We start from the raw sequence: 60,001 nt of genomic DNA on the forward strand, positions 1-60,001 counted from the left end.
GAAATGCGCGACCAAGGATTCGAACGTGCGACCCCTCGCAATGCAACGCGACGGATTTAGCCACTCGACCACGACGCATGCGTCATACGACATACTGACAGCAAGCAATATATATATACACAATTTCGCGTTGAGACTATGCACATCTCTTAGGTGCTTCAGCGTGGCGATGGCGTGTTCACTATCACCCGTAGGATGGTGCACAGGGTCAAAGGCTGCCTTTCGCCGCCGGATTGGGGATGCCCCTTCGGCTGTGTACTTTCTCCAACAGGACGTGATTGTCTGTGCTCGCGCTTATCTTTCATCGCTAAGTTTGCGTTGTAGACATAGACCGCACGAAGGTCAGTTCGCTTGCTTCAGCGGTCATGTTTCCTAAAAGAGTGAGCTGCTAGCCTTTCCTCGTATGACTATACAATGTGTTGCTATTATACTCATTGCTTCGCCCTTGCTGCTAAACTGGGCCTTTTTTATTTACCACACGCCGGCATTTCCGCCAAGGTGACGTTCTCAAGAGACATATAAGGCTTTCAAAACCTGATGAAGCTATGACACCAGAATATCACACTTGTTTTGTACATTTCATGTAGACGTGTGCGCATCTCTCAGCAAGCTCGCAAAATTTGGCCACATTCGGTCCGGTATAAAATTTGCGGTTGAATGATTTCATGTCGCAATTTACACTGTAGAGCTGCATGCCTACCACGGGTGCAGACTAAATGAATTCACAACCTCGAAAACGCCCTTGTATGCCGCAAAAAACGGAAGTGATTGCAAGAGCTAGACACACGTCATGACGTCATGCACCGTTTGCCTCTTTTTTATCGCGCGAGTGACAATTACTAGCCCGATTCCACGATGACGCGCTTGCTTTGCCGCTGATACCAATGCGTGCAAACCAATACGCCCGGTGATATATCACACTGTTCCATAGCTGCCAAAAGACCGGTGACGCCTGATTTCCTGACGCAGCATCGCTGCTAGCAACGCTGTCCGTGCGAGGATGTTTGGAGGCAGCACTTTGAGACAGAAATTTTGAGTTAAGCTTTTGAAACAGAGCTCAGGTTATTGTGTGAATAAACATATGGATTTTTTTGCTCTCAGTTTTATTGATAATAAAACGTCAAGTCATCCTAAATACGCAAGTTAACTAAGTGAACCGCTTATTATTTCTTTGTGATGTTTCGTGCTTATCTGTTCCTTAACCGCTGTGCTCAAATAAACCGCAATTTTTACCTTTACTTTCACAGGGGCAGCTACTGCGGCGCTTCTCGCAGACAAGTCAGATAGTTGTTTGCGTCGCTTTAGAGCTTAAGAAAGAAGTTGATAAGCATCCCACATCTCACGCAAAGAATAAGAGTTGAACATCTGTATTTCAAGTGACTTGCCGTTTTTCGTGACCAGATACTGCTGCGACGCGCCTTCTTTGAAAGTTCGTCACGGGGATTTCCCGTCTGACCTCAGTGACCGCATTTCATGCTCGCCCGGCGTGCTCTGTTTCGATATCACCTGGACTGGAGCCTTGAATTCCGATTATTAATGTCTCAAATTACGCGTCTGTGTTTTGGGATTTCTAAAAGATAGGTGTGTCATAAATTGTCACATCCTACAACCTTTCCAAAGTAACAACTGCCTCAAATTATTTGTTAAAAGATAACGAATTTTTCTTCCTTGATCATTTTCTGGTAAATATAGGTGCAGCATTGTAGTACCGCCTCGACGTAGAGTCTGTGTGCCAAGAGGACAGGTGCCTGATAGTAACAGCGTACTTATAAAAAAATCTGTATGAAAAGAACTACCCTCTATACACACCTATTACTTAGGGGCACGTGACAATATGCATCTAAAGAGGTACACAATATCAATGAGTCGTTGTTGTGATCAAAATTCAGAATTTAGAATTTGTGCAAGGTTCATTTTAGCAGTGTACTGCTACTTGTTTAAACATAATGCAGCAGGATCAGACAAGTGTGTGTGTGTGGGGGGGGGGGGGGGGCGAGCGAGCCTCTCCTTCTCGTAACAAGCGCATCTCTTAGTGAGACACCTAAGAATGCTGCCGTGGTAGCTTAGAGTCATGCTTACGTGAGGCTGGTCGACAATAGAATTTTCGTAACCTCCGGGCTAGTTTGCAGGCAAACTTTGTCCACATTTGGTTTTTTATGTTTCGGTACTAACCTGGGGAAAGATCACCTCCTTCAGCAGCCTGCAGCCATGCTTTTCTTGGCCTTCGGAGCTTTCGAAGAAGAACCATGGCGGCCAGAACTGCTGCAGAGGAGGAAACGAGAAAGTGACGTGAGCAACACGAATAGTGACACTGGCACATTAGCTTTAAATACTTGGAGGATGATCCAGGTTCGCCTTGAAGAGTAGAACGCGATAGCGTAATCGGGCCCCGTTTGCATTACCTCCTCATTCGCTAGCCTTGTTTCACTTCTCGGTGGACACCGTGCCTCATGGTAAGGAACGTCTATGCGCGTAACAGTGGCCGTTTCAAATTATCCCGGAATGCCTGCTGCAAGTACCGTTGCGCAGGGCCCACTACGACATAATTCTTTTTGCGAATAGGCGAAGTACCCACTATGCATCCGTGCGGTGTCACTGGCACCCACGCAGGTGCACGCATTGTTGATGCTGTTGTCGATAATGATGATTAATTATGTCTGTACGCTTTGTAATTGGTGGGCCTTTAAAACAATCACTCGTTGTGCAATGCACGTGTTCTGACGCGCGCTGCTATTCTACGCTTCTTCCGCGCAATATCACATTAGGAGGAGACTCCTAGCACAAGATAACATTCGTGTAAGGTTTTTTCTCTGCAACAGTGTGGAGCACTGGCGTGGCTCTGAGGTAGAACACCTGCTTGCCAAGCAGAAGTCCTGCGTTCGATCAGCCCTCGAACCGAAGATTTTCATAATTTATTTATTTTCATCTATTTCAAATTTTCACCCACGGACTGATTATTCGCTCACAACCAACGACGCCGACGCCGACACCGGAATTTCTGCGCGACGAGCTCTTTAACGCTTTCGCGTTAAAATAACATGTGCTTGCAGCACAGTGGCGTGGCTACGATAGGAGAGGGAAGAGTGCAGGAGGGTGTTGACCCCTTCTCGCCCCCCTCCTCCCCCCAGAGTCGCAAACTTGAACAACCCGAATTACCGGCTTTATTTATTTTAGACATGTAAGGAGGTGGCATGCACAGTGCCTAAATAAACTTCCAAAGTTCGATTACAAAATTTATTATTTCATTTAATCAATCTTCCTCAATGTAGCCAGTTAGATCATCTCCCAAGGTTTTTCGCCTAAGGTTACGACGCCTCTAATCTCTGAACCAGTATCATCAGAATTCATTCGAGTTGGATATGATTCTCGAAGTTATCGGCTGCAAATTGTAGATTGCAATATGAGCTGCAATTCAGTTAGTTCAAGTACTAATTAGTGAAGCATCCTTACAAAACTATTCCTTTTCATTTATTATTTTTTTATTGATTTTTCGAACAATACAAAAGCATTGCCCGCGGTCAAGACAAAAGGAGGTGGTTAGCCCCCTGACGTGGTCCTGCTCGCGCTGGGCGTAACAGTAGCAATAGAAACAATAGAAATCATTGCAATGCGCACACATAAACATATATACATACACAAAAATATATACATACAAATAAAAAAAAGGAACAAGAGAAATCATTGTAGTAACAATAGAAATCATGGCAATGCGCACACAAAAAGCATATATACAGACACAAAAATATATACATACAAATAGTATGAGAGACTGCAGCTCACCCTACCGTGCAGAAAGTGCGTTTATCCTAAGTGTTGAAGAGGGACCGAATTTTCATTTTGAAATTTTTAGAGTTTGTGCACGATCGTGCCAGTTCAATTATTGCAGGGTGCTCATTGCATAATTTCATAATTTGGAAGTCTATTGCTTGCATTCCATAGTTTGTGCGTGTTCTTTCCACAACTATGTGGGTTTTACGAAGGTCGTGACCGGTGTTCCTGCTTAAGTAGCGACGGCTAAATGAACCCCAGTCTCCCGATACTTCGCAATATATGTACATCGACAATTATATTTTGTAAACAAGGCAGTATTGTGGAATTCTATACTTTAACATGAGAGCTGATGCATCTACATTATACCCCGAATGAAGTAGTCTAACTGCTTTCCTCTGTAAAGAAGAAAGCTTTTCATTATCGGTCCTAATTCCTGTTCCCCCCACTAACGAACAGTAACTAAAATGAGAATGGACTATGCAAAAATACAATTCCTTCTTTAAGTTAGTTGTTAGAAAGTTACGTAAACGGTTCAACATGCCCATAGACTTCGCTACCTTCATCCTTACATTGTTCACGTGTATTGACCAATTTAAGTTTGATTGAAAAGAAACGCCTAGAAACGAATGATTATGTACTAGATCTAGTTGCGAATCGCCGTAGTATAATTTCATAATGTAATCTACTTCTTTATTCTTAGGATAGAAAAGCATGAACTTTGTCTTTTTAACATTTATTTTTAGTTTATTAGAAGATACCCAGAGATTAAGCTCATTCAACCAGTTGTTTGACATCGCCTCTAGCTCCTTCAAATCATTCCCAGAAAAGAAAACACTTGTATCGTCAGCATACATTAATACCTCCCCAGTGAAACGGATATTAACAATATCGTTTACGTATGTTATAAATAGTAGAGGGCCCAGGACAGAGCCTTGGGGCACAGCGTATTTAATTACAGTTTTTTCAGATTGAGCATCCTGGAGAGAAATGTACTGTAGTCGATTGTGCAAATAACTACGGATAAGATTTCGTGCTTTACCTCTAAAGCCTTATGCTTCAAGTTTACGGAATAAAATTTCGTGTTTGATGGAGTCGAATGCTTTTTGGAAATCTAGATATATACCAACTGTAAATAACCTGTTTTCAATATTTTGGATGATTTTATCTTTTATTCGTACAAGTGCCTTTTCTGTAGACTTTCCCTTTTGAAATCCGAACTGCTGTTCTACAATAACATTTTTCGCTGATAAAAATTTATTAAATCGCGTGCACAAGACTTTCTCTGCAACTTTAGAAAATATTGATAGTACAGATATTGGTCTATAATTACCAAATAATATTCATAACGTTAATGCAAATAATATCCACGGCGTTAAAGCGTCCAAGCGTAAAACGCAGCGTTGGTCTACGTTTCACTAAATTTCAGCATACGTAACAATTTTGTTTTAATGACGTTGACCTTTTCTAAAGCTTAAATGACATGTTAAAGACTCTTAAATTTCGCAGAGTATGTACACGAAGTGCAGTGAGAGAGACGGAATGTGAACGAACGATTTGATGATTTATGAGCGATGTAGGCCAAGCAAAAATGCAAACTCAGGCTGACCCTTGCACAGGCAGTACCACAGAGATAAATGTGATGGCCCCTGATAAACTCGAGTTATTCTAGCAGCCAGCTCACAAAGGTCAAGTGAATCCAGTCTGCAATTTACATGGACTCTGAATTACCCTCGCTTACCCAGCAAGTGAGAATGTACAGTGCTGTTCGCACATAAGGCTCACCTCATATCGCCTGCTCCTGCGGTGATGCCCGTCTGACGAAAGAACTCGAGCCTCAGTGCCTGTGCTTCCTCGCGGATGACACTCCTCAGGCGTGACGTCACCATTCTCGTAGCGCCTTTCTAAATTAACAAAAAAAAAAGCTCGTTTACAACATGCATATTCCCAGTTCCAATGTAGCAGAGTCGGTCATGATCGGCGGCAAATTTTCCTCTTTAATTCATTTTTCCTTTATCTAACAATTACTTCATTTCAGTAATTAAGGCGAAAGCTTTATAGGCTTTATCAAATGGGAAAAGTGACCGCCGCCGTAGTCGTCCTCAAGACAAATGACACCAAACATCGTCATCATTATCAACACCATCAAAGATGACTGTGACAATTCGTCACCGAAGACGATAACTCATCGAAGAAGAAGATGATGATTAATCGAAGATGGAGATTTGGTGATGATTATGATAATTATGATAACCAGATAGAAACACCTGCTGGCTTCCGCCTTCGAGTAGTTTTAGGCGAATCCATAAAGGATCATGAGTTTTTTTTACTACAAACAACGCCCATGTATGTGCTGTCCTTGGCCGCACTGCCTGTTAGCTTAGTCTTGCACAGGAATTTATCTCGCCTATTGTGGTTGAATCAATGCAGCACCACCAGTTTATACATAGGAGGGAACTCGCGTTGTTTGATAGTCAGGAGGTTGACTACTCACCGCAAGTTCTTGTTCGTCTTCACCGGCTCCTGTTAAAGATAGACAGAAGAAAATCGAACATATATGTAAACAGTGTTCTCGAGATTCCTCTTCTTTCAAGCCTATCCTGTAGATTTTGACCTTAAGTATGGGATGCGTGCATACGTTACAAGGAATGCTACGTACCTGCTCTCACTTGACAAAAACTTTTTAGCTTTTACATTTTATTCCTTTCACTTTTTATCTACATCGCAAAAACACACCAAATAAAAAGAACGAGCTATATCTGGCTCTTTTGATTGTTTCTCTTCAGTCCGTCACACATTATACATCACTACCACTATCTTTTCAAAATTCTTTATCATGCCAATTCTATTCATTTCTTTTTTGTGCGTGTGTGTGAGAACTGCAGCAGTGACAGTGCTATTTCTTCCAGTGTAAACCCGTTTGTACAATAAAACGGTTAATACTTGCAGGTGTGAAGCTTGAAAAATGTACCGTATATCAATTTGACAAAGTTGAAGAAATTTTGGGTCTACCATATTAATTAATTAATTTATTTATTTATTTATTTTATCATACTGCGGGCCGAGTGGCGGCCCAAAGCAGGAGGGGCATACGTATACGCCGACATGAACGTGAACAAGCGTATCTAGAATTTACACATTCATAAAAAAGGTTTAGTAGACAAACGAACAATTGCATGTACAATTAGCGTACAATCATCGGCATTACTGATGGCGCACTCGTGTATAGCTATACACTGCTATGACGGATGTTGCCCATAAAAAGTTATCAAGAGCGGGCCAGTGGCATTATTAGAGAATGCTTCCACGGCTTCAACAATAAGAATAGTTTCATGGGTAAAATACAGCACAAACCAGACGATTAACACAAGGAAGACACGGGACAGAGTGCTGACTTCAACTAACAGTTTATTCTTGGGCGAGCTTGCCTATTTATGAAAAACGATCAAAATCAGACAAGATATCTCCCAAAAATAACAGATCAAGAAAAACAAAAAAGCCCTCACCACAAACACGTGCGCCACTGCGTCATCTCTTCCAGAACATAAAATTCATCCCCTACGTGCTGACAAAAATTCAAGTTCTTTTTTTGTTAATAAGATCGAAGGAGCGCTTACGCACAACTAACCTGCCTTGTCAATTTCCCGAGCCTCAATTATTTCGCGCGCTGTCTTATCTCGGCATCTGCGCACCACAGAAGTCTGCTCAAAGATAGGTTTACAGCCACAATCCCGGCAGTGTATAGCCAAATGCCCTGACAGCAGTCTCGTCACGTTATAGTGATGCTCCTTAAGCCTCTCATTCAGGCACCTGCCCGTCTGGCCGATATATCTTTTTCCACAGGTCAGCGGAACGGAGTAAACCACTTCATCCACGCATTCCACAAATTGCGAACGGTGTTTTGTCGTGCACCTAGGTGCAGCTTCAGCAGCGTTTACTGCCTTGCATATCCGAGACAGTTTTTGGGGCACGGAAAAAACCACTTGTACACCTGCGCGATTACCCACTTTTTTCAGGTTGTGGGAAATCATGTGGCAATATGGAATGACGGACACATTCCTCGTCCCTTTCACTGGGGATTCGGCCTCGGAACATCTAGCTTTCTTAAACTTCTTCGGAAGGCTTTCAGCCACTGCTGACAGAAGAGGCGTAGGATAACCGGCATTTGTGAGACGTTGTACTTGGGCACCGAGACTGCTCTCTAATCTATGAACACACGAATTACTCAGTGCGCAGGACAGGGATGACTGAACGATGGCTCTCTTGACCAGTTTTGAATGAGCCGATTTAAAAGGAAGTAACGGCTTCCCAGCGCGTGGCTGAAATTCCCAGCAAACGTGTTCGTCGGCAAAAAGCACAGCTAAATCAAGAAACTTTATGCTGTTGTCAACCGGTACCTCATGCGTGACTACCAAAGGATGTAATGAGCTCGAGAACACTGACAAGGCAGAGGCTAGGTTTTTGGTGACATCATCTTTAGGACACTCTAGAAAAACCATGAAATCATCAACATATCTGAAAACTTTCACGACACAGGTGTCTTTAAGGCGTTCACAAACACGCCTGTCAACTTTTGAAAGGTAAATGTCGCTGAGCACTGGGGCGATTGAAGAACCTATACAATCGCGCAGGTGTACAAGTGGTTTTTTCCGTGCCCCAAAAACTGTCTCGGATATGCAAGGCAGTAAACGCTGCTGAACCTGCACCTAGGTGCACGACAAAACACCGTTCGCAATTTGTGGAATGCGTGGATGAAGTGGTTTACTCCGTTCCGCTGACCTGTGGAAAAAGATATATCGGCCAGACGGGCAGGTGCCTGAATGAGAGGCTTAAGGAGCATCACTATAACGTGACGAGACTGCTGTCAGGGAATTTGGCTATACACTGCCGGGATTGTGGCTGTAAACCTATCTTTGAGCAGACTTCTGTGGTGCGCAGATGCCGAGATAAGACAGCGCGCGAAATAATTGAGGCTCGGGAAATTGACAAGGCAGGTTCGTTGTGCGTAAGCGCTCCTTCGATCTTATTAACAAAAAAAGAACTTGAATTTTTGTCAGCACGTAGGGGATGAATTTTATGTTCTGGAAGAGATGACGCAGTGGCGCACGTGTTTGTGGTGAGGGCTTTTTTGTTTTTCTTGATCTGTTATTTTTGGGAGATATCTTGTCTGATTTTGATCGTTTTTCATAAATAGGCAAGCTCGCCCAAGAATAAACTGTTAGTTGAAGTCAGCACTCTGTCCCGTGTCTTCCTTGTGTTAATCGTCTGGTTTGTGCTGTATTTTACCCATGAAACTATGCATCACCAACTAGCCTGCCAGCAAATGTTATTGAACAATAAGAATGCGATACTCATAGGAGTGCGCAGGATTCTCCATCTCGGGGGGGGGGGGGGGGGGGGGGAGGAGGAAGTTTCATTGCGGCACCCCCTGCCTTCTTCCCGATCCCCTCACTCAGGCCCGTATGATCACAATGTAGTGCAAGCAAATACGAGGTATTAGCGTGGGCACCGCGCAGCCCCCTCCCCCGTCCCTCTTGTGCGCAGGATAGTGATGCAGAACTATCGGTAAATTGACTATAGATACCATGGATCGTTTTTTTTGAAACTATCGATACTGTAGACAAAAGATCGATAGCACAACTATCGACAAATTATCGATAGTGCAATCGCTAGTACCATGGTTAATATTACTAGCGATTGGCCCGCTACGTGCTAGTTCACGCCCCGACGGACCGGAATAAAGTTTTTCCATTCCATTCTATTACTGCCACGCGTGTTTATTGCTTTGTTTTGATTCATTCGGGTTTCACCCAAAACACTGTTAGCAACGTTTGACGCATACCACGCCGTAATGTTTGAGAAGCTTCACGGTTTTTTGAGATTTTTGTGTTAGGATTACTAGTCAACTCTATTCGAGAGCTTACGCGAGCTGCAGCGATAGCGCTGGAAGGTTCAATGACTGATGCATAAAAGACGACACATTCCACCGGTGGTCAGATTACGCGACGGCCGACGACTGTTCTCGCCGCTATCAGTGCGCAGCATGTATCGCTCGTATTTTGAGTTTTGATTTTCTGGGCCCAAGCTCGCCCAGATAAAGAGCTCAGTATTTCCCAGTCTTCTTGCAGCATTCTTCACCGTCACAACCGCGTGACAATACTATCGATAGTGGTGTGAATAATAATGCTGTTGTTGGTCGGCCATATTGCCAAAATATTTGCGACAGCCTATTATCAGCTTCGCTTAATTTATGAGCAGTTTTTAGCAAAAGAAATAATAATTTCCGCATTGAAAATGGCGGAATATGTCCATGAATAACTTCACATCCAAAAGAAACCAGTTACACCTTACAATTAACAAACTTAGTTCATGATGTTTTTTTTTTGAAATCTTTAATGACAATATAAATTTGAAGCCGCGCAGTTCCATCACATGTAACGCCTTCCTTTCCGCTACAGCTGAACAGTTTGACTTGATGATCATGTGTCAGCAAAGCACTCGGGTGAAGAATACAAGCCTGTCAATTTTCTCGTCCTTCAGCCTGTTCCTCCTCCGGCTCCCCTATGTACCACTATCGATAGCGCTATGGATAGTATTTTTTTACCATCGATAGTTCGATAGTGACTCAACTATCGATAGTATCGATTGTACCATCGATAATTCTATGTCACTAGCGCACGACTATGACGGTAATCGGTACTAGTATTGCGAAATCCAGTTTTACGTAGTAAACTTATACCGGGCGCTTTCCTGCGTGCCTGAATTTTTGTTTAATCTGGGGTTCGTACCTCCGTTTCGTCCACAAAACGGATGTATTTGAACACCTCAATAACCAAATGTTCGCGGCAATCAAGAAATCTGGTGCACCCGGTTAACGTCCATGAGTTCCATGTATTTACCTCCTCTCGATAGCGAAGAGATTATAAAAAGCACACCCGCAATAACGAAAGTTTTAGGTAGTTACCCGCAACATTTTTTTTTAACCCATGCTCTAGTTGGGTACCCAGAATTTCGAAAATTGCAGCACCGCTCAATCGACAAGTCGGGAACATACGTTTCCGCCTAGCATCGGTGCAACCATTGGCGTTTACATTCGGTCGGATGATGATGGTAGCACCAAGACTTTTTTTCGCTGAGAACAGTTTTTCCTAACGCCTCTGTTGGTAACTACGTCGGTACATGACGTTTCAAGTGACGACACCCACGAAAGTGACGTCATGACGACAGACATTCTGTACACTGCCTAGCTGCTTGCTGCCGCGCCCCGTCTCTGTGTGACCGCCGACATCGCCCGCGCATCGCTTACATGCAGTGTTTAGCCTCTCGGAAAGATGCCGCCCCCTATTAAAAATCGTCAGGCTTCTGACGCTTCAGGAGGTGCGCAGGATCATCTCCGAAGCTGCGAAATGCAGGAAAAAGGCAGATAATGCAGCGGAGTTTGACAAAGCAGTATCAGGGACTGCTTTAAATAAATTTTGGTTGCCCGAAGTAATTAATCTGCCTATTTTTCTATTTTCGCGACAATGAAATTCTCACGAGAAACAACAAAAATCTCTTCCCCGGCGATTTCGTTGTTGACGAGTACGACTGTAGTCCAAATTGCGCTGTTGTTTGTGTCCTTTTCTGCCTGGTCCTTCGTCTTTCGCGCAGTTTCCCTCCAATATGTCGTACCAACTCGCCCAAGCAACCACTTTAGCCAAATTGTCACGTGCGCTTATAAGACTGTCGAGTGCTTACCGCAACGATGGCGTGTGACGCGTTCGATGGGAACAGCTGTGGCTGTCCGCATATAGTCACCAGAAGAGGGAGGAGGACGTTCACCAGAGCGCGGCGCCCGCTGTCTTACAGCGGTACTGGTAGAGTCGATGCCGTGATAGTTGGTGGCCAGGGAAAAGCCTTCTCGGGATGTCTTCTCGAAAGGTATACTGCAGAAAAGAAAGCGGCAAAAAATTAGCGGCGGCAGGCAACGTTAACTGTGCATTGAGCTTGAGAGACAGTTACACAAAATAAACCTGTCACTGCTGCGATCCAACATTGGTTGGTGTAAGGCTAATTCCAGCATTTCCAGCATTTTTACTACATTTGTAAAACAAAATAAAGCCGCGAATTAGGCTCGCTAGGGTATGACCTCCAGCCCCACCCCCACCCGCCGTAAACAGGGGAATGAGGGGGGGGGGTGACGGGGGGTGGGGTGTGTACTGCTTACCTTGAACCCTTCTCTCTTGCTCTGAATAGCTTAGTACTACCTATACCCATAATGTGTATGTGTAGATGGCAATCCTGCTTAAACATCAATCACTGTACAAGTTTCTCCAGAACTGCTTAGCTACATATCCAGTGTTCCTGCAGAAGGGCGGCGCCAGGATTTTTTTACTGGGGGAAAGGGATGCCCGCTACGAGTTCCTTCGGAGGGGAAGGGAGGCGGAGAACTTATGCGTTGTCTTTCGACTATGTTAGCTCATGGGGAGGGGGCGGGCGAGAATTTTGAGGGAGTGACGAAGGTTGGAACGGGGGGGGGGGGGGGGGGGAGCGCTTGAACACAATGTCAACATACGTTACCATTTGAAATAATGCCTTTCCCACGCCTCATATGCGGGTCATTTCTAAAGCGGATTCTAAAGGTCATTTCTAAAGGGTCCGCGGGCCGCGTGTTTAAGACCCCTAAAATAGACCATGCAAACTCACGGTGGCTGCTCAGTGCCGGCAGGAACGCGGTGGCCACCTGGAGTAGCAGTGGTGTCTGCCTTCGTTGAGGCACCACCAATGCCAAGTGCGCGCTGATGCTTGCAACGCAGAGCCACGAAAGCAAGCCTGTCTTTTTCATCGCGGCGTTCAGTGGCTACACTGCTGCTCTGCGTTGCAACGGGGGTCACCGTTGTTGGCGCGACGTTGGCGTCGAAAAACAGGCTCGAGTTGCTCTCTTGAGTTCTTGCAGGATCAGAAAGGCTGCTTACCGGAGAAAGGGTTTGCAGCTCTGTGGACATTTGAGAGTGTGGCCGAAAGGCCGACGCACAAGATCCACTGCTGCGCTGCGTTGCAGGTGGCACAGATGATCTTGTTGCGGCGGCGTTGGTGTGAAGACCTCGGCTTGAGTTTCTTACTTCATCCCTGGCGGAAACAGGAAGGTAGCTTGCCGCAGAAAGGGTGCGAGACTTTGTAGACAATTGACAGCATAGCTGAACCGCCGACGCACTACATCCACTGCCACTCTGCGTTGTAATGAGCTCGCATGTTGAGGTTCCACCGTTGGTGTCAGAAACAAGGCTCGTATTCCTCATGTCATTCCTGGCGCAAACAGGAAGGTAGCTTGCCGCAGAAAGGGTACGAGACTCGGGGAACAATTGACAGCGTGGTCGAAAGGCCGATGCACCATTTTCACTGCTGATCTGCGTTACAATGGGCGCGATTGGTGCGACGCTGGTGTGGGAAACACAGTTGGAGTTGCTCTTAGTCAGTCGCGGCGAGAACAGGAAGGGAGCTTGCCGCCGGGACAAGGGTGCGGGATTCCGCGGGCAATTGACAGCGAGGCCGAGCTGCCGATGCACCGCTTGCAGGACCCCGCTGAGAGCTCTGGAAGGGCGCTCGCTGATCGCTCCTGAACGGTGCGTAAATGAGCTTGTTGCCAAAGTCGCCCTTTCTGTCATGCCTCACACATCTCGTCAGCACTGCCTCGAGGACAAAATCTTGGCTGGAGTTTTCATATAGCACAGCGGTCAGCAGCGTTGCTTGAACATGCGCAGCACCTACGCCGGTGTTCGCGAGGCGCGAGCTGAAGCCCATCTTGTTGCCTACCGAGAAAATTTCGGAAACTTTCTCCGTCGGTTTCAGGAGAGTATTCGGTATGCAGCGTGTGACGAAAACCGCACATTGTTCGTTGTCTGAACCAAATTTTAAGGTTCCTTCGTTTTGACTGACGCTGTATAAAGTATCCACCTGGATTACGATCTCCTTTTCCACACTCTTCGGACCAGACGCTGGCACCGACGTATAGTTCTGCTGCGCAGCGTAGGCCTCGAGTTCTTCGCGTTTTACCCGCACTGCTTGATATGTGGCCTTGAACTGCAGGTGACTCTCTTCCTGGAGTCCTAAGTTTCTCGGATGTTTCGGACTTTGATTAAAGATGGTAGAGCGTTTTGCATGGATAGATGCTCGTTCAGGTTTATCTATTCGTATGAAACCATAACCTTCTTTAACGAATGACACGCGGCCTCTGAGATTAGGCAGGGCCGCCGCAGCTCTGTTGCTATCTGCACGTCCTATACGCCTTACTGGCAGACCTGGCATGTTCGGGAGACTGTATTCTTTCTCGGACAGGACTTGTGGGTGTGTGTACCCGAAAAGAACCATCGATACGACGTCCTTCTCAGGGTCTACCGGAGCATCAGCACCGCAACGCTCCCGCTGGATGTGATGCCGTGGCATACGAACTTCCGATGTTGCTCGCTGCAAATGCAGAAAGAAGCCCATGAATACAGGTTTCTGGAACAGTGAGCGAACACAATGAGAATGAGTCCTCACAACTGTAGGCCACCAATGACTACTTGCTGAAAATAAAAGAAGGTAAGGTAGGCGCATGAGCGACGGCAGCATTTTGTCTTGGAGGGGTTCAAACCCGTGGTACATTGCGGTGGTTGGGGAAGAGGGGGTAGGAGTGCTGGAGTCGCTTGGGGGTCGGGGGGAGGGGCAGTACCCCTTTCGCACCTTTCAAAGCCCATGGCTACGCGCGCAGACATCACAACTTTTTTTTTTAACACGAAAATGTTTTATGCCGGGGTTGACCACGGCTCCACTGACGTATTTCCGTCACGGATATAACCTTAATTATAAAGACTAACAGATGGCAAAGAAAAAACCTAGAAAAAGTTCAGTCACCGGGAGTCGAACTTACGACCCCTCGTTCCGCAGCACGCGGCGCGAAATGATTCGGCCACAGACGGCAGGCTCTTTGCTATGCTAACGGTGAGCTATTTATATGCACCATTTGCCGGTGGCGGTACTCAGAGATCGGTGGTACATCAGCCTGTTTTCGTTATCACTGGCGAGGTAATGCGAAGGACTCGAAGAGGGAGTTTAGAAGAGCGCACTTTAAAGGTCGTCGCCCCACGCGGATGAGCGCGAACCTCTTCATTGCATGGTCTCTCGTGCGCACGCTTATCTAGTGATGGCGGTGGTTTCTACGTAAGTTTGTGTTAAGGGCACGAAGGCCACTTCGCTCACTGCAGGGGCCGCTTTTGCGAAAGGAAGGCGCTGCTCACAAAAAAATAAGTCACAACTGTGACAGTTCGCACTCATCCTGTGTCTGCTTGTTCCGTGCCTCCTTTCTGCTTGAGCAGTGCGTTGCATGTTTCCAGCCGCTTGCCGCTCTTCTCGTGACATTACAATGTGTTGCTGTAGCATTTATTCCTTCGTGCTTGGGGTGAAAGAATGCACAACAAACGCTCAACTTCGTCTGTGAGGACACGTTTCACTTTCGTGTTATACTGATGCCTATGACAGAAGGATCAGCCATGTTTATTTTTAAGTGAATTCCCCAGCAACTAGCTCAACTTTCTTTCATACTAAATTTCGTTAGTGAAAGTACCGCATCCAGTCTTGGTCTGCAGTGCTGTTACACAAGGCGACACTCACGAAACAAAACCTCTAACAAGTATTTCGAAACGCCTACAAACGTCTTGGTCTTCGAGAAGACCTAAAATAGATAAATTTCAAAATATGACCTTTGTGCCTCAAATGCGTTGACGGACTGTTTGTTTGCATTTCTCTGAGCGAGAATGGTGCTACCAGAATATACTCTGCCGAACAATTTCACAACGTCTGTTTCGAGCCCTGCTTTAGACATTTTGCATGAGAGCGCGAGCGCACAACGCCTAAGTCAAGTATTCTCAGGATATTTTGTTTAAAAGCGCTAGAAATGGCACAACAGCAAGTCAACGATGCGATGACTGTCGCTTTTACTTTTTAACAACAACGCAAGAGTTAACAGAACCTCAATAATAATTTCACACCACAACATGACAGCATCGACAATTGGGTAAGTATATTCTCTTCAGGGCGTTCACGTGACACTAGCTAACGATGAATAATCTGCGGCTTGCAGCTCGTCTTTAGGCAAGAATTTTTTTTTTTTGCGGGGGTACTCAAAGCTTAATCTTCTAGGGGCTATGATAACGACCGGAATATTTACGATCATGCATCGCCAGTAATTTATTATCCAACAACTTCTCTCAAGCAGGGTTCCAGATTTCAAATTTCCCGCGACCAAAACATTCGCTGACATAAGCACGACTACACGACGTCACAGAACTCTCGCGAACTGCCGAAGCGTTGACGTCAAACATACCTCGTCTGCTCCATTTCGCACATGCGCTCCGACGTTACGGCGTTGCGGCGAACGCGCGTGCAACCGTTCTGTAAAGTATACCATCACCATCGGCGTTTTAACCTTCACCCCATTTTCCTCACCCGTGACCTTCGCGATTAGCTCCGGCAGCGGCCAGTCGCGAAGGTCACGCCACAAGGCGACGAGTTCGGTCTATGCGTGGGTCTTGGCCTTAAGACTAAAACGTTTTAGCTTTTAGCCGTGGGCTGTGAATCGTACTTTGTGAAAGCGTTCCTTGTAAACAAGAAGAACTACGGTACACTATATTCTAATCCTGAGTCCTGTTTCCAACAGTGAAAGTTATCGAGTGGGCTTAAAGAAGTGAGAACTGAGACGAACATGGTGATCAAATGAGTTGAAGAAACGCTTAATTTGAGTTCTAGCGGAACATGGCTCGACAGGGGCGGCACCAGGAGGGACCACGAAAGAGGCAGCGCCCCCCCCCCCCCCCTTCGTACTAGCGAAAAACGTGGCGCCAACCTTGCGGTGAGATGCGCCCATTTAAGAGCAATCAAACCTAATTGTATGCAGCTCCTGCGCCATATGTCGAATATTCAGAGGTTTCGTATCTTACCTCGAATCAATTCGTCCAGCACAGGAACCAGCTTCCACTCCAGGCGAGGCAACCGAGGTGGTTGATTGGTATCCGGGCCTTGGTAGCTCGATAGCGGCGCGCTTCGAGCGGCGAGCACGAGGCCACGTTGCAAGAGATCACCGTGCACGCGCGCCCTCGCGAGAAGCTCGAGCATGCATTCCGGTGTATCTCGCAGTCCTGCCTGGTATGCGCCTCATGTTGATGATGATGATGATGATTGTCTTTATGAGTGGCTCGCACACACTCTGGGGGATTGGCCAAGAAACGAATAAGTTATAGATAAAAGTGGTCACTTATGAATTGTACTACTAATGCATTATAGAATAATTAGAACAAGTTAGTTATGATAATTTAGAAATTCGAAACCAAACCGCCCTGATTCAATTAAGAATTTTTGTACAGCGGAACAAACATCCCGGTGACAATTACCTAATGAGGAGACTCCAAAGGATAGAATATCAGAAGCAATGTACACCAATCTAACTCTATTAAACACCCGCTTTCAGAATGTTTTTCCTCAGTAAATTACACTTGCTGTTGTCGTTATTGTTCCCTCACATGTGGCTCTTTCCCGCACTGCGACGTTGGCCAAGAATTGTTGATATGAAATTTTACATATGTATTGTAATGAATAATGATTAAACAAAAGAGAAAAACAATGGTATAAAGGAAAGAGTGAAATCATTACTTACTTCTGCATTTAGACAAGACAACTAAATGGTTATCCTGAATAAAAATTAGAATAATGGAATTAAGTCTAAGCGAATGATTTTTTAACTGATTTAAAAGTACTATAGGACTACCTATGCAAGCAGGAATTTAAAATCCCATTCGTTTTATTTCGTGAAGGAAAGCACAAACAGCAATTTGCGAAAACAAGTTACATTATTTTTCTGACGTCGGAGTTAGAAAGCCGCCAATGTGCCCAAATTGGCGCTCACGCGTAACCACTTAAATGAGCGAGCATGTAGCTATGGTTGTCATTGTCCTACTTTTTAAGGCTTAAATATGTTCTCTCGTGTTCATGAAGCGTCTAATTGACTAAACGAAGACGAAGAATTGCTTTAAAGTGCAAATTGGCACATATGCATGTTATACTCGTCGTAGTAATGTTCCTGGCGAAAGCAACTATCAGAAAAAGTTCTCTAGAAGCACACTCGAGTCGGGTTTTCGCATGCAGCAGTTTCTTCTGCCCTAATGCTCACAGGAAGCGAGTCAGGCATTGAAGGAAGACTTGGTCCAGGCTGAAATTGTCCTGGAGACGGCACCCACGATCTCCGCCTTCTTGCGCTTGGCGTCGGACGTCCGACAATGACATTTCCCTTTGCCGGCATCTTCAGAGGGGAAATTTCTGCTATGTAAATGACTAAGTTTAGCTCTTCAGCAGCCTTTTTCTCGTTAACAATGTTTTGGAGTGATACAAAGATTGGAAAGGAAATAGAAATAAACGGATACAGAAAAGACAGAAAAAATACAAAAAAACAGAGAGATGAGGGAAAAAGAAACAAACAGAGGAAGAAAGAATGGAAGAGAAATAAACAGAGACAAAAAATACATAAAAATTTACACCATCTCCCACTAAAGGGAACCATGTGGGGCAGGGGCGTAGGCAGAAATTTTTTTCGGGGGGGGGGGGGGCACCTCCTTGATTTCTAGTGGGGGCCGGGCAGGCAGATGTGGTCAAGTGTCATTTTGGGCTCAGTATGCAATACCAAAAAAAAATTTCGGGGGGGGGGCACGGGCCCGGTGTGCCCCCCCCCCCCCCCCCCTGGCTACGCCACTGATGTGGGGATGCGAAGCAGCGCGTGGGTCGACTTAAAGTTCCGTTCATCACGGGCACCTTATCCGATGTTAACGCGTCCTTGCAAGTGGAGCACACCATGAATTCACTGTAGTTGCTGTTGCTGTTACTCGTCCCGAACTCTTGTTGGAGCAAGCCGCGTGGGTTCATCGCGCGTCTGCAGAATCTTGTTCCCCGACGCCATGACAAGATTGCTGAGAGAGTGTAAGGGGGAGAGGCCACAGCGTCTTACCAAGCCCCTTACACAGGCCCGAACGCGCTAGCGCGTGCCAGCACACATGGTTTTGTCTGCGGTACGCCAAGCTAGGACAGCATACGGCAGCCCGGGCCCCTAAAGTGCTCTGCACGTATCATCATCAGGGCGTTCGAAGAACAAGAGGAAGAACACTTCTCCTTGGCGCGAGCGCGCCAGAGTAGGCGCATGCGCAGTGGAGCGCGGCCGCCACCGCCGGACACAGCACCGAGTAAAAGCTGCTTCGCTTCTAAAAAACAGAAAGATGAGACAAAGACAAAGAAACAGAGGAAAATAGGAACATATCCAGCTTTCAGGGACATTTTATGATCAGCGCTCCAAGCGGCCACTGCTGGAAGCTCGCCCGTTTTCAATGGGACAGGGTCATTTTTCGGCGATAAAAAATCGTAGAGGCGCAACTTCCAAAAGTTCCCAAGAAGGCACGTTCTGGAAGTTGTACTGTAACTCACAAATGCAGCACTTTTGCCATCGGGGCGTTACATTTTGTTCCCACGACGAGAAAAGCTGAAACAATGGGATCCTATGGAAGCCACTGAAATTTCGCCTTGTTTTTCAGGACAAAAACGAGCCGTCTGAACAAACTAGATTGAAACCTGCAAAGTTCCCAGAGATCTAAGTAGTATGAAGACACAGCTTTCATTTGAGCCTGCGATCATGGTTTGGCGTGAATAAAAACACGTTCCAAATTGAGGTTTTCTACAACGCGGTCCTGTCTTTGGCTTGCATCTTTCATCGTAGTATCTTGATAAGACCACTTTTATCGCCGCCGGCTCGTTTGGCGTTGTGGCCGAATCGGTAAAGCAGTAGCATCATGTGTCGCGCGTGGACGTCGCGTCGAAGGTTCGAATCCGGGAAATACTTTTTTTTTTCTTTTTTTTTTTTTTCTTTTTTTTTTTTTTTTTTTTTTTTTTTTTTTTTTTTTTTTTTTTACAGTGGGTTACGGTGATAGGCTGGTGACCAGAAGGACACGGGTTTTATCCCTGTCGCGGCTCTAGCATTTTCGAAGGAGGTCAAAATGCCAGAAGCCCTTGTATTATCCGCAGGGTGTCGGAACGGAACGAAAACCGACAACGAAAAACGAAAAAAACGATATTTTCGACCGGAACGAAAACGTAACCGAAGCTTTATGTATTATTTCGTTCCGAAGTGAAACCGAAATTTTTTCTATCGTTTTTAGGTTCACGAGAAAACTTTGCAATCCAGAGCAACTGAGCTCATGCATTGTGAGCATATCTCAGGGTACAGTATTAGCGCGTACATCAGGCAGGAATTCCAAAGCAAAGATATGTTGAAATTGTGCGAAAAACAAAAACAGCGGCAACCAGAGATGTTTATATTAACGCAAGTGGACTTTTGCGTGCCTGTCACGCAGGGCAGCGTAGAGAGGGCATTGTCGGCGCCGAAGTTTGTTACAGCGAAAGCTGTTATGAGATCACAACAGCTGACTTCGGCGCCATAGTTGTCCGCCGCCGCCGGTGTCCGTGACCGCTATCGCGTCATATAAGAAAAAAAAAAGAAATGAGAAACAAATTTCTAGGATCGGATGGGATTTCAACCCGCGCCCTCTGCGTGGCAGTCGGGTCTTCCACCACAGTGCCACGCTGGTGCTTGTAACTCCTTCGCAAAAATACTCTATACAGGCGTCATGTCGGGCGAGGAATCGTGTTAATATATGTAATATAGCGTGGCAGAAGAGTAAAATAACAACCAGTCATCACACAATGCTAATAGCGCAAAGAGTTTGTTGTTTAATGCTTCCCACCAGTTTTGCGGAGTTTGCCCATCAGAATTGGAATGACTCCAGAATCATTTCCCATTTTCGCGACCCCAGAATGGAATGGGGACAACCCTTGGACGAATGGAATGGAGATGGAATTAAGCGTCTCTTGTACGGAATGGAGTGGGAATAGAATTACGTCTTTTTCCGAAAATAGAGCACGTTTTCGTCTACGTGCTGTTTTTCAAACTTCAAACATTAGTAAGTCAGAGCCTCTAAATTAACAATAAAGCAGTATTTTTAAAATTGCTTGGCTGATTACAAGTACGGTACAATTATAAGCAACGCGCCTACTAGAAACCGAGGCGTAAGTTAGTGTACAAACAAATGCATTATCCCAGCAGACACAGAAGCGAGAAACAAGTTATCCCTGCGCGTTGGTTCCCATTGATGGCCCCGCACGGAAGTGGCGACTACTCTATGCACAGACTGATCTTTATCTCACGAGTAGTTCAGTACCTGACACACGTAAATACCCTTTGCGACAAGGAAGACATTGCATATCTGCGTACAGGCGAACACAGAAACTTCTCCTCACCCAATCCATGCTTGCGAGGCGCGCTTGATAAGTGTGAGTGCTGACGAGCCGTACGGTCCAGTGTTCCGTATTCGATACAAAGGCACAGGGTGCCCGAGCGGTGCACTGTTCCAACTAATACCAGCAGATCTAGAGGATCTTATTCCCCATTAACCAAATTTTAGTTTTCACCATATTCACGACCGCTCCAGACGCGTGGCAAAACTGCTTAGTCTTCTTGAGTACTACTTTTGTCAGCATAAAAATACTCTATGTCGTCATTTTAGCATTAACGTATTTAAGCATAAGCAATATTAAAACACCACCGTTTGTTCAAACATGCTGACCATCCAAATACTATAGGTAGCGCGAGAACTGCCCCTATGGGAATTAGTATGGGTGGTTGTACTGCTCTAGCTATGTCACCAAGCTACTATCCCTCTACCTTGTTAACGTGTTTTGCGTACTTTTGCTGTTCTTAATGCATCTGATGGCATCAGCTTTATGGGGCGTTCATTCATAACTCGATAAACTATCAAGATGCCTTTCCTGCGTTGAGGAATTACAGGAATGGAATTGAACTGTCTGGCCATTCCCAGAGTGCGAATGGGTTAAGTTTTTTTCATTCCGAGGAAATGAAAGGAATGGAATTGCGGCAAGTTCTAATTCCCCGCAATGGAATTGAAATGGAATGGAGGCACCCATTCCGCAACACTGCTTCCCACCTCCTGCCAAGTGCTCAGCCATAATTCTTTATCATCATCAGTCACAGCACAAATTGCACATAATGCCTCTCAGATGTGTAGCGTGTACCACGAGACTCCGAAGAATGTCTAAAAAATGGCATAGTGGGGACTTCTCTACTTCAGAAAAATTGGGATGCTTTATGGCGGAGTATGTACCTTACATGTGTACTTGTATTATTGCCCCAGGAGACTCTCCAACGGGCTCCACAAAGTACGCTCTTCCAGCTTTCGTTGTGACTGTGCTGCCTAATCCGCGCAAGCCTGGCGATCTTTTTATCAGAACTGCGGTCTCGCACATCAGAGAGTACACTCAATGACGTGCTGCTTCCGAGATCGTGGTCACTCCCTTGACACAAAGCGCCCATTAAAAAAATTCGTATTTGTCTTTTGAGAAAGTAGATCTTATGACTTTGAAATGAATACTGGTTTGTGCTAGTTGGTAGGAATTCGTGGTACAGTTATTTCCGCCCTCTGAAGAACGTATTTTATCCTTGTCCCACTTTCCTAATAGGAGGGCAAGTAACTACATCACAAATCTAATGTTCTTTATGATTACCTTAACTTCAAAATTTTGCATAAAAAAACCGTTACGAACCGTTACGGAACATTTGTTTTCGTTCCGGAACAGAAACGGAACGGAACTTCTTTGCGGTGGAACGAAACTAAAACCGAAACGAAATGTTTTTCGTTCCGACACCCTGATTATCCGGAGCCTTCCACTATGGCGTGCCTCATAATGAAGCCGTTGTTTTGTACTGAATCAGAGGCTGGGGTCCGAGCTAGTTGGTATAGCGACATAATGAAAACGGTAAGCGCGCGGTAAGACTGGAACAAGAAGACCGAACAAGAGGAACAAGCGCTCTGTGTGTGTCGTCATCATGTTGCAGTCTTACCGTGTGCTTATCGTTTTCATTATGCCGTTGGTTTTGGCACCATTTGATTGTGGTACATTCGACTGGTCGTTTTCGTGCGCTCTGGAGACGTGCGTCACGTTCAGCTGGTCGAAATCGAACGCTCTGACTACGTTCGGCTGGTTCTTTCAGAGCACCATGCTGCATCTCTGAGAGCTCTCACTTTGTACTCGGAGTCCGACCGGGATCTGATCACGTGACTCCCGCGTCTCGTGTGTTTGCTACAGAAGAGGCGGTGACGCGTATCCTTTTCCGGCCTCCGATTGCTCTGGCGAGTGGCTGCAGGTGCCGCTCGGACTCAGTCGTGTGAGCACAAAATTTATGATAGCTTTAATGGCCAAGTTAGGCGTCTTTTAAGTGTATGTACGTTATCCTCACGATGCAGCAGCCACTGCTGCGGAACGTTTAAAGAAGTCCGTTATGTTACGTCCGAGCGTGGTTGCCGAAAGCCATGGGAAGAAATATGTCCGTAGGTATTCCGTACATTCATTGCGTATCTGATAGGCTAACGAAAGTAGGAAGTAGACACTGGCGTTAACGTTGTTTTTACGGCAGCCAATAAGCTAAGTAAGATGTAATCGCCGCTATGCAGAGAAAGAATGAGCGAGTAAAAGACAAGGAATGACCGATATGAGAGGCAAAGCTCCTTAGGGCCTGGCCTTGTCGTTGTCCGCGTCCGACACGGTCCACGAAAACGAAACCGACAAAAAACGAACATTTGTGAACCGCAACCGAAAAAAAGAAACATCTGTGAAAAAAAACTGGCCGCGTATCTGCGTGCTTCGCTGCAAATGTCGTGTAAAGACGATAGAAGAGGCGCTGCGTGAGATATGAACGCCATCTGGCAATACGTCGGGAAACGTGAATGCTGTGTTGCGGGCTGGTAGTCCCGGCGCAGCAGCAGGCAAGACCGGCGGTGACCAACGCGACCGGCGGGGACGCCAGCCAGCCCGAACACGCGGTTTGGCGCGAAGCGCCGAAGCAGAAGAAACGTCCGCACTCAACGAGCACTCTCCACACACTCTTTTATATTCACGTCGCCTGGGTAAAGCAGGAATGCCAGAGCGGCACCCCATGGCACTCGTACAGTGCAATACTGAACTGAAACCGAAACACAACAATGAGCTCGCGCAGAGGGCACGGAGGAAGCCAAGTTTCGGCGCAGTCGCATTTTCAGCGCAGCTTAAGAAACTAGGGTCTCTAGAATTACGTATCTATGTATTTTCTATTAAAGGAACGCACCACCTATACTTACCTAGTGATGTTGCGCCTCAGACATGCGTAATGTTTGCTTTTTGATCAACCATGTAGACAAGTATGAACCTAGTGAGCCGTTCACGATGGCTGGCCCTTGTGCAAGTGGTTCAACTTGGCCGAGTGGCTGAATCGAGGGACGTGCCGACCAACAGAAAGACAGACAGAAAGACAGACCAAAATTTCTGCGTTTAAGTTCCCCAAGAAAGACTATCGTCTTTCAAAATACACGGGCGGGCGCTGCAGTGAAAATGGGTATATATAAGCGCGTTCCACACATAATCTTTCTGCCGTGGACCGTGAACGCGCGCTCGCCCGCGAAAGGCAACCTCGACGCGTACAGCGAGTTACCACCAGGGGGATGTGCATAGAGCTTGTCATTGCCAACTGCAGGCTAGATCCGATTGAAGAACCATCGACTCTGCATTTCACGGACCACAAAGCAGTAATGAAGGGAAAATGGAATCCACAACTCAACACGACATAATATTTATGACCAATAAACATTTTATATGTTGTCACGCGTTGTCAGTCATTTACATGCGCGAGTGGGCAACGTTACGGGAGATTCAGGGTTACCGAACGATCCCCAGTGCTTCACCGATACTCAAGCGCGCACAGACAAGGACAAAGGGAGGTGACGACAACACAAGCGCTGTCCTTGTCTGTGCGCACTTAAGTATCGGTGATGGAAAACCAACTAGCCCAAAAATCAGTGCTCCCCAGTGCTTCGCCCACTCATCATCATTCACTTCGTGGATATGCGTGGTTTATTTTTTTCAGTGAAACACGCGGACAAATTCACTGATTGCCTACAGGTGTGGTGTATAGACTATTTTACGGATGGGCTCGGTTCCGGCATATTGGGCTGTTAGTCTTGCCCTGTGGTATCTTGAACAAATAAACGAACTGTGCTGCGGCTGACGTACGCACATGATAACGGTTGGGTTGGTACGTTCGACGTTTCTTGCCGCACCGTTCCACGTTTCTTGCTGATGACCATATTTCCGACGACCTACGAATGTGATCGCCACTATATCGGTCTACAGCGCACATTGCTAGTACTTCGACTTCTCATTACCTGGGCACAAATTCGCCCAATGAAGAATTTTCATATGTACCACCTTGTGTTTTGCGTACTTCACCATCACGACTAGGTGACAATATTTCGGCAGTTCTTTATAATGAGGATCATAAGATTGAACATATCTGTCGGGTGGAACATTTCTTCTTTAGTGTGGTTTATCAATTCTTTAGATGGGCTCCGACTGTATGAACTTGTTGTACCAGAGATGCTTTCAGGTGCCTCCAGCTAACAAATCATTAAGGATGGTTTGATTACTTTGCCAAAGCATGTTAGCGCGTATGCTGCCGTGAGCGCGTGACCAAATTTTCTACGTGCAGTAATGGGCATAATGCAAGCGAACAGATAGGAAATGACAAGAAGTGCTCATGCTACTCGCCCCTATCGATAGCCAGGCCCCACCGACATGTTTTTCACGAAGCAGCTCTCATCATTGAAGGTCGCTGCACGTTGTCATAGAAGACACGTGATAATAATAACAGTAAAAGGCACCTAAATGATCTTTGGCGTAATAGATTTTACATTATTATGAGATGATACGTATTGGTGCACATTTATAAAGGACTCAGTGAAGCAACAAATACAAAACCTATTTTACGGGTGCTTTAACGCGGTGCAAACATGGGTGACAAGCTATCCCCACAACCGTCAGCCTCAGCGGCGAAGGAACGCAAAGGCGCCGCTACAAACCATGCATTCAGACTGAACAAAGCTGTCGCAAAACAAAACATGCATTGGTCTTCGGCGACGAACCTGCCCAGAAACTCGGTTTAGCGATAGCAGATGTATCTAGCGAAAAACGTTCGGACAGGAAAAGGGAAGAGAAATCCAGGAAAGAAACTCCGGTTAATTCTCTGGCACGTTGGTATTGTGATTACGGTGCTCCGTTGCTGACCCGAATATTACGGTTTTGATTTTGGCCGTGGCGGTCGCATTTTGCTGGATGAGAAATCATAGAGGCCCGTGCAGGCTCGTAACCAGGAATATTTTTAGGGGGGAGGGTGGGCCCACTTGCTGAAGACCTTGAAAAACACTCATTTTTCTCTCACAACCATTGGAATTCCAGGAAGGGGGGGCAGCCCCCCTCCTTTCCCACTGCCTACTTTTCTGGGCCGTTGTGTTGAGCTGTGGGAGGGCACGTCAAAGAACACCAGAGGGTCGAAATTTGCGTCGCCCTCCTCTACGGCGTGCATGTAATCGTATCGTGGTTTTAGCACGAGAAACCCCAGGTAATAGCATTTTAGTTTATTAAAGAAATCACAAAATTTAGGAAGTGTTTCTTGTTTCCTTGCGCACTTCGTTGGACGGAGCCGGTGAGCAGCAGATCCGTAAACTCCAAGAAAACAGAGTGTGTGCGACTCCCGTCGGGGACTCCTAACTTGCCAGGTATGTGACTCTCTTTAAAGTGGCATGGTGACTCTCTTGTGGGTCACGCGACTCTGCAAAGAGTGTATGCTGATCTCCATAGAGAGCTGACGTGACCCTTTAAAAAAGGGCCATATAGGTGGCAAGCCAAAATGGTCAAAAGACACATTTTTGTTTTCTTAGAGTGTAGCGGTAGTACACGCGCGTGATTATTTGTGATATGAGCCGATTTGTACGTGCCGCGAGCCAACACTTTATAAATTCATTACTTTCCACTTGGAGTCATATATTGCAACAGCGTGTTAGGTGACGGAAGCGAATCTCGGAGGCGGCGTGAGAATTTCGATGGACGCAACATGCTAGAAGCCCGTGAGCTTAGATGTAATGCAAGATAAAGAACATCACGATGTCGAACCATCGGCGACCCTCCACTACAACGTCACTCACAATCACATCGTGTTCTTGGGGCGTAAAACCACAACAATTATTGTAAGAAGTATCACCACCTTCTCTGTAGCCAGAGAAACCTAACTGGAAGTAAACAGCTTAAAAACACGGGGAAGGCAAGTGACCACACGCTGCAAACTAAGAAACTTAGGACTCCACATTGCGAAATGCTGTCATTAGACTGTTAAATGTACGCCAACCACTCGATATCTGCCATCGGCTGAGCTTTTCGATCCAGCAACATAGTTGCGCCGCTTGCGCTGAGTCGCGCAAAACTGTGGCAGAGCAGAGCTCGTGGGCCCTCGGCTGGACCTGGCTTGACTAGCCACACATAAAATCACAAGCCCATACACAAAAGTGTTCACGTGATCACATTGTAATTCACGAGCATTGGCTACGTGTAACTCGGGTTCCATTGGGATTCGCTTGAAGATCACAGCACCAATTGTCACGCCCACACACAAATGTTCACGTGATCACACTGTAATTCACGAGTATTGACTACGTATTGGGCGGGTTCCATTGGGGATCGCTTGGCAATCACAGCACCAAGTACCCTATTGACCTCAATGAGCTTAACTGACCTCACTTGAATATTCCAGGATTGGTCACATATAGCTTGCATCCCAAGTCAATCTAGCCTTAAATATAGTTGATTACTTTTATTAGATATATTTACTTGCATATTCGAGGCTTGGTCCCGATTAGCTTGCATCCCAAGTCAACCTAAGCCTAATTAGCTAACTAGCTTATTTTCCGATAGTTACACTCACTCTTAATTAGTGTTAATTAGACTAAGCTCGGCACGTATTACCGCACTCGGCATGACTCTGCACAGGAAAATCCCAGCTCGGCTGAACTAGGACTTATTAAGCTGTGATTTCATTTGCTTAGTTATGTGAAACTAATTAGGTTTTACCATGCTCAACATAGCTTAATAAGGCTTGTCAACGGTTACATTACCTTAACTATGTACAGCTATTCTTAATTTCGCTTGACGTGGCCGCGTCGACGCGACCCCGACACGGTGTCTACGCCGCAAACCGGACAAACGGCGGCCATTGCACACCTGCTGTTAAAAAAAAAAGGGAATAAATGAACCCGTTTGGCTGCACTTTCGATACCTCCGGTGTTGTCGAGCGCCGTTTTCTTATTCTGCAGCGTTAAACGAGTCGTTGCCATAGAAACGGGATATGACTAGCCATTTTAACGCCACAACTCGCCGGTCTTATCTTCGTCGCCCACACAACGGAGAACGGCGGCAGGCCAAGCCAAGAGGTGATGCTGTGTGTTCTGAACTCTTTTTCTTTTGTTTCTTTCCTTTATTTCTTGCCACGACGCAACTCTTGACTTCGCGCGAGATTCAAAAAGATAAAAGCCATGCGGCACGTGGTGGAAGACACGCGAACTAAACGCCGATGTCCGAGAAAGCTGGATCTGTCTACCCTTCAATGCTGCATGTTCCTTGACTCGTGGTGCTCTGCACATATTCGTAAAGCTCTGCACATATTCTGCAGAAATTGTCAGAAATTCCACAGACATTCTACAGGCATGCTGCATCCTGCGCGGCTACAAATGCTCTGCAGACTTTCTGCAGAGAGTGTGTACCGACTGCCTACTGGGAAGTGACAGGGGTGACAGGTAGTCTGTCACTTGTCTTCAGACATTCGGTATCTCGGGTGACTCAGGGTCTGTAGAAATTCTGCAGATAGGCTGCAAGTCTTTTGGAAGGGCATGTAATATTGCGTGACAGAAGCGTAGAATCGCGCCGGGCGTCTAAACATGGCAACTGCGCAACGAGGGGTTTTGTAAAGACTGAACCATTACAAAGCGCTCAGACATATTTAATCATCGTCAGCTACAAAAGCATCAACAAAGTGGGCAGCTGCGTAGGTTCGCGCGTTGAATTACGCACGCTTAATGAGCCCTTCGCTGATTCGCAAAATGAAAAATTATGGCAGTTGTTAGGGCACTTAACAACTGTACTTGCAGTAGGCATTCTAGGGTAGTTTGAAACGGCCAACGTTACACGCACAGTCGTCTGTTTCCTTACGGCATGGTTGAGGCATGCACCGAGGAGCGAAGCTAGGCTAGCATTTGAGAATGCGACGCGCATTGTTACTTCAATTTTTTTGGAAACCTCCTGGAACACACTTTCTGAGATGGTGCGAAGGCGCCTTGTCGCATTGCCCAGCATATCCTTTATGGTTTGGAAACGACATGCTTTCAACGTTATCTTTAGTTTAGGAAACAGGAAAGAACCTACCGGGCTATGTACCTAAAATTCAATGGATGGGGCAAAACAGGAGTGTGATATGCTGTGCTAAATAGCTGCGGACAAGGAGTGACGTGTGCATTGCCGATGCAACATCCAAGTTTTGTTTTCTCACAATTCAGGTCTCTTACTGCACATGCGTATTTCAAATGCGCTAGAACTCTCTTGTTCACTCCTGGCTCGTCATCTGACCCTTTGGTGCAGCAAGTTACTGATGGGAAATGCATCTACAGCAAAACACACACACACACACACACACACACACACACACACACACACACACACACACACACACACACACACACACACACACACACACACACGCGCGCGCGCGCGCGCGCGCGCGCGCACACACGCACACACACACACACACACACCCAACATCACCTCGGGCTTTGGCCGACTCTGTGTGCTTTTTTAGAACGAGGATCCTTTGCTCACCCACTGGTGACGACAGCACCTTTGCTTAACCTTCAGCCATGGACCCACGTCTCGTCGCGTGTAATGCCAACCATTGCCATGTTTGTGGGCTTATGGCAAAATTGCACGAACAAACACACAGGCGCGCGCCGTTTTTCAGTTTTTTTTTTTTGTTATTGTCACATTGACACTAACCCAAGGAGCAGAATGTGCATATGCTGACATCAGTGGCTATACAGATCGCAAACTAACGGTCTAGCTGTAGTAACAGAATAATATCCTAGCTGCGCAACCAAGACAAATGACGGCTGAAGCAAAGGGGAGGAACCACCGCCGGTGGCTCTATATACTGCGACTTTTTCTATAAAGCTTTACTGCAGCCGGCGCGCGGTCGCGCCGGTTCATATAAATTCTTTTGCGGCTGGCTGTTTGGCCCGCGTGTTTCCCGTGTTGCACTGCCTTCAACGTGGTATTTTCTGTGCACAATGTCGGCAAATTTCAAATGTATGTCTTCATATACATCAACTAGATCATATGAGATACAATTTGATCGTAATAACTCAGCTAGTAAGCTTACTTGCGCTTCACAATGGGTCAGGCGAGACTGAACTGTACAGTATACTTCACTGCTACAGAGAGCTTGCCCCGCCTGCAGACCTTTACACCGTTGCGAGCGAGCTCATTACCCATATGTATTAAAGTAAAACACGTTTTACTTTACAAATTAGACCTGCCGGGTTTCCAGGCGAAAAAGACGAAAATTGGCCACAAGATGAGAAAAATAGATGAGCTAAGGGCCGTAAGCATAGCCAGAAGTAGCCACGCGTGTGTAAGAAGAACCGCGAATTTTTCATTGAAATAACTAAATCGAAGAGTTTTTTTTTTGTGTGGAAATGTAAATATGTACAGCAAGAAAAATTCAAAGTCATAATTGTTGAGATTGAAGCATGAATTGTTGACTTTAGCAATCATTTCGTGCAGGAGGACGAAGTTCCTTGCGCTGTTGCGGAAATGACATTCTCTTCACCTGCATTGGATGACTTTTCGTGAATGGACTAGAAGTACCAGCCAAGTGGTGAAAATAAAAATGAGCGCTGCATGAACGGGCTCAAAATCACAGTTGCTGCGACTGCAGCATAAATTGTTGTCACTTTCGCAATTGTTTCTCGCATGATGACGAAGTCCGAGCCATGTTGCATTTCCGTCTTGCACTCCTCACCTAATTCACCTAATTCTAAGATGTAACGCAGACAGTTCTTCGGATATCCGACTTTCAATGTTGATAAGTGCAGAGCTTCCTGAATCCGGAGCGCTTTCGATTGCCCTGTTCACTTAATATTAGAACTTAAAGTCGCGTTTAGCAATAGAACGGTGCAATGCGACGGTTTTCCTTGGGAGCCTCAGCCACGTATCTTTTCTATTGGGTAAAGCACGCGCCAAATTCCATTTCGGGAGCAGGAAACGCGCCTTGGTCGCCACGTTTTGACACCACCTAGTCGACCGCCAGGGGCTGCAAGTTCAGAAGATATCTACTCAAATCGAGGGAACAAGGAAGCAGCCAGAATGAAGCAAAGTAGCCCAGGCGCTTTTTTTGACTCCACCGGCCTAAAAAAACGTAGCGAAATTGGCGCGAAGTAGTAAAACCTGGCAACCCTGTCTAAGACCTGTTTTGCAGAGTAGTCTAATATTACCATCCACTTTTCACTATACATATTTCTTAAAGAGCAGATAGAAGTGACTGTATTATTCTTTGTGCAATACTAAATGTGGGCATACAAATTGAATTTGGGGCTCTACACGTGTATACTCTGCAAGAAGTTGCAGAAGCATGGTAAGCTGGGCCAAATGGTAATGATTCATTGCGGAAGAGCTCGAAATAGGACCAAACACAAAATATGAGAAAAAGACAGAAGCACGCGCTGACAATCAACAGAAGCTTTATTCCTAAGTACAAGCTGTCAAAAAGTTGAATTGTAAACAGTAGATGTCGCAATAAAAAAAAGAAAAACGTTGCGGTGCATATTCAAGGGGGATGCAAGGAGCGAATGTATCTGTTACGCGTTTTCGTTGGTCGCTACCGGTTGCTAGTGAATCTTGAAGTTTATTCGGGCCGTAGAAAAGAAGAAAACCAAACTACAAATGTTTGATCACAGAAATCACCGAGTTTTTCGCGTGCCTTCTGCGACGCATATTTATTGCGACTACAGGTCCCCGGCCTCAATGCGGACGCCGTCTGGATCGCGCTCCTTCCCCTCTTCCCCCCGTGGGAAACGAAAAAAAAGTTTGATTGCGATACTATCCATGCAACTCTCAATTTACATGGGGGCTTCCACCTTTAGCACCCAAGCCCAAGGCGTGGGCAGTTGGTCTGGTGTCAGCTTGGGAAAGGACACCACCGTGCCCTTCTGAGCAGCTCGACTGTTTATCGCGTTTCCCGCAGAATGAGCTGACGCCCATGCAAACTCCTGTTCGGTCGGCAGCCCCAGCATCGTAACCCTACTGTGCGGCGACAGTTCCAATGATTCCAGGTAGAGCCGCTCGTTCTTGGGCCACCTCATGACGTACACGTACACCACGTCGTCCTTGGCCGTGTACCACACGTTCGGCGTGGCCGTGTCGTTCTGGTACTTCCAGGGCTTCGATCCGTAGACTGCTTCGCCGTTGACGGAGAGCCACTGGCCCAACTGTGTGAGCCGCTCTTCGAAAATCGGAGAGATGATGCCGTCCTTGGTCGGGCCGACGTTGATGAGCAGGTTGCCGTTGCAGCTGACCGTGCTCGCCAGGATGTCGAGAAGCTGGCCAATTGTGCGGTAGTCCGACAGGTCTGCGTCGCGTCTGTAACCCCAAGAGCCCTGGTCGATTGGCAGGCAGTTCTCCCACTTGTGCGGCTGCAGCACACCCGGGTTGAACTGATCGTCGCAGTTGAAGAAATCTCCGTGCTTGCAGCGAACCCCTTTGCCCCAGCGGTCGTTGACCACGACGCTGGAGCGGACGGGGCTGTCGTTGTATAGCCAGGCGAGGAAAGAAGTGCTGTTCCAGTAGGTGTCCGGCGCTTCCCATTCTCCGTCGGACCACACAATGTCCGGTTCGTACCTGTAGGTTGGAGGAAACAGGATTTCAACAGCGTACAAAACTGGGCGAGTTGGTCGAACTTCACGGTTTTAAATTACAGCGCAAAAGACGATACACAAGAAGATACACAGAATATAGATACACAAGAAGCGTTTCTCCTGTGTCCTCCTCCTTCTTGTGTATGGTCTTTTTGCGCTGCATTTTAAAACCATGAAACGGGATTTGTTTGTGTTACTACAAGCGTCGATAGGTTGACAGTGCAAAACCCCGTGCGACTCTTCAAATATGTATACACATAACGTGACAAATATAGGAACACGTGATTCAGTCTCACTGAAAATAGCGCATATAACTCGGCAAAAATGCAGCCAAGCCTGGGTGTACGAGCACTGTCGAGGCGCCAGAATGTGTTTTACAGAGCACCTCTGTCAAAGAACCGGCACGTGAAATTCCCGTCTCTTTCACTGTAGCCAACACTGTAGCCCGTTCACCTTTTCTCGATCTTCCGTCCCCATCATTCAACGCGGACTATAAGGACGACATCTCTCCCTTTACGAAATTGAAAGAACCACAAGCCAACTTATTTTCTTCTAGTAGAAGTGTTATTTGGATAAGGGCAACAAAACATGGACAAAAGAACAAACGAAGAGGACGAGACAAGCGCTTGTCTCGTCCTTTTCGTTTCTTCTTGTGTCCATGTTTTGTTGCTCTATCCAGATAACAGTTCCACTGTGACTGAACAATAAGCCCATTTCGCGACCCTCGTTATTTTCTCACTCTCATATTATTTACGTCTTCGTTGCATGAAGCTGGGCTGCAATGTTCTGTGTATTTAATTTGTTTGATCTCTTGGCAGTTGGAAACTAAACCAACAACTTTTCATGGCCATTGAAGGAAATAAGGCGCCGTGATCACTTAGCTTCAAAAGCGTGCTCAACCTGCAACTACACAACCCCAGACAACAGCCGACATCTTATGCTCGTCCTCAAAAGGTACAAACGTCTTCGTCCGCTTGGCAGCATCCTGAGTAAGTCCTCAGGACCTCGGTTGCAGGATTATCCTAAACGTGCTCTCATGCGGACGTGTTCGGGACAGCAACAAGCTTGCGCTGAACTGGGAATTGCAACATTTGTGCAATGAACACCATTTGACTGCATGTTATTTTTTTATTTTAAAAAATAGAACATCTTCATCTGGTGACATAATTATGATTGCCGACGGACACGTTTCTCCTTGTTCAGAATGAGTACATGTGTTAATCGCCAACGTGGCGAGGGTAATGCGATGTATAAAAAAATTGATTGTTTAAAAAGCCCAATTTAAGGGGAAAATACGTTTCGCGAAGTTAAAATTCGGTGACATATATTTAAATTTCCCGCACTTCGACCGCTGGCAACACTGTGACCCACGTGACCAAAAAAAAAAAAAGTTGCCTCCTGGCGGTCCCAGCAGTCCCCACGGTCCCCACGGGCCCACGCCACCCACGCTTCTCTGCCCACGCTGTGTCTTCACGGAGAGGTTGTGACATGGCGCATGCCGGACTGAATATCGGTGAGTTCGATCCAAGCGTCTTTTTCTTCCTCTAATCATCACCACCACCTTTTTGTGTCCTGGTGATGGCGGAGAGCAATGAACGACTATTTCGCCGCGAGCGAAAACGCCGCGTCAATGCGTCTGTTCAGCTTGCGAGCATGAACAATGACCGCGCTCAGCCGGCGTGTCGCATTCAAAGTCCGACCGAGTCCCTGCCCGACACCAATTCTAGTGGTCGCGCCCTGCATCAAGTCGAAGGGACTCGGCAAAATGAACAGACGGTAGCACATGCTCCTGAGTTATGTGGCGATTCCGCCGTCTTTGTTAGTGATGATGTACTACACGTGGTGTATCAGGATGTTGTAGGGCCAGTAAGTAGTCGGATCAGTGGTGGCTCGCGCGATAACAGCATATACTTGCCGCCGTTGCAGCGACGCCGCCACAGCAGCGATGTGCAGAGTGCAGATTACGACCACGTTAGTGGAGCCATTACGTCTGACGATGAGGAAAGCAATGTGAACTTCCGACAAAGGTTACAAGCGTGGGCGGTTGAATCGCGGTGCTCGCATGCCGCTGTCACGTCACTGCTGTCAGTTTTGCGGAGCCACACTTGTTTTGTGTCACTACCGTTGACTGCTAGGACGCTCTTGCAAACTCCAGGTAGGGTCCTAAACATCAGAGAGCTGGCAGGAGGGAAGTTTCGCCATTTTGACCTTGAGGCAGGACTACGGCAAACTCTACTAACTGTACACACTTGCCTGACGAACTCAGCATTTGCTTCAATATTGACGGTTTGCCATTAGCCAGGAGTTCGAGGGACCAATTCTGGACCATCCTCGGTCGCGTCCGGAATTCGGAAAACAAAGAGCCTTTTGTTGTGAGCGTTTTTTTTTTGGCAAAACCAAACCACAAAGTGCAAATGCGTTCTTGCAGGCCTTCGTTGAAGAAATCAAGGGACTGCTTGCAGGAGGCTTTTTGATTAATGGTGTGTCAGTTCCTGTGAAACTGCACAGCATAGTTTGCGATGCACCTGCCAAAGCCTTTGTCCTGTATATTAGGAGCCACACAGGCTATTTCAGCTGCACTAAGTGCACTGTGAAGGGCACATATGCTGAAGGAAGAGTTTGTTTCCCAACTTTTGCAAACACTCTGCGCAGTGATCATAGTTTTCGGAACAAGAGTCAGGAGCAACACCACACAGGCAGCACCATTTTGGAGGAACTGCCTATAGATATGGTCAAGGACGTACCTCTCGATTACATGCATCTTGTCTGCTTAGGGGTGACGCTGAAGCTTCTTATGCTGTGGGTACGAGGACCGAGGGAAGTCAGACTCGGCACCCAAGTCCGAAATGAAATCTCGGAGAGGAATCTTAAATTGGCAAGGTTCGTTCCCTGTGACTTCAATAGGAAGCCACGAAGTTTAGTTGAACTGGATCGCTGGAAAGCTACTGAACTTCGCTTCTTCTTGCTGTATGGAGGTCCTCTAGTGTTACTGTCAGTGATCCCTTCTCACATGTATGAGAATTTTTTAGCACTGCATGTGGCCATCAGAATACTTGCCACGCCTCAATCAACTGCGTGTGAGATCAGTTATGCAGGTGATATGTTGAGATTCTTTGTGACAAACTTCATCGATATATATGGTAGAGAGCAAGTGTCGCACAATGTGCATGGCCTGTGCCACATTGCAGATGATGTGCTGCACCTGGGACCCCTGGATAGTTGGAGTGCATTTCCATTTGAGAACTATATGGGAACTATTAAGAGGATGATGCGAAAGCCTGAACATCCTCTTGAGCAGCTTTCCAATAGATTATCAGAGCTCACAAGTGCCCCAAGGAGAAACATAGCGGCAGCTTCTGAAGTTGCATTTTCTGGAGAACATGAATGTGGTCCACTAGTTCCACCTTTTCAAGGCCCACAGTTTAAGAAAGCCAAGTTGCCTGGCAATGTTATCCTTGCAGCTGACAAGAAGAACAGCTGTTGCACCTTAAATGATGGAGCAATTATTCTTGTCAATAACTTTGTGTATGACCAGTCAGGTGTACCTTTTGTGATAGGTAAGCAGTTCTTACAAAAAAGGGATTTGTACTCAAGGCCTTGCCAGTCAACAATGCTTGGCATCTGCATTGTTTCACAGCTTTCTGGTTTGCGCTCTTGGCCAGTTCAGAACATAGTTCAAAAATGTCTGAAAATGTTATTCAAGAGGGAAGTTATTATTTTTCCTCTATTACATGCTACCGTTTTTCACTAGTTTTATTTTCCCATTTTTGCATGGCACTGTTTCACGCTAGCTCTATTTTCCCACTATTACATGTTGCTGTTTTTCTCTAGCTGTATTTTTCCACTTTTGCATACTGCTATTTTGTGCTAGCTGCCAAGTACTTGTACATATATATATATATTTCACATTATAGTTTTGACTACAGTCAGGTACAACTTTAGAAGGCAAAAGCGCTGCCAAAATGACCAAAGCGTGGCAGCTGATTTGCTCTTTGTCTAACTAAATGGTCCACCTCATGTATTTTCCAACAGCAGGGTCTATGCCCGTCTGGCTCATGAAATCAGTCTCTAGTACGCGCACGTTGCTGCAGGCTTGTGTACATTGGTCCTTGAGGTGGAAATGTCACTGCCTTCTAAAGTTGCACCTCACTTTCATTTTGTGTGTAAAACAGTAATCTTCCCTTTGTGCAAGATGGCCGCTACGTAGTTGTTGAATTTCCTGAAGAAGAGGAAGCACTGGCCATCATTCGCAAAAACTGGATTGATGGAGACAGCTGCATGTGGCCTCGCCATGCAAAGCAAATAAGAAGCTTGCTGAAAGTGGGGGCCATGCCAGGCAGTAATTGGAAGAGAGTTCCTTTTGATGTCATCAGTGCGCATGGTAATGCTTATTATTTTATCAAGTTGATGTGCACAGTCAACTAAATTTTTTGGCTGAGTCTTAGTATAACTAAGTTAAGAAATGTAATATTTTACTAATTTATTGTAATTGGTTCTAAAAGTACCTCACATTGTGTTATGATTCTATATATTTGATGTTCAAAGTCATAAATTTTTATTCAGGTTCTAATGTATATAACAATGAATTTTATGTACCTTTATCATTTTTGAGTAATTAGCTCTATGAACACATCACATTCTGTTGTAATTTTGTTCTGTTATGCCCCCTGTTCATGATTACGATAGAGTAGATCATGATAAAGCTTCAGATCAAGTTGAGTGAAGGCTCAACCTTCACTCAACTTGCAAATACACCCTTGCAAATGAAGCATCATTCACTGCCGTGAAGGTTAGGTTGCTTGCTTCTCAAGCCTGTTAAGCATATTTTTGCAGCTGTCTTGTTGTAGATCCTGATTGAAAGCCTCAGCACAGTGTATGAGCACACTAGCATGAATGCTTACGCTGATTATGCCATGTAATTATGCTGCATTTAACAACATATTAGAAGCGTTTCCATTGCTGAACATTCTTGTCAAAAGAAAGGGGCTATCTTGTATGCATTCACAAATAAAATGCTGCTGCCAATGCCTTAGCCAGCAGCTAAGTTGAACATGGCTATTCTTTGCAATATAATTGGGCCTTGTTGGTTTAATGCAGCGTGCCAATATATTGCTTTATGAATTGGCACTGTCATCATCATACCCATTATCTCATTAGTATTAGCAATATACTTACATGTTGAGCTAAAACACTGGTAGGTCAGAGGAGATAATTTACTGTGCGAGAACATTATGTCATGATAAGTTTAGTTTAGTTAAGTCATGCTATTCTTATTAAAACTGCTAGTATTGCATGCATTCAAAAGCAGTTTAGAAATTAGTATGTGCATGTTAAAGTTTGTCTCACGTATATTTTCTTTTTGTCTTAATCTCTTGGTTATGTGAAACGAGCATTAGTGTTTACAGTGAAAGTTTTGTTCATTTGTATACAGGATTAATGACATGTTAAAGAAAAATAAAAGTGGACAAAAAGGGCATGTAACATTTTTGTCCATGTCTAGTATTCGTTTGCATTGTTATTTCTACATCTGAATCATGTAGCACGGTTATTTTATCTGGCTTCATTGTACCTGTGTGCTTCTGACAAACCAAAAAGTTGGGCTTTCATGCAAATTTGTATAAAATATGTGGCAAACAAAACAGCTGACATGGACTTTAGGAGCTCTTACTGATGATTATTAGCATCCGCACGAGCCCAGAATGTCAAAGATGCCTGCTTGCATTTGGTCGAACAAGTTCATGCGCTTGCTGGCACAAAGCTAGTCTTCTGGACAGAATGCGAGAAATCAACATCGTGTTTACTAATTTCTGACTGTTAAGCATGTGAGGTGGGAAAGTATGTCATGCATGCTGTTTTCCTTAAGGGAGCTACTGCAAGCACAGACTTAAATGCTTTATAAAATCTCTTCCATCTTTAATGTGTCCCTGTTTTATCATATGTTATGTTTAAGAACATAAATTGTGCATCCTGTAGCAGCAAATTGTGTGGCTAAAACAAAATTTGTAGCCTGTGGAAAGCAGAAATATCCTTTAGAGTTGCGCAGTTATCAGCTTGCACAGGTAATGTGTTGTAAATGTGAATACCTTTATGAGATTGCGTGCACAAGATGCTTGTGTCAATATGATATTTTTCAGACAATTATGACGATGCACTGCGGGGTCTACGAAAAGCGGAAGACAGCTGTGCTAGTGAAAGTGGTGCTGAACGGGACAGGGGAAAAAGAAAAAAGAAGAGGAAAAAACTACGATCATGAAGGCGAGATGCCACTGCCTCAGCCGCCACAGACCATGCTAAAAAGTATGTGTGCTCAACTTTCTGCAGATGGGTTACAAAGATGGGATAACATATACCATAATGGAGGGCCACTAGATCTATGTATACTCTTAGTGAGGCTCCGTAATGGGAGCTGGAACATGCGAGCTCTCGGTTCTTGTCACAGTCGTGCCCCTAAAGTTGCTGCACTACAACAACCAAAATTTCACCTGAATAGTCAACTGAAAATAGAAGAGCTAACAGTTTTCATGTCTAGAAACTTGGTCTCTCATCTGTTCCAAGAAATTCTGGAAAACTGCACCATTTTCATATTTTACTTTAGCCCTCCATGTGCTTGAAGTGACAGTGTTAACATCGACATGTTTGCACAGCGCAAAAAAAAAAAACCAAATACATAAAGGACAAGTGCCTGTGTTGTCATTTCTTATGTCCTCATTTTTTCCACGCTATGCACACATTTAAATTCCAAATAACCACTAGCCCAAGCAACCGTTTTATCAAGTGTTAACATGTTGCTCAAAAGGGCAACATAGGCTCTGAATTGTAACACTTAAGCTATTGGAATACATAACTGTACCTATTACGCCAATAATGCTTAGCTACATTTAGATGCACTGACAAAGTTGTGCTTTGAATCTGCGTGAAATTCACAATTTTTTCATGTCTATGAACATTTCCGTGAGTACATGGACAGTTATATGGAAGCCTGGTATGCACATGAAGGCTCGCAAATAAGGAAAGCTGTCATGCATTTGTTCGAAGCATGATGCTGCAAGGAGATTTATACGGATTTTTCAGAAAAAAAAGGTTAACTGTTGAAAAGTCATCCCAGTCTGTTGCAACTGTTCTTTTTGTCATCAGACGAGGACTAACCTTTGTCAACTGCAAAAGCTTTCTAAGAAATCCGAATGGACTTTCCTGTAACTTTGTGGTGTAAATAAGCGGATGATGATATTCTCTTTGTTTTCTGTGAGTACACTTGCTCACCTTGGCATTTGATGTTGCATTATGTGTTAAAATAGTCCAATTTTATTTGTGACCATGATCACTATCATGGCACAAGTTGCAAAAGAGAGAACCCTGAGAATTCTGACTGATTTTCACACAGGAGCAGCACATAGCACTGGAAATCGACAAACACGAACAGAGCCGGCACGTGCATCTGCTTATTTGCAGCATTCTACATACAGTGGTACGGTATTCCCCATGCAGTGGTATTGCATAAAATATGCTGTCATTTTAATAATTACTTAAATATCTTATTCTGATGCTTAGTAAAAGCTGCTTATTGCACTCCTACAGTTTTTATTACCACCACCACCTACTACGTACATTATTCTGGCATCACTTGTTTGCTGTGCAGGTGTAATACGGATGATGTTTGCAAGACCATTAACTGTGTTTACTGTTTTAATTGCTAGATGAAAGGCTTGTTTGCTGCAGGCTAATATGTTTTTGCGTAAATTTTGCCTTAAGCATCATCATAGAGCTTGTATCTTAGCTTGGTGTATCGTAACATCACTGAATGGAGAGCACTAAAACCAACTGTTAGCGTTTTCATTGTGCAGCTGCCTCCTCAGTAATGCTTCACAGTGATACAGTTTGCATAGTTGGCGCTGTACCTGCTAAAAATAAACCCAGTGCAATGGTACACATTACAAAACATCTTTGTGCTATTAACTCTACGTGGCTGTAATGAATGCCAGCCTTGCATAGTTTCACATTTTGCCTTTGGCCTGTTTAGTTTGTACAGAACCAATGCTTGGTGCTTTTGCAAATTCTGGAGAAATCGCAGATCGGAATGCATATGATGGTAAGACCTCCAGTTTGCTTTGTATTAGTACTTGAACAGTTGTTTCCGAAACAAAAGTTCAACCTTTGATATTGTTGCGTAATGATATTTATGCATTTTAATGCAGAACGTTTAAATTTGCAATTGTTTATCTGATCAATTATTTATTTCTTTAACTTGTAAAATTAAATGTTATCACCTAGGAAGTTGGTAGTGTTCTGAAAGTACGCTCACCAGTTGAGCATACCTTCAGAGTCCTGTTGGGCAGCTGTGAAATGTTGATTGCTTGAACCCATAACCAGCATTATAAAGGAGTCAGTGGCATAAAAATATGTTATAGTGGTGTGGATTCAATGACATATCATTCTGTTGATTTTGAACACGCAAATACATTGTCACATTTAATGGCAGCTTTATTTTTTTTCTTCTAAAGGCAGACAGTTGCAGCTGACTGAGTTTAATTTGAGCTTGTAAAATTTCTCATTATGAGTCCAAGGTGATGTTCCTTGTTCTGTTGCAGAAAATCATATTCCGGATGTTCTCTCAGCACCCCGTGAAAGGGATACTCATGGAATTGCAAATTCTTGTGAGTAAAGCAGACATACGTTTTATATTTGTTGTAAGTGTCCTCTAAAATATTGTTTACTTCCACATTGCCTATCTAGTGCCCTCTTCCTATATTGGTGGCAGCACAGAAAAACCTTGCACCAACATGGAGAATTTTGAAAGGCTGCCACAAACACCAAGCTCTGGTAAGTAGTACATGGCTCGAGAAATCAAGCTTGCTAGCGTTGTTGTTCTTATGCTTTGTTTGCACTGCTTTTTCAAGGGCAACATGCAAATAGGACGTACAGTCAGCTGCAACAGTAGGACCAGTCAGGTATATTCAGTGCATTCCTTCAAGTGTCATTCTATCCCTACTCATTCATTTTTTGTGTGAACACTTGTTTTAAAAACAGAGCTCGAGAGGTGCAGTTACAGGGCCAACACACATGCCTATTCTACACTCAGGTCTGCCTCAGTGTTGGGGAACGACAACTCAGGTGAGAGTAAGAATAAGTTTCAACTGGTTTTACTTATTTTGGTGTAAGTTTCAGGTCGTATAGCCACACCCAGAGAGTCTGCATATTGTCCAAGCAGGGCCTCGGTGTCTGCAGCTGATCGACTTTCTAGTTAGTGTGTCTTACCTATAGTTTGCATTAAGTGATAAATTGCTGGTAAAGTTTCTAACTGCTCTTTTATATGAGGGAGCATGGCTGTTTATATACATTTTCCTATATGATTCATTTGCAATTCAAATAGTCTGTACTGCTATTTTGTATTAGTAAACTCAGGATTTGGTGCGGTTCATAATGTAGCATTGACATTTGCATGTCATGCAAGTGCCACCTTTCGAGGTATAAGGCCTTGTTCACAAACTGATGGGCATATCATGTGGATAATTTACACCTTACTAACTTGCAGCGCCCAGCTCAAGGCATACTATCGGGTCAATCCCAAGGAGACTTGAGCCATCAGGTAAGCATGAGCAAACTGCACTTCCCTAAGATTGATGTTCTATTTGAGCGATGCTGCCGGCAAACTTGGATGTTTTTTTTGCATAATTTGCTCCTGCATAACTTATGCATTGAATTTATTACATTTGAGTTTTTTCGAGCATAGATGTCCAGCACCCAAAAGCACAGTTGTACATAACAATTGACAGAAACTTTAGGAATTTTTTTACTTGGTTTTTTTTTCTGCTTATGCGTAATAAACAAGAAACGGTGCGTGCAAGGTGTGCAGAAGGGAGTTTTAATAATAAGCACACTTCCTCTACAGCAGGATCACGGCTTCTACCACTGACAAAGTGCTATATCTGTGAAACCTGTCCTGTGCCTGCAAATTTCGCATGCCATTGTTCATATACCTGATCCTCTGCTTCATCAACTGCATTTTCACTTTGGTTGTGCTTTATCTGTCGCTTTTTCTTAGCATACATGCTAAGTTTTCTCAGTTTCCACTTAATAGTGACGTATCATCTACCTACCTTTTGCCTTGCCTTCATTTCAAGTCCTGTATTTGTGTCTTGATAGTTGCATTTAGCGTTCTTTGTTTTCTTGCTGATTGCATAATTATCAGCTTTTAGCTACCTAAGTAATATGGCCTGAGTTAGTACTGCCAAAATAAAGCAACTACAGGCTTCTCGTTTAAAAGATTAATGTGGCCTGCAGATTTCGTGCTTGCTTGATCACGAGTATGTTTTTATATGAATTTTCTGGTTATCTCAATCCGTAGAGTTTGAACTGCAAACGTTCAGAATCCTCCAGACAATATTAATGCGGGTTGAGGCCCAAGGCCGCCAGCTTGACGCCATTACACAGGAACTGTGTAATGGCCGTCCGCAAATTGCTGCCACAAGGGAGGATCTGGTTCTAAAACCATTCGACGACATTGGGGCCTTGGAAAATTTTGACGCGGAGATTTCCGAGAATGAGAGCATGAGGACACTTCTGGTTTGCTTTTTCCCTCTTTTTTTTTCCCCACCTGCTTTATCAAATGAGTGTGAGTGCATGAAACTGAGTAATTTTACATTTTACAGATGCACCAGTTTCGCAGCTATGGTGGAAGTAACATTGGAGCTGACGGCGCATACTGAGTGTCCTACTCACACAGGAAGTTGCCGTCAGATACAGCTGGCTTGGGCAGAAAGGGAAGAAGAGCTTTTCTGCGTTAAAAGTTTCCGACATAATCACAAGTAAGCTGTTTGTTGCTTCAGTGATTGGATGGGGGCTAAGAACTAATAGGAGGTATTTCATTCATGATTTTGAAACGTGAAAATGAATACAGGCCTAAAGATTTCATAAATTTGGCAAGTTGTGGAGCAGGACTAGCAGAGTGATATACTTAAATGCACTTGATAAAGACGTCAAGTGGCTTGCATCAATTGTGACCTGTTCTTTGATGTCACACATGCATCTGCATCAAGTATGTTTTCATATCCTGATTTATCTTTACATTTAGCTCGTGTACAAGCTATGAGTGAGTGACATTCAAAGCGTGTTTCAGGGGCTGCAATGGCAAACTTCCCAGGCTCGAAGCGAAGCGAAGTCGAGGATGTGGTAAAGGCTTGGCTGCGGCACTCTGGGGAAAAATTAAGAAAGCTACAGGCCGAGGCTGTCAGACATGAAGGTGTAGGTGTGTTTCACATTCAGACTATCCTGAAATATAACATGAGAATTATCTCGTGTTAGTGGTTATAATTTGCATGCTTTGTTTGTCCTGCTTGTAAGCGTGATGCTCATTAAATAGACCTTGTATGGTGAGGCTGCTGTACAAGTGAGTACATGTTGCAATGGCAATATTTATATCGCAACCAATGTGTGGACTTCTCAGACTTCATTTGATGTCGGCAAATTATGCTAGACAGTCTAGCAAATAGGTGTTGATGTTTCCAAATGTGACTGAACAGCTAACATGCCATTGAATGAAAAGATACTTGAACCACTATATCTCCCTTAGGTTTTGTTAGCTAACACTAGCACAGATACCAGGTTTCGAGTATGTGATTTGGGCACGAATTCCTGTATTTTTGTTCGCTGCTGCTTCTCATTGTCTCTCCTCAGCAGAATTGCTGGCCAGAGACCTATTACCTTAGGTTGATCTGTCTTTTTTTCCATGAACTATCTTGTTTTCGTAAAGACTCATTCAGTTCTATTGCCTGCGTAAGGCTAATATGCAGCCATGTATGCCCAGTAACGGAAAAATATTTCTAAAACTGGCACCATTAGTGATAAATGTTTAGATTTAAACTTCTGCATTGAGTGTCATGTGATTTGAAGAGGAGGGCCGGGCGTGCACTTATTAGAGAGTGACACTGTGCTGTGCTTGCGAAATATCTATACCGCAAAGTATCGAGCAAGCGCCCCTCTCCCGCCATTTCCACTGTTTCATTCACTGTTTTCATTCTCCCGGCGAGGGCGAATACATGCATAATTATTAAAGCATTTCATTAGCACAGGTGTGCATTCCTTATTCTTAACAGCTCCTTCGCCACCATGTTGAATTTTGATTCATGACTGAGCAAGCGTGCCCCTCTCCAAATCTTGTCGAATTATCCTTCGACGTAGGGACGGCGCTTGCTCGGGATTTTACGGTGGTACCCTCAACAACTGTTATCATGTACTCATAAAAAATTTTTGACTTTCTTTTAGGATCACCGGAAGGACAGTCAGATTATTCAGCTGAATGAACATTTCATCGAATGCCTCGCCGAGCTCATCCCTTGAAGAGTTTTTATGGTTTGCTGGAGGCATCGAAATAAAAATGTATTACCTAGAAACATTGTTTCTGTGCTTGATTTAGCAGGTGGCACGGCCACGTACCTTGCATGTGCATTTTCTGCATAGGCACCGACACTGTTCTATACTATGTGACATTCCTTATACTAACTAGTCAGTGGTACATAACTGGGCTCTAACATTAAATTCGTGTAAAAGTAAAATCTAAAATCCAGTAATTAAGCATGCAACCAATTTTGATGTGTAGCCCAGTCGGTACGCTGCATGTTCAGAAATGTCCTGGTGGACCAATTGATCAATGTGCTTCAGTCCCCAATAAATCCTGAGATTGTGCCCTGGTGGACCAATTGAGTATGTTTCAGTCCCCAATAAGTCCTGAAATTGTGCCCTGGTGGACCAATGGAGTATGTTTCAGTCCCCAATAAATCCTGAAATTGTGCCCTGGTGGACCAATTGAGTATGTTTCAGTCCCCATTAAATCCTGAAGTTGTGCCCTGGTGGACCAATTGAGTATGTTTCAGTCCCCAATGAATCCTTCAATTGTGCCAAAAATGTCCTGGTGGACCATTTGAGTATGTTTCAGTCCTCAATGAATCCTGAAAATGTGCCAGAAATGCCCTGGTGAACCATTTGTGCATGTTTAAAAGACATGCTGAGGCCGGACAATGGTATCTTTCAAGACTACTTGAGCATGTTTTCGGGACGTCGCAATGTCCTCACGAGAACGTTTTAAAAACGTGCTGAAGATGTCTTACTGTTGTCTGGGGCCATATGGCGCGCTCAACGTATTCTGCAGAGAGGGCTGCTGTCCAGACCGCGTACCCGTCTCCTTCTCGCAATGAGCCATGTTTTAAAGGCTGCAGCCAAAAACAGCTTTCTTTCCATGTCTGACAAAACCTTACACAAAATTTTGTTCATTGGAGGTTCATTATAATTGTAACGCTAATATAACATCATGACAACAGTAACCGTAGTTACGAATATACTTCACTACTGCAGAAACCTTAAAGAGGTACTGACACGAAATTTTGCGGCCGAGATAACCCGCGGAATCGATTCTCGTGAACGTGCGTATACCACCTACCATATTTGAACGGCGAAATACAGCTTGGAAAGTAATTTATATGAATTATGAAGTTCGCGTGCCTTATTCAGATCTATACACCGCACCTCGCGACGTTGACATCATTCAAAGCGACCTGAAGGGGACCCCGGAACTTCCGCGCGTCATCACTGCGGTTGAGCTCCGGGATGACCGGCTAAATCATGACGTCATAGTCGCCATTGCGCTTTTGCCGCGCTTAATTGCGCCAGCAGGCTACTATTCGGCGGCTGGTCGCGAGTCCGTACCCACGGCGAACGTGTGCAAGCCTCAAGAAAGCTTTCGCCACCAAGTGACGATGACGACGATGACGGCAACGACATCGCGCTGCACATGCGCATGCCAAAGACCATGCAGGCAGCGTGGAAGTGCGTCACAGTTCTGTGTGCCGTTTCACACGCTAGATGGCGTTAGTTGCACGCGGCAGCTTGTCGTTCTCGTAGCTTTCCCAAACCGATGCTGAGACTCATCGGTAATAAGCAGACTGTAATTAATCATCTGTCGCGCGCTGCAGCAAGCGATGTGCCTTGTTATGACTAGAAGGCCTCCTCAACATATTGCAGAAGAAAGACTGCACACGAAAATTTTGTGTCAGTGCCCTTTTAATTTCTTTGGTTATTTCTAAGCATGATAAAAAAGTGAACACTATTAATGAGCACAAATAGCCTGATGGCGCATAGTCAAGGGTAATAAACCATATCTGTCGACAAGAAGATTTGAAAAAACGTACTCCGCTGCCCTTGTAGGTGCCCAGAGACGTCTTTGGAAACAACACCTGGTTATAGTCCTCACAGATTTTTTCAGTCCCCTCAAAGGAAACAGATTCACTAAAGTTAGCGCATCTCATTTGTAATGAACACTGCGGTCAAAATTTCAAGAGAGTACGCCTAAGTGCGTCCCTCACTTTCCTAGGCACCTTTGCTGCCGATGCTGCTTAAAGCTATGACAATACAACGTACTGTAGTGAAGAGAGGTACCAAGCGCCAGCATTCACCACTCGTATCTGTCAAAGCCTTCAGCTTCGATCATTTCCAGACTACTTGCACGTGCTAGCTCACTCATGTGTTCCTTTAACCATAGTGTACACAAAGTGTGTAATATGCACAAAACCCAAGTCAGCTCATCCGTGATTTGTTAGTTGTCCATATACAGATGCACAGGTTCTACATTATTATTAGGCTTTGTCGCCTGAATCAAAAGAAATATTTCAAGACCAGAACACCACACCTGTGTTGGAAACGAGTGGTGTGCAATGATGTGGCGGAATTTACTACTGAAGCAATTCACATGCCGAGAAAAGTGTTCTAGCCATCACGGAAAAAATCATAATATCGATGCGGCCTAATTGCATCGGCATTAGTCCACTATCATCTTCATGTAATCTTGTACAGATAATTTCAAAGGACAAGCCTGGTGGCATGTGTCACCAATTTGCAAGGGAGGCTGGTATCATCAACAGTGTCACAATCATTATGACTTTGGTACCCGGTATGGTCGTGCTGTCCGAGAAAAGGTTGCCTAAGCGGCTCCGAGTTTGGACTTATAGAGTTTTCAGGTGCCTCATCTGGTGATTTAACCGATGAACGGAACAATCAGAAAATAGATCCAATTTGACAGAACTCACCTTTCCACGATCTCCACCAGTTCAGGGATGGCCTTGGCTGGTGGAAAGAGGGAGCTCTCGAATCCGGATGCCTTGTCAGCCAGGTACAGCGGGTGGTACCAATCCATCATGGAGTGGTAAACGCCGAACCGCAATCCTGCGCGGCGCCGAACAGCGTCTGCCAGATCTCCCACCAGGTCCCGGTGTGGTCCCACATCTTGGGCGTTCCAGTTCCACGAGACCTTGGAGGGCCACAGCGTGAAGCCCTCGTGGTGCTTGCCCGTCAACACCACATACCGGGCTCCCGACCTGAATACGAACGTAGGTATCATTTGAGCACATTATGGGAGGGCCAAGGTTTGCCTCATGTACTGAAGCACTGCTTCTTGAATACCACAAGTTACACAGTACTTTTGGTACATTAGAACCTAAAAAGAAAGATACGAACTGAGGCACGTCTGTCGTAGAACCCTCAGGACGAGAACAAATTATTTTTAACTTGTACATTGCTAACACTCGACACATTTTCAGAACACCGAATATAGAACAACAGGGGTGTAGCCGCGATCTTATTTTGGGGGTGTAGGGGGGGGGGGAGTAAACACTTACTCCCCTCCCGCTGGCTACGCCAATACCAACACCGTTCAAAACATTATAAGAGTGCTCTATATAGAGTGCGCAAAGATTGTTACGAAGTCAGCACAACATAAGATATATGTACAGGAGTTTGAGTGCACTTCAATAGTTTTGTGTAATCTGTGTCTTCGTACCGTTAGATTTCGTTCACTCTGTTGTAAAGTCGCGTTTATGCTGATTGACATTTGCCATGAATGTTTCTACGGGGATGGGCACCGTCACACACTTCGCCTTTTGCCTTCTTTTCAAAGGGTACCTGATTTCTTCCCACATAAAGCAAATTATACTGAAGAGAAACTGTATGATTCCGATAACACCCGACCCATAGACGTCCACGTGCTTTGTGTTTGACATAGGGAGGATATCAAGAGCGAAGAAACGGGTGTTCATTTACTATACTCAGAACGACTTCAGGAGTTGGGATGGAAAGGGGCTGAAAGAGACCACAGAAAACTAACCACTTGACAATGACTTGGTGAATGTTCATCCCATTAACAGTTGTATCGGGTCACCGTTTCAGTAAATACGGCAAGTCGTACCTACACCAACTATACGTTGAACTGTGTTTGCGAGAGAGTTCTGTAATGTGTATGTGTAATCATACGTAAGATGCCTTCCTTCCTGTTCTCTTTTTTTTCTTTATGTTTTCTTTTTGTCTACATGATAAATGCAGTGCAGTGCAGCTTAAGGTAAATCACAGCAGTTGCAACTATTCATTTGTGTGATTACTGCCGTATTAAACGCGTGATGGGCAGTGGATCGAATCATTACTGCGCTGTTCGAGACATTTCTAACAGGGTGCAAAAAAAAAAAGAAATTACAGAAGGGCTCACTTGTACATTTCAAAGACAAAGAAGCAAAAAACAATAATGAACGGGCAGAAAAATTATCTAGTAGTTGCGAGAAGCCGTGATGGTACTGCGGCTGCAGCCAATCGTCAGTTAACTCTCGCCTCTGTGACGCTCGAGGAAGAAAAGAACATTGCTTCATTAGCTTCAAGGACGCCACCCTATTTTGAGACATTCTCCAAAGGCCTTTTAAAAAACAACTCATTTTAAACCCTCATAGTATGCGTTATCTCGTACCAACCAACAGCAATGTTATGCCTGTTGACATGCTCCTACTAATGGGCATGCACAGCTTACGGGCCCTCTGTGCTTGTGCTTCAGCGCAAGCGACATGCTAATTCCAATCATCCAGTAGATGTAGCTAGCAGGCAGGCTGCGAAATTTCAAGCAAAGTCAAGGTTGGCTGCTGAAACCTCGGAGCAAAGGCGGGTCAGATTAGCGCGTTCCATGTAAGCCAAAGTTGCCACCATTGCTAACTACTTCGCTGACCATAAGACCGGCTTCGTCAGCATTGAAAAAACACAAATAGACACACCATGATGTTTGCAATAAAGCCGCACTTTAATGAAGCACTGTGTGCGTAGTCTTCGCAAAACCAAGCCGAACACACATTTCGCTCGTGATAGCTAGGTTTCCGGAGAGCTAAACCTCAGCCAATTTTTCAACTGCGCTGTTTGAATGTCGGAAGTAAGTTGTCAGCGAACTACTTTAAGGCACATGTACCGTAAGTTACGTATCGCAGCCGGTACGTTAGGCTCGTGAAACAAATTCTGGGGATCGCGATGGTTTCATAATCTGTAATGTAAAAATTATGGCAAAATGCAGCGTTATGCCACTTACTTTTTCAACGAAAATACGTTTTATGCACTGCAGAGCAACAGTTACTACAACTCCGTTGCAATTAGACGCAATTTTTAGGAACGCATTTTTCAAGATGATATGCCTCGAGGAGTGAAATGCTTAAGCGCAGTATAAGGCATGCAACTTGTTTGAACAACTGAATTAGTAAAGTTGCGCAAACTGTTCGACTATGCATTTCAATTTTTTGCAGAGATAATTAATGCCTATTTAGTAATCAAAACAAATGAAACTGTGCCATGCTGTGGGAATGTCAGGTCCGATATCAAAATGTTAATACCGAGACCCTCTCGTCGAGCTGGCGCGCCGCCCTGCGCAGCTCCCACCTCGACGATCAGCTATGGGCAACCCAGCAAGCCCGCGCGGCGGCGAAGAGGCAAGACCTCGTCATCCCCTCGTGGGAGGCCTAGGCCGCGCCACTCAAATTGCTGGTTTTCAGTAAAGTTTATTCCTCCTCCTGGTCATGCATGTGCCCCCTTTTCCCACAAGCGATTAAATCGTTACGCGGCCGCTGAACGTAAATGCCACTGCACTCACTTGGCGAAGATGTCGGCCCAGTGATTAGGGTCGAAAAACTGGGCCGTGAACTGCGGGGCGAAGTCCTGGTACGTGAAGCCCGGTCTGTAGTTGCGCCTCATAAACTCCACGTACGCGGGATACTGTTCGTGCCAGCTGTGCCAGAACCACTCGTTTCCGAAGCTGGGCACCGAGAAGACGCCCCAGTGGAGAAACACGCCGATTTTGGCCTCGTCGAACCACGACGGCAGCGGCCGGGTGTCCAGCGATGACCAGTCGGGAGTGTAGCGCTGGGCACGGGGTAGACTCGCCACTGCTGCTGTCGCGAGCACGAGGAGCAAGCGCGCACGATACCGAGAGACTCATCTTTGCAGTTTTACCAGCCGGCAACGCTTGTTCGCAGCACCGATGTACCGTGGTTAGATTTTCGGAGCAGTACCTTGACGTGCCGGTTGTTGGTGCCTGCGATGCCTCGGAAGCTCAGGCAGCTCGAAGATCGCGTAGGTGCAAGAACATCACTGTAGGTGCAGTGTACATGAGGACGTTGCTGCACCAGTGATCGATCGAAGACGCTGCCTTGTTAGCGTGTGCCCAGACTTCGGGAGAGAGAGGGAGGGAGCTGGAGGAGGTTGCGTAGATAAAAATGGCGCTATTTGTGTAGCACTTGCGGGAGGGCGGCTCGTTGTCCACTCAAGACCGCCTCTTCTCGCGACGACAATATTCGATTGCCATCCTAAGAGCCCACAAATCGTCGCAAATGGTTCTTTCAGTGCGGAGAGAGTACGAAGCGTGCACTTTCGATTCTCAGGCATCTGGCTGCCGCTTATCTAGAAAGGGATGCCGCGGTTTACAACACAACAACGTAATTCTGTCGGTAAAGCAGTATGTCGCGCTAGACGAAAGCAGTTTTTAATGAATAGCATTGCATGGCAAGTCGGCTGGATATCGTTCGGACCAAGCTTGGACCCGATATCCCCAACAGGAAACAGTCAAGACGCAAAAGCGAGGTACACGTAAGAAGGACCAAGCACCCACAACTTCGACACGTCGAACACCATATAATGCTATACATATCTCAGATACTTAGACAGCTCCCGTTAATTAGGTATAGGTTGCGAAAGGGTCAGTGAGATGAAGACGAGAGAAACGATTTAGATATGGGCCTCATATCAGTGACAGGACACAGTGGGCTAATGTGCTAGCGTAGGCGTTGCTTCATAGCGCTGCATATCTTTCACTTGAACATGCGCCGATTATCAGCTCAGGGCGACTCGTCCTGTGAGTCCAACAGGTAAGTGCGGAGGAAAACGAAGAAAAAAAAAGCGAAAATGCGGGGGATGGGTAAGGTGGGGATTGAAGGTCACACGTGGACGGAGGAGGTGTGTTTATCCGTTTCTCAAGAAAGAGTCCCCTCTCCATTTCACTCTATCTGTTGATAGCCGCTCACTGTTTTTGCCAGTGAGCGAATAATCGGACCGTTATCTTGGCCACGTCTTGCCGCTACGTAGGAGCAGCTTATAGACTAACGTTCCAGGGCAGCCAGCAAATTGATAAGATATAATGCGGAGCCTCCGCAGGCAAACACTCAGGTTCACGGTTCCAGAATTCATGGTGTTGCTGCGTGAAACAGCGTTTCTGTAGTGAACTCCTTTCTAAACTCAATGATGATTTATTGGCAGCTTAGTCATTTCACTGACTTATCACGCACGGGCTTTATCATTGCTTGAGCGTTTCTTGCAAAATTTTGGCGACTACGGGAGCTAGACGGGCCAGAGTATAGCGGCTAGCTAGTTGGTTGTGGATAGCTGACACTTGTGAATCCATGTCTGAACACAAGGAAAGACGCTGAAAAAATCACACGCATGGAACACAACACTAGTTCGAACTAATAACTGTTTATTTGATGAAAAAAATGAGAGATATATAAAGGGTGAGAGAAAGTAGGACACCGGTAGTGTGCGCAAAGCACACAACAGGAGAAGAACCATCCACATCACGCCTCAAGTCTGTCCATGTCTTATGTCTAAAGCTCTTTGTAAAAATGACACTTCATCATCAGTCAAATGTATCGATGGCTACCTAACACACATATCATCGCCGATGTTGCGCATCGTGAAGGCATCCATGATCTCCCTTTCTCTTGTATCTCTAGATCGCGATACAACTGCGGTGCTCTCGAGATCTGGCTGACAATGGCACCTGCTGCAATGGGTAGCTAAGTTACCAGGGTGACAAATGTGTTTATTGTCATAATTATGCTCGCGTAAGCGTGTGTTAATGCACCTACCAGTTTGTCCAACGTACTGTTTTCCGCATGATAAGGGAACACAACGTACTACATCTTTTTCACAAGGTACAAGCTTGTTTACATGATTAACAGAACATACTTGATTTTTCCTCTCATTATCACCGTTAACTTGGTGACAGAGCGAAATTAGTTAGATCTGAGGCGTGACGTCGATGATTCTTCTCTTGTCGTGTGCTTTGCGCATGCTACCGGTGTCCTTCTTTCTCTCAACCTGTATATATTTTGTGATTTTTTTTCATCCAATAAACAGTTGTTATTAGCGCTCGTGTTGTGTTCTACGTGCGTGTGTATGTTTTTTTTTGTGCGTCTTTCTTTGTGTTCACACAGCGTGTCACAAGCGTCTATTATGGTAATGCGCGCTATAGAAGCGGCGACGAAAGCTGAGGAGAGAACACCTGGTTGCAAAGCGTACTCGACACGCGGACAAGAGAAGGCACAGGCAAAACGCACACCTGCCTTCTCTTGCTCGCGTGCAGCTACGCTATGCAACCAGCTGTTCCTAATGATCGACCGACAAGCCCACATCGCGATTCTCGCTGAAAGGAAGACACAGCTTAGCACAACATTCATTTTTATTGGAAAATCCGGTCATCACTTATACATGTTCGCACGCGCGACACTTGTCCTACGCACAGCGCTCGGTTTACACCCCACAAAATTGATTTCTTTTGCTATCATTGTCAGGGCGGTTACCTTGACACGTTTTTTTTTAATTGCTTCGCATATCGACTTCGTCGCCGAATATTTAAGGCTCGTCCACACAGGGGAATGCACCGCCTATAGCGACCGCAATTCTCCTGCCGCCGAAATTCCTCATCGTTCGCCCTGATTATCAACCACGTCGCCGAAATGCCACACAGCGTCGTCTGCTGTGCAAAGCGCTAACCAAAAAAAGAAAAAAAAATCAGGCGTCGGATATCTTGGATGTTTCCGCGCCTCTCCGCTCGCCTTGTGTTCGCGCGTCGTTATGGCGAATCGCATAAACGGAGCGGAGTCGCCGTACTGCTATAGGCCTGCTGGCAAGCAACTTTCTGGCGATGCATGACGAGCAGAAATCTGCATTCGCCGAAGAAAAAATCACGCAAGCAGTGGTCGTTGGTTCGACCTGCTTTGCGAAAACGCGAGAAGCTTCGTCGCGCCGAGATAATGCTGCCCCTTCTGCGAGATTGCGACATGGTGTATTGGAAAAAAAAAAATCGAGATATAATGCTACTCGTGACAACAGTTATTGTGTTTCGCTTGGCGCTTGTCAAAAAGAATGGCCCGGTGATTACGAAGGACTTCGCTGTCGCTACGGGTTTCGATGACCGCGATCAGGGGCGTATCCAGATATTTTTTCGTAGGGGTGGGGGGGAGGAGATTTTCAAAATAAATGTGGTCATATCTTGCTCTCGTGGTGTGCCTTTCTTGAAGTTATATTGTGTTGCGCACCTAAAATGAATGATCTCACGCACACGCCCTTGTTTTCAGTGTAGAAAATTTCCATCCTTATGACTACCGTAAACAGAAGGGTGTTATACAATGCATGTTTACGACATGCATTTGCAGTGTGCGTGTGTGTGTGTGTGTGTGTGTGGTGTGTGGAGAAAGTGAGAGAGAAATGTGGAAGAGTCGTGGCGAATGTGCATTTGTTTATATTATGCTATCAGCTACTGCTTTGTACACTGTATGTCAATGATGAATTGTGGTTCTTCCGAAAGGCTGCCGCATTTCTGTCGTGATAGTGGGTGTATGCGAGGAAACACCTAGACAGCACTCCATGAAGTGAGACACCCTTTTTGCCATTTACACCACGCCTTCTTTAATTTAGAGATGTTGACAAGTAGCGAACCACGTTCAAATGCATTTCACACATTTACTTATGCGGTTTGCACACGTATATTTACAGAAAATAAATGTGAGCATGTTTGTGTTCGTATGGGTTTTGTCCGTCTTTTGTTTTCATGGCACAATTGACACTATAGTCATGGCAGCTGCATGTTAATACATCTGGGTGCTGCTTTTTCTCTTCATATTGGTTTGGCAATAAAAAGACGCGGACATCACAAACACGATTATAACTGAATGCTTTATTTGTCGCTTGAAACTATGGCCAACTCGACTCCCTCCTTTGTACGACTCGACTCCCAACGACTATATATATATATATATATATATATATATATATATATATACACTGTAAAGAAGACAGATATATATATATATATATACATATATATATATATATATATATATATATATATATATATATAGTGAGAGACTCCACATTTATTTTTCAATAGGGGATATTCGAAATGTACAGCGCCATCTGTCCAAAATCCAGTAAGCTCGATCCGCCATGTTTTGTTGGGCGCAAAAACGAAACCAGTCGCATATCGCAGACTTTTCGGAGCTTGTTGCTGATTATTTATCTTCGTTCTGCGACGACTTCCCAATGCTTCGTGCGCTGTTCAGGCAACGAGGGAGCCCTGACAATGCCAGGAACAAGGTAGCATTAATTTTAATGGAATTTATCAGTTAAATGAACGAAGAAAAATGATATACCGACGCGAACTTGTTTCGTCAACAAGATCGGCACTGTGTTTAAGTCCGGAAATGACCGGCGCACGCAAAAGCGCTCTTCAACCTCAGTTCTTATTTCTCCGTGCAATTTAGTTGCTCGCCTGCAACATAAGCTACACTTACAGAACAAAAAATTACACCATCTCCCGCTAAAGGGGACCATGAGGCGATGCGATGCCGGAGCACTTGCACGATCGCGTTCCGTTGGCGTTCGTTGGGCATGCTACCGACCTCGCGTCGTGGAACGCGAAGAGGGACGCTACGCGCGTCGTATCTTCCATCTAGCCTGGCCGTTAATTCTCACAGGGCGAACGGGGAACGCGGTCGACATGCGGGCGAGAGGGGGGCAGCGTAGGAGAGGAGAGAGAAGGGGAGGGGACGCTCATGCGCTCGAGCTCATCGCGGCGTTGCGCAGGAGAGAATTTCGGCATGTCTAGCCAGCGCCCCCTTTTCTAGGTGGCATTGGTCTAGCCCGCGTTTCAGAGGAAGAGTGGAAAGGGGGAGGGGAGAGGGGGAGGGGTGAGGGAAAGTGGAGAGGGCGAGTGGAGAGGAGGTGTGTGGAGAGGGTATGCGCATGCGCAGTAAGGGTGGTCACGCCGCGCACCACCACCACCACCACCACCACCGGATTGAGCTCCGCCTTAAGATACTTCGCATCTAATATATTACGCATTTTAAAACAGACGGCCGACGTCGCACGCGCGCGAGAGAGCATAATTGACCAACATTAGCTTATCGGTGCTGCAGATCGACGAAAGAAATGGTTTACGTATATAAACGTGTGTAGGCAGTGCCACAGACGCTGCTGCGCGCGTCCGCGGTAAATCAGTGCCACCACTCGAGACTCGATCGCAAAGATCCACACAGCCATCGCTTTGCAAGCTTCGCAAGGCAGTGTTCGCCGAAGTACATAGTCCGCACACCGCGTCTGCTCTTCGCTTTAGACCACCTTATCCCTCAGCTTTTATTCTTCTTTTGCTTCCTTCGGTTAGCGTGCGCTGCGAAGTTACGGAGCCGTACTACAGATGGAGCTGTTAGAGTCACTGTATATGCTACCTTTAGGTAGCAGAGTTGCGCATAGGTCCGGCTAGCAACCACAGCTATGCGGTGAAGTCGCACTTCGTTTTTGCAGGCGACATGCCTACCGTGTCGCCGATTAACCTGCCTGGCGTGTCGAAGACCGACGATAAACATTGGCTGTCGATGGCTAGTGTTAATTCAGCTCGCTGCAGCGGCGGCGTCTAAAAATAAAAAAATTGGCCCGAGCGTCAGCTTCTCCGCGATGCATGGTTGCTAGCGGCGTTGGAAGACAGATGCGCAACTCTGCTACCTAAAGGTAGCATATACAGTAACTCTAGGTAGATCTAGGTGGATCGGGCAGATCATCGTGCTCACCTTTCCGCGGATCGCGGGCACTTGTATGCTTGTACGCTGTTCGCAATAGCGCGTGGCGCGCGACAATGCACTCATCCGTGACATGCAACAGCAAAGAGCGCAATATTTTAAAAAGATATGTCAGTGAACGCACAGGTATAGCTTTCAAGAAAACCAGAACGACAGTACTAAATCCGCGCGATAGATTACTACCACAAGGCATTATAAACAACCAGTGCGCATTAAAGCAGCCTTACTCGGGCCGCTCTCTCTGTACACAGTTCAAACGCGCGATCAGTATTTTTGTTTGGTTTGCGGCGCACCGCTCATGCACATGTCCATGCCTTGTTCATTTCGAAAAACTACGACACACGCTATTGCGGAGGGTGTAGAGATACATGTGGCTCAAGAAATGAGTCGAGGAACGCAGCACAGCGTTGCACAGGTCGCGCAGACACAACGTGGTTTCGATATCTAACGCGTGTTTATAATCGCAGTGGAGAATACAATGTAGATGTATTGCTGTGCAAGGTTATCTTGGAAGTTTGAGAGTCACATCTCCTCTGCAACAAACACTTTTCTTGACCGTTTACCTCAGATCGGAAGCACACGCCACTAGAGAACAGCAGTTCGGCTTTGCGAAGCGATGCGCCTCGTGCAGCTGCCATCCGGATGAGTTTTGAAGCGCGCAGAGCTCCGATATTGCGTTCCCGTCGATTTGTGGCAGTACAGTGAGGTTCACTGACCGTTCGGCGCTGGACGACGAAAGAAACGACCGTATTTTCGTGGTCCGAAAGCTCCGCCAACGACTGCGGCTCAGCCTCTCCGTGGCCTCTCCTTATGGAGACGCTAGCAGACGATTCCACAACGGCGCCCAACAAAAAAAGATGGCGGACGCGCCCAGTGTTGCCAGAGCACCAAGCATTATGAATATCCCCTATTTGCGCAAAGACGTTAGTCCACCTAGTAACGCTTAGCTAAAAGCGAAAAATGCCTCATAGGCTGCTACTCGCCGACGGCTTCGCATAAAATCGATTCCTACAATGCGTGGCATCTGCCGAATGTTTTATTACAATGCTTTGCTTACTTTTTTTAAAACATGCACTGGACAGGAGAGAGTGGGATAATGCTGGCACAGGAAGCTGTAGTTATGCCAGTGAATTCAGTTTAAGATGGCCAAAATAAGTCCAAGATGGTAGCATATACCATTTGCTGCCGCTACACCTCATGCGAAGCCGGGGTTACGAATTTTTCAGCCAGAGGTTGTTTTCTGGACGAGTATTTGAGTTGCTCTTCGGTGACTAGTAGCAAGACCCATTGCTTATAAATAAAAAATATGTGTCATCCTTTTTCGGCACTTTTATGGCATGTCGAAAGGTACCCATTTGTAGACAACCAAGAAATTACACCTTTTTTTATTGGTGAGCAAGTCTGTGCGAAAGTATTCACTCACTGACTGTGTCGGGGATGCTTTGTATTCCCAGAAGCATTTTTTCGTTTCTGAAAACCAGTCGCTACGCGGTTAAAAACTTTTTTATAACTTGCCATAGCTTAAGCGGTCGCTTCAGTTGTTCATCAACAGAACATATTCTGCACAAACAATCCGACTGAGGGGCATCTTCCACTGAATGTTTGACTTGTAACTGGCCCATTATTCAAAGTTTAAAACCCTGAAATGATAAAAAAAGCGGGCATAAACAGCCCCCTGTTAAAATAGCCGCCAGACAGCACGACCAACAGTCCGATGTCAATAGACGAGAACCCAAACCAAGCTCTTCAAAATTATTCCGGGCTGGTGCCAGGGGGGGGGGGGGCTCCGTCCCTTATGAAGCTGTCCCCTCCCGTTTTCTCCGCCCATGGCCCAAGCTACTCAGGCTATGACAGACGCCGCAGCGAAAGGCTCCAGATAATTTCGACCACCTGGGGTTCTTTGACGTGGCCTTATATTGCAAACTACGCTGGCCTCCGGAATTTCACATGTATCGAAATGCGGCCGCCACAGCCGGGATTGAACCCACGTTTTCTGAGCCAGCAGCCAAAGCACCGAACCACTGCACCACCGCGGCGGCAGCTCTTGTGCCCAAAGCTAAAAATAGTCACTGATACCCCGAAAGCAGCGAAAGTCAATCGATGACGCCATTCGATGCTTTTGGAACGCCTCTCGCCACTCCCTTCTCTATGCCATACAAATGGCGCGTAATGAAGAGAGAGGAAGAGGGGGCATCGCTGGTAGTCCGTGCACACGTGGGGATTTGTTTACGACACCGCAATGTTGTGTGTACCACTTAAATGCAGGTCACTTTCTGTACCTGATGATCGTAGGTGCGCCAGTCGAAACGGTTGGGCATTGAAGCGAAGCCTACCGCGAATTTATGAAACGAGTGCGTTGTTCTTTCACTGTCTGCGTTATACACTAAAATGCCTGAAGACGTTTTGATTACGTACAAACAAGCCGCAATGGGAACTCTTGAAGGCTAAGACTAAATTTATAAGAAACCGCAGAGTGCAAGAAGGTTGGTCGGTTTTCGAGGCAATGTTACAGGACATCTTTCTTTTATTCAAGCAGATGAAATTAGCTTCATCTATTTATTTATTTATTTATTTATTTATTTATTTATTTATTTATTTATTTATTCATTTATTTATTCATTTATTTATTTATTTATTTATTTATTTATTTATGTTACTTTTGGTAGTCGGTGAGTTGCTGGGGATCAAGGCTTCAAAGGCGCCTACAACCTTCAGTACCCAGGCCCACGGAGTGGGCAGTTTGTCTATCGTCAGCTTTGGAAAGGTGACTACCGTGCCCTTCTTAGAGGTTCCTTTGCCGCCACCGCCGCCGAGCGAGCGAGCCGCTATCCACGCGAGCCGCTCATCGTCCGGCAGCCCGAGCATCACAATGCGGCCCTCTGGGAGCATTTCCAATGCCTCCAGGTAGAGCTGCTCGTTCGTAGGCCACCTCATTACGAACACGTACACAACGTAATCCTTGGCCGTGTACCACACGTGCTGCGTCGCCGTGTCGTTCTGATACTTCCAGGGCCTCGATCCGTAGACTGCTTCACCGTTGACGGAAAGCCATTGCCCCAACTGACTTAGCCGCTCTTCGTAAATGGGCGTGATGACTCCTTCCTTTGTCGGGCCTAC

The 60,001-nt window shown here is 45.6% G+C and overlaps 1 protein-coding gene across 1 annotated transcript; it reads right to left on the reverse strand.

Moving 5' to 3' along the window:
- Window positions 1-31,625: 31,625 nt before the first annotated feature.
- On the reverse strand, window positions 31,626-50,909 carry LOC119377874 (tissue alpha-L-fucosidase; the record flags this gene model as incomplete). The annotated part of the gene is given in 3 exon segments (XM_037647172.2): window positions 31,626-32,685; window positions 47,774-48,061; window positions 50,632-50,909. Coding segments are annotated over 3 exon segments (1,344 nt in total), but the record flags the coding sequence as incomplete, so codon positions are not given.
- Between the last annotated feature and the right edge of the window lie 9,092 nt (window positions 50,910-60,001).

The sequence above is a fragment of the Rhipicephalus sanguineus genome, unplaced genomic scaffold, assembly GCF_013339695.2.
Source record: "Rhipicephalus sanguineus isolate Rsan-2018 unplaced genomic scaffold, BIME_Rsan_1.4 Seq597, whole genome shotgun sequence".
Taxonomy (NCBI): Eukaryota; Metazoa; Arthropoda; class Arachnida; order Ixodida; family Ixodidae; genus Rhipicephalus; species Rhipicephalus sanguineus.